The 68,934-nt window shown below is 39.8% G+C and overlaps 12 protein-coding genes and 2 pseudogenes across 12 annotated transcripts; 1 reads left to right on the forward strand and 13 right to left on the reverse strand.

The window, feature by feature from the left end:
- The first annotated feature begins 1,305 nt into the window (after positions 1 to 1,305).
- cd28 (CD28 molecule) lies at positions 1,306 to 7,399 on the forward strand. Its single transcript, XM_068571848.1, has 5 exons — positions 1,306 to 1,378; positions 3,636 to 3,886; positions 5,834 to 5,990; positions 6,091 to 6,251; positions 7,307 to 7,399. The coding sequence occupies exons 1-5, from the start codon at positions 1,306 to 1,308 to the stop codon at positions 7,397 to 7,399; spliced, it is 735 nt and encodes a 244-aa protein (XP_068427949.1).
- A 13,234-nt stretch (positions 7,400 to 20,633) lies between these two features.
- On the reverse strand, positions 20,634 to 21,795 carry LOC137783113 (trace amine-associated receptor 13c-like). Its single transcript, XM_068572904.1, has 2 exons — positions 21,584 to 21,795; positions 20,634 to 21,450 (listed from the first exon to the last, which is right to left on the reverse strand). The coding sequence occupies exons 1-2, from the start codon at positions 21,793 to 21,795 to the stop codon at positions 20,634 to 20,636; spliced, it is 1,029 nt and encodes a 342-aa protein (XP_068429005.1).
- Positions 21,796 to 23,975: 2,180 nt separating this feature from the next.
- LOC137783134 (trace amine-associated receptor 13c-like) lies at positions 23,976 to 25,166 on the reverse strand. The gene is made up of 2 exons (XM_068572923.1): positions 24,955 to 25,166; positions 23,976 to 24,792 (listed from the first exon to the last, which is right to left on the reverse strand). Exons 1-2 carry the CDS (start codon positions 25,164 to 25,166, stop codon positions 23,976 to 23,978), a joined length of 1,029 nt encoding a protein of 342 aa, XP_068429024.1.
- Positions 25,167 to 28,771: 3,605 nt separating this feature from the next.
- Positions 28,772 to 29,972, reverse strand: LOC137783135 (trace amine-associated receptor 13c-like). The gene is made up of 2 exons (XM_068572924.1): positions 29,761 to 29,972; positions 28,772 to 29,588 (listed from the first exon to the last, which is right to left on the reverse strand). The coding sequence occupies exons 1-2, from the start codon at positions 29,970 to 29,972 to the stop codon at positions 28,772 to 28,774; spliced, it is 1,029 nt and encodes a 342-aa protein (XP_068429025.1).
- Positions 29,973 to 31,631: 1,659 nt separating this feature from the next.
- On the reverse strand, positions 31,632 to 32,832 carry LOC137783073 (trace amine-associated receptor 13c-like). Its single transcript, XM_068572835.1, has 2 exons — positions 32,621 to 32,832; positions 31,632 to 32,448 (listed from the first exon to the last, which is right to left on the reverse strand). Exons 1-2 carry the CDS (start codon positions 32,830 to 32,832, stop codon positions 31,632 to 31,634), a joined length of 1,029 nt encoding a protein of 342 aa, XP_068428936.1.
- A 1,724-nt stretch (positions 32,833 to 34,556) lies between these two features.
- LOC137783146 (trace amine-associated receptor 13c-like) lies at positions 34,557 to 35,755 on the reverse strand. The gene is made up of 2 exons (XM_068572935.1): positions 35,547 to 35,755; positions 34,557 to 35,373 (listed from the first exon to the last, which is right to left on the reverse strand). Exons 1-2 carry the CDS (start codon positions 35,753 to 35,755, stop codon positions 34,557 to 34,559), a joined length of 1,026 nt encoding a protein of 341 aa, XP_068429036.1.
- A 1,102-nt stretch (positions 35,756 to 36,857) lies between these two features.
- On the reverse strand, positions 36,858 to 38,058 carry LOC137783048 (trace amine-associated receptor 13c-like; annotated as a pseudogene).
- A 3,592-nt stretch (positions 38,059 to 41,650) lies between these two features.
- LOC137783080 (trace amine-associated receptor 13c-like) lies at positions 41,651 to 42,856 on the reverse strand. The gene is made up of 2 exons (XM_068572844.1): positions 42,645 to 42,856; positions 41,651 to 42,467 (listed from the first exon to the last, which is right to left on the reverse strand). The coding sequence occupies exons 1-2, from the start codon at positions 42,854 to 42,856 to the stop codon at positions 41,651 to 41,653; spliced, it is 1,029 nt and encodes a 342-aa protein (XP_068428945.1).
- A 3,019-nt stretch (positions 42,857 to 45,875) lies between these two features.
- On the reverse strand, positions 45,876 to 47,420 carry LOC137783147 (trace amine-associated receptor 13c-like). Its single transcript, XM_068572936.1, has 2 exons — positions 47,209 to 47,420; positions 45,876 to 46,692 (listed from the first exon to the last, which is right to left on the reverse strand). Exons 1-2 carry the CDS (start codon positions 47,418 to 47,420, stop codon positions 45,876 to 45,878), a joined length of 1,029 nt encoding a protein of 342 aa, XP_068429037.1.
- A 3,650-nt stretch (positions 47,421 to 51,070) lies between these two features.
- Positions 51,071 to 52,291, reverse strand: LOC137783144 (trace amine-associated receptor 13c-like). The gene is made up of 2 exons (XM_068572934.1): positions 52,080 to 52,291; positions 51,071 to 51,887 (listed from the first exon to the last, which is right to left on the reverse strand). Exons 1-2 carry the CDS (start codon positions 52,289 to 52,291, stop codon positions 51,071 to 51,073), a joined length of 1,029 nt encoding a protein of 342 aa, XP_068429035.1.
- A 2,605-nt stretch (positions 52,292 to 54,896) lies between these two features.
- LOC137783088 (trace amine-associated receptor 13c-like) lies at positions 54,897 to 56,436 on the reverse strand. Its single transcript, XM_068572865.1, has 2 exons — positions 56,225 to 56,436; positions 54,897 to 55,713 (listed from the first exon to the last, which is right to left on the reverse strand). Exons 1-2 carry the CDS (start codon positions 56,434 to 56,436, stop codon positions 54,897 to 54,899), a joined length of 1,029 nt encoding a protein of 342 aa, XP_068428966.1.
- Positions 56,437 to 60,663: 4,227 nt separating this feature from the next.
- Positions 60,664 to 61,884, reverse strand: LOC137783140 (trace amine-associated receptor 13c-like). Its single transcript, XM_068572928.1, has 2 exons — positions 61,673 to 61,884; positions 60,664 to 61,480 (listed from the first exon to the last, which is right to left on the reverse strand). Exons 1-2 carry the CDS (start codon positions 61,882 to 61,884, stop codon positions 60,664 to 60,666), a joined length of 1,029 nt encoding a protein of 342 aa, XP_068429029.1.
- Positions 61,885 to 64,875: 2,991 nt separating this feature from the next.
- LOC137783126 (trace amine-associated receptor 13c-like) lies at positions 64,876 to 66,037 on the reverse strand. The gene is made up of 2 exons (XM_068572916.1): positions 65,865 to 66,037; positions 64,876 to 65,692 (listed from the first exon to the last, which is right to left on the reverse strand). The coding sequence occupies exons 1-2, from the start codon at positions 66,035 to 66,037 to the stop codon at positions 64,876 to 64,878; spliced, it is 990 nt and encodes a 329-aa protein (XP_068429017.1).
- A 2,367-nt stretch (positions 66,038 to 68,404) lies between these two features.
- Positions 68,405 to 68,934, reverse strand: part of LOC137783114 (trace amine-associated receptor 13c-like) — a 1,217-nt pseudogene continuing 687 nt past the window's right edge.

Raw genomic sequence — 68,934 nt, forward strand, 5'->3', positions numbered from 1 at the left:
TATATATATATATATATATGTATGTAAACCTTTCATCATCTTCATGTGAGCGGGCTGAAGCTTCTGATTTCATATCTTCGTGTTCATCCGTTCTGAAACGGTGACGGCAGCAGAAACAAAGTGTTGTTTTCCAGGCGCTTAAAGGCCCACGGAGGTTTCCAGGTAACGCACAGGTGTGATGTCAGAGTGACACAGAATGTCACCGCGTCGGCGCTTTCACTCCGTCACAACACGCCGGCAGAGTGAGACGTTTTCCACTGTTTTCAGCGTCTTTTGCAAAATTGGTGCTTTTGCAAACGCACCAGATTTGCAAAGATATGCTGAAAACAGAAATGATTCAGGTATTCCAAAGAATCATAAACCAGACACAACTGCTCATGACTGCTCATGCATTGGATTGCATCAAACACACAATTACAAACTAGGATAAAAAAACAAGATGTACTTTAAAAGCAGGCTATTTTTCGGCCCTGTCCTCAAAAATGTCGTCCCCAAACTAAAAAGGGTGAATCTCTGCAACCACGAGAGCTCTATGAATATTGTTGGTGTTATTGTTGGGGACTTCATCACGTTTTCTCCACTGAAATGACACCCTAAAGTGCACTTTATCATGTTTTCTCCACTGAAATGACACTCTGAAGTGCACTTTTCACCACTAAAATGACACCCTAAAGTGCACTTTATCATGTTTTCTCCACTGAAATGACGCCATCAAATGCACTTTATCATGTTTTCACCACTAAAATGACACCCTGAAGTGCACTTTATCCTGTTTTCTCCACTGAAATAACACCCTAAAGTGTACTTTATCCTGTTTTCTCCACTGAAATGACACCCTAAAGTGCACTTTATCATGTTTTCTCCACTGAAATGACACCTTAAAGTGCACTTTATCATGTTTTCTCTATTGCAAAATACACTGCATAATACTGATTGTGACAATAATACATTGTTTGTGAGCGAAGCTTTTTTCACTGCTTCTGTCACTTCTAAGGAAATGAGGCTGTTCATAGTGCTGAGACTCAACTGGTTGAGAGCAATCAGAGCATTTAGGTCTGCTCAGCTTTCCTGCAGAGCCACATCTTGGTAAACTTTACCGGCAAAACACCACCATCGCTTCCTGTGCTGGCGCACACTTTCCATGACAGCTGTGAGAAAGTGCACAACTATAAAGGCACGTTTCACTGTTTTTTTCCTGTATTCTGATACAATTTGTTCAGCGTGAGGGTGTGTGCTCACTAGCTTCTTGTGATATTGGGAGTGTGGGACTCTTTTGTGTTGTCGCAGAGTGAGATATACTGGAGGATGTTGCTGACCCACTGTGTGACGCTGTGGGTTGTGTTGACGGTCCTCAGCCTCGGCCGGCCTGTGTGGAGTGGTGAGTATGAACAGATTCTTGCTGATGTGACAATAGTCAGAAACCCTGACCTCTGTGGTGACTCCATTTATAAACCTCAACCCCAAAAAATGTTACTTTTTCATATTTTTTAGAAAATAAAATATTCTGTGACAGTACTGTGCAAACACTAATGTTGCACTCATGTGCTGGGCAGTTATAAGAAGACGCTTTTGTCCTCTTTGTCTCTGATTTTAGGTGTAAAAGGCAATAAAATATGTTGTCCACCTGCTTTCATTTGATATTCAATAATTAAATGTTGAAGAATCAAACAGTACGCTACACTCATACAGTGCATTGTCAAAAGAACAGTACCACATTTCTGGAAATACGCGGCAACAGTCAGCTACAGTTAACATGTAGCTTAAGTTAGCATGTCGCTAGCTTAGCAAAAAGATAGAAACAGCTAGCCAGTTCTGTCCAAAGCTAACAAAGTCTCACATCCAGCATCTCTACGACTCAATTATTAACATGTTATCTTGTTTGTTAGCCAAGTATACCTTACATGTAATGACTATTTCCTTTAGTTTCTAAGCTAAGCTAACTGGCTGCTGGCTATGTTGAATTTACCACACAGATGTGAGAGTCCTGTTTTAATTTTACTTTCACCAAGGAAGCAAAAAAAGCATATTTTCCAAAATGTCAAACTATTTCCAACTTCATTCTTTCTGCCTGAAGGTGGAAATTATGCTAAAAAAAAGTGCTCGTGGAACTTTTCTCTCTTGTCAATGAGCTTTTTTTTTTTTTTTTACCAAAATAAGAAAAAGGTGGTGTTGAATCAATTTAATATTTCATAATTGTCATTATTGAAGTGAAACCAATATTTTACTATTCTTTTTCATTTTTTCTGTTTGTCAAGTTTTAATATTAAACTTAACTTAATTAAATCTTACAGTGGGCCCTGTTTTATATTTACTTACAGATTTACACATCATAATAATTTAGGTGGACACTCCTGATCATAATTCAACAATTCAGTAAAGAATGAAGATGTCAAACTGTCCAAATAAAAAAATACTTTATCTAAAACTCCCACTTTGTATGGAAAGAGAGCAAAAAAAACTGCTGAACATTTGATCAAAATGGCTATAATTTAAGGGTTTGCTTCTGCAAATTGTCTTTTTAATTTAGATTTTACATGACATATCATTTACCTGACACAAAGCGACTAAGTGCAAAGATGTAGACACTCTAAGTATGCACTTTATTGCAGTTTAAAAGCATTGAATGCATCTATTATTTCATTTAAGAGCAGCAGAAACACCTTTTCTCACATGTGAGCACGCCATTAATGACTGTAATGTCAAACGCTTAACTGTTATGCAGTGTTATCTAATATTATTCTGCATGACCTACATTGAGGCATCACCTGGTTTAGTTGAGGACTCGCGTGAACCCTGCAGAGCTCAAGAGTTTCATCTGTCTCGTGTGTGAAACACAGGAAGTGTCGTGTGGGTGTGGAGCGCTCTTTAGGATTTCATACGTCACCTCAAGCTGAGCTGATTATTACAAAAAAAGTCAAGTTTAGAAATGAAATTTGTTATTTTTTAAGTACATTACATTTTATTTAGCTGAGGCTTTTATCCAAAGAGACTTACAACAATTTAACTCTGAGTCTGAACTCAGAACAAGAATGAAGAAAGTACAATTTGTTAAATAAAGTTAAACTATACATATATATATATGCATGTAGGTCATATGTTAAACTATATATATATATACATAGATATATATATACATACATAATATATTATATGTATATGTATATAATATATATACATATATATATATTATATACATATATTTTTATATATATATATATATTCATTTCTTTATATATCTGTCATCCCTGTTATTATTTATTTTATTTAATTATTTTATTTTGTGTGTCTAGTTTATTTCATTTGATGTCTGTAAGTGTGGGATGCTGCTACTATGACAAAAAAAAAATCCCTTTGGGGATTAATAAAGTACTTTTTATTCAATTTCATTTCATTCAAACTACAAAGTGCTATCAGTGCGACTAAATTGCTACTAAAGTGCTACGACGGTGCTACTTTTCCTTATTTAAGTAACTGTGAAAAATAAATTAGCAGCCATTTCCCTCTGTCCGCCTCTGCCGTTAAACTTTAAAGGTAGTATTTTGCTCCTTTGCAGACAGCTGTGTTTCGTACAATGCCCTTAAAGAAAGTCTATAATCATGGGGTCAAAACCCAACCTTCCCCTTTCCTCTCGCCAGCTGTGAAGGTGATCCAGCCCTACAGGGTGCTGAGCACCAACGGCACGGCGCAGGTGAAGTGCCTCGTCCGACCTCGGGCCTCCTTCCAGCAGCTCCGGCCCGCCAGTGACCAAACCCCGGCGTACCCGCACCATGACCCTGAGGAGCTCCGCGTGACCCTGCTGAAAGGCCTCCACGGCACGCGGGAATTCTGCTCCTCCTTCATCAACATCACCGGGCAGAGAGAGCCGGGGGTGGGGCAGGAGGGGCGGGTAAGTCTGAGGGTGGATGCTTTATTTTATTTAGCAGCTTCCTAATGAGAGACACATTTCCTTTTCTCAAAGGTAGAACAGCTTTGCATGTCTCATGAGAGAGATTTTAGGTATTTTCGTTCGGTTCGGTTGGGAAAATGCTGACTGTCAATCATTTCTGATAATGGCGACCGCAGTGGTCGAGGATCGGCGGTTGAATCCTGCTAGCCAGTCCTTGAGCAAGACACTTAACCCTGAAATAGCTCCCATAGCTGCGACTACGGTGTATTAAAGTTAGTTATGTAAAGCGTCTTTGAGTATTCATAAAAAGCTGTATACCCAACCACACACACAGTCCTGATGTTTAACACTTAATAAATACTACATGATCATATTCCCTGACTTTTAGCTTTCATATTCTCCTAGATAGTCGTGAATAAACAAAATACTTGAGGCAAGTTTACTTATAAAACACATTAGAGCAAATCAAATTGCTTTATATGTAAAAACCTATCAAAACAAAGGCCAGCAAAATTGATATTATTATTAATATTCAATCATTTTCAAAGAACCAAAGAGAATCATCATCATGTATAGCCATCAACATCTTCATTGGACCTCAGCATAATCCTAAACATCCCGGGTCAAGGGTCAATTAACCGACACATGAAATAGAAACAGATTTCTAAGAAGACTCTTTTGAAGAAAACATAATAAAGGTCAAGTAAATATTTCTACTACAACGTCACCTTCATGCACGGTGCATGGAGAAGGGGAACGTTCTCAAAGGTCACCAGCCGAAATGAGTTAGAGTCAAATTAATGTTGTTTATATTCACGTCCATCTGGGACTCAGCTTTCTGAAATAAAATTATTTTGAGCATTTATAGCAGCCCGTATGGGACGACATGATCTCTAGTGGAAGGGCATCGTCCTACAGGCCACCTTCTCACTTTTGCTCGCACATTTGGGCCTTTCGCAGACGGGATTTCATCATATTTCATCTATGGGGGCATCCGAAGAGGCACTTCTGAGTTGTATGCCTCTTCAAAAAAAGAAAGAAAACGTCTCCAGCAGCGTGCCTGACACGTGACACTACAACAGTGATGGATGCGATTTTCAACAGACATCCAAGTTCAGCTATTTCAAGATACTTTGTTGAAGTTGTCATCTTGAGTTTGAGCAAAAGTCAATGTCATATTTGTGCTAGAGGGCTTTTTGAAAGAGGCTGTGTGTGTGTCGCATGAACGCATTGAACAAAATGAATGTCAATATTTTGTATTGACAAATGCTCAATTTGGCCTGAGGATGGCGCCAGAGTTCACACAGAGCCAGTGGGTGTAGCGGGCACAAGAGGCAACCGTCACCTCCTTTTTTTTTCCATGTCTTGTGAATCTTTGGTAATTTGGCCTCAAAGTATTTGAAATAATTTCTTCCCAATCTATTTCTAGCCTCCATCTTGTCTTTGTTCTACTCAAAAGTAATACATTAAAAATCTATGGAAGCCCATTCACGCCAGTAGAAGTTGAAATGATGAGATAGAAAGTCGAAATTATGATTTTATTTTTTATTTTTTTTACCAGATAACAGGAATAATTTCAACTTTCTTTCATCATAATTACAACTTTTTTTAAAATCTCATGGTTAGTTATGACTTTCTATCTCATAATTATGACTTTCTTATCTCATAATTTTGACTTTCGATCTCATAATTACAACTTTTTTTATCTCATATTTAGTTATGAGTTTCTATTTTATAATTCCAACTTTCTAATGTCATAATTTAGATTTGGTATGTTATAATTCCAACAATCTATCTCATTATTATGACTTTCTACATCATAGTTATGACTTTCCATCTCATATTTACAACTTTCTATCTCGTTTTTTTTTCCTTAGCTGGGAATGGGCTTCCATAAATATCTCACGATTAAAAAACGATGAAACTCAGCTGAAATGTGTGTTTTAGGTGCAGTGCTCTGCTCAGATGGGAGAGGGCGCCATGGAGGTGACAGTGTCCGGCCTGAGGGCCGCAGACACGGACTTGTACCGCTGCAAGATTGAGATCTTCTTCCCGCCGCCGTACCGGCTGCTCACCGGCAACGGCACGCTCGTCCACGTCTTAGGTGAGTCGACAACACCCGAGACCGGCAGACAGGTCACACATCGTCCTGTCTCACTCTCGGCCTCACTTTCCCCTTCACTGCATTTCCTTTTGGTCCACAGGCAGCTCGGACTGTCCCGTGCCGGCTCAGAGGCAAACTGCACACCGGGGTGATGATGAGGAGGGTGAGGAAGGCGGTGAGAGGACGGCACCAGTCAGTGTTCCTGTGGTTGTACTGGTGATACTGGTCATCTTTGTTCTCATCATCATTATCTATTTCCAGGTCAGAACATTATTATCTGATTTTTATTTACACATTTTATTGTTATTATTCATTTAGTACTAGTTATAATGTTAGTCCACACAATCTGGAATTTAACCTAAATACTATATTTTACACGGTCAAAAATAATCACACTATCACTGTGCAGGTGTGTCGTCTTTTTATGTGCAAATAAACACCGTATGGTTTTAAAAACTGGCTTAAGTTGGAAAAAAAGACACTTTTAAATACACATAAAAGTTGAATTTGTTTGTTAAAGACACTAATTAATCCTAGTTTGAGATTAGTGATTGGCTCAATCAACATCTATCAACAGTAATGCCTTAATGATGCAGGTTTAATCCTTTCTATCTGTATTTAACTGAGTCATCCTCTCTGACATTCTCTGCTGTTACTCTCTCTCTAAATTATTTAAGCAATAAGGTACTCGAGGTAGTACTGTATCGTCAATAATGTACAGGTCAAGGGTCTGCCGGCCCTCCGTGTACATTATTGACGATACAGTACTGCCTCGAGTACCTTATTGCTTTTATAATACGGTTGCCAGAAACATTATAAATACTATGTAAAAAGTAAGCTGCCTCTCAGCACAAAATAGTTGTTGCCATCAAACGTTGTGTATCACACACACACACACACACACACACACACACACACACACACACACACACACACACACACACACACACACACACACACAAGAGAGTCAGTGAAATTACCTACAATAATTATCTCTAACTGTAAATCATCAGGATTTTGTGATGAGCTATCAAAACCTTTTCATTCCTCATTTTAGTTTAGTTTTGCGCACTCGTTAATTTTTCACTTCTGCCATTCTCATCAAAAGTTAAAAAAAAATATGAAAGATTACACGAAACATGTTTAACTAACGGTTGCGCAACATCTACCTGTTATTTGGACTGATATGGAACGCTCTGGTAAATAAAAAACAGGTCGTACAGGACATTACGGCTCAATACAGTACACACTCACTCTCAACCAATCAGAGAGCTTGATTTCATTAATGGCATTAACGGTGTGTTTTCTATTTGCAGGCTCTTCAGTGTGAGCGGTGGAGGAGGGAGACTGTGCCTGGTGGGCTTCACGAGACGGATGCTGCTGCATTTTCATGTCAAAACATTTCATGAAACACTCGCTGAATAAACACTTCCCAAAGCCGCATGGTATCAGGGGCGTACCATTGAGTTAAAATGGAGCGTTGGAGGGTCAGTATTGACGTTTAATAAATATCACCTCTGTTTTGATTGAGGTTTTTATTTCATTTTATTTTACACAGCTATTGAAAATTACATATTTGGTGCCTGTGGCTATCTTACTTATTAAGTATAACATAATGTTTACATTGTTGTAAACACAGATTGTATTATAAAGCTGAAGCTTGATTGAGTTTTTATTTACAAATGCAATGCTTTGAGGGATTAGGGTGCGTTACAGCATGGTTGCATGTGAATCTATTGTGACTTAATGTCAGTTAATTTTGTTGCCATTGCAATGTTCAGCAAATATTCATGTTGTGTATTTTCTGAGAATAAAGTTTCTTTACTTTCAATTGTAAATTTGTGGAAAAAACTATATTATTACCCAACTTTACCAAGAAATACACATTTTTACAGCCTGGGACAAACAGAATCCATGTCGTCGTCCCGTTCATGACCATCTTCATCCTACTCACCCATTTAAAATATATACGAGTTAGGAAAGTAGTTCAAACATCATCATGTAGTTGGTTTCATTCAAAACGTCTAATAAACCACGACAGACTTCACAGACTTCTGGTTATCACCTCTGAGAAATGTCACAACTCACACAGTTCACCACAGGCGCTGATGCAATCCTAACATCTCCTCCACAAACATAAACCTTGAAGACGTGCAGAGACAGACACACACAGGAACGAATCACGAGCTCAAGAAAGCAGAGATGTTGTCAGTTTGCTTTTGTCGATGAGGCAGTTTGTTCTTTTTTGTGTTTTTCACCCTTTATTGAGCCGCGGCACTTTTTCTACAATAGAAAAATCCTACGCCACACCAACAACCCAAAAAGTTACAAAATGTCACATTGTAGCATAATACAGCATATATATATAGTAGGTAAGTAAAGCGCAAAATCAAGATATTGTGAAAATATATAAGAACTACAATTTACTAAATGAACATCATGCTTATTGAAGAAGACGTGAAACTAGAGATTGAGACATAAACTCATGTTTACAATGTTTACTGAGAGAATACATCAAGAGAGAAGTAGAGTCACTTAACTTCTATACAACCAGAGGAGTCGGCCCCTGGTGGCCAGGAGAGAGAATGCAGCTTTAACACATGAAGCATAGACTTCTATACAACCAGAGGAGTCGGCCCCTGGTGGCCAGGAGAGAGAATGCAGCTTTAACACATGAAGCATAGACTTCTATACAACCAGAGGAGTCGCCCCCTGGTGGTCAGGAGAGAGAATGCAGCTTTAACACATGAAGCATAGACTTCTATACAACCAGAGGAGTCGGCCCCTGGTGGTCAGGAGAGAGAATGCAGCTTTAACACACGAAGCATAGACTTCTATACAACCAGAGGAGTCGGCCCGTGGTGGCCAGGAGAGAGAATGCAGCTTTAACACATGAAGCATAGACTTCTATACAACCAGAGGAGTTGCCACCTGGTGGCCATTACAAGGCACTTTTTGAGGCTTCACTTTTTGGAAACAGTGGTTGCTGCCTGGCATAACGGTGCAGACTCTCAGAAAAAGCTACAGAGAGAAAGTTAATCTCTGGCTCCTCTATCATCTCTAATCAGCATCTTATTTTTGCTGTGAGGCCAAAAAACAAAAAGAAAAGAAGAACAAGACCCAGTTTTATTTTTCTCTCAAAAAAAAGAGCAGATTTAAAGATGGACCACACAGTTCAGGCTTTGAATTGTGATTGTGTCTGTGGTTTCCATTTGTCTCACAGAAAAACCTACACAAACTTTACAGAAGCGCAAATTCTGAAAAACAGGATGTGGACTCACAACTGCTGACTCTGGCTAAACCAGATCAAATGATGATTTTTTTCTCTCTTTCTTCAAAGAAACTTCCTGCTGATGAAGATGATGGACGGACGCACGCTCTGATGATAATCTCCAGAGCTCTCTGTCAACAGTCACCTTTTTTGTCCTTTACTTCAGTTTCATGATTTAAATATTTCAAAATAAAATATATTTAACTGAAGGTCAGTCTCTACTCTCCTTTGGCGTCGTCCCCGTGGCGGTGGGGAGGACGGAACCAAAAATGGGGGTCTGCAAATTTGTATTTACTCCAATAAACAAACAAATGATAATATAAATAGACCTTCAACATGATTGACGAGCCTCTACTTTATTGTCCTCTCATGTTAGGCCGAGGGCCGACTGCGCGTACAGCGACCAACGATGGCCTCGCGAGAAGCGATAGTTACATTGAAGTCTTTGATATCCTGTCAACACTTTAACCTCTCCACGTTCTTTTGATAATTGTAAGCGTACAGCCCAGAAATTCCACGTTCCACCTCGTACTTAAGTGAAGAGTCTGGATACTTCGCTCCCACCAACCAGGACATTGTGGCGCGAAAGAGATATTTTTGTTGGGTTTCTCATTTTTAGCACTTTGACCACCAGAAAAACACAATTCAGCGACTGCGTCAGGCTGTCAGGGCCACCGTGGAGCCATGCCGTCCCAAACTGCACTTCCTGTTTATATTTAATCAAAATTTTGATGCATTTTTTACAGCGATAAAGACGTCAGAAGAACAACGCGGTTGCTCTAAAGCCAGGTACGTCTTTACTCACTGTTAATGTCTTTTCTAAAGCAATCTAGTTACGTCCATTGTGTGAACGTTGTAATCTTGTAAAACAAAATAAGAAACAGTCCGAGGAGGTTGAGTATTGTTCCAATAGCGAATCCTAATATAACTCAGTTAACTTCGCTTTGGATATTAACTAAAACAGCGAAATACTTGTGACCCCAGCAGACAGGAGCAGACTTTGACTTTATTTAATTGACGTGGACGTCACAGTGGCATCAGATTTCATAACATACATCCACGTACAAAAAAACAGATGCACTGTGTTTATGAAGGTTGATTTTTTTGAGAGCAAAAATTGCTCTCAAAATAAACAAAATGCTCTAAAAAAATACACTAAAAAAAAGAAATTGCTCTAAAAAAAAACCTGCACAAAACATTTTTTTCGAGCGTATTTTTTTTAGACCAATTTTTTTTTGGAGAGCAAATATTTTGAACACCCGTACACAACACAGGAGACTTTAAAAAGAATATATCATAAAATGTGATAAAATCGATAAAGAGAATACATCTACAAATACCACCGGTCAGTGATGTATTGAAGAAATGAAGAAGACGTATATTACATTACGTATAATACATAACTTTACATTACGTATAGACTTACAGTGGTGAAGCAACAAGTTCCTTAAAGCAAGAGAAGTGATGGAGAGGGGAAAGAGGTGAGCATGCGGATGAGGATTGTTCAACAATAAAGAAGAACAAAGCCTTCATATAACTTGGCCTAATTTGGTATAAAAAAAAAAAAAATCAACTTTTTTTTTTTTTTTACTGAATTGAACAAATAACATTTCCTGCAGCACAGGAAGTGGTGTGATCTACAAATCCTGCTGTTCTGTAAAAGAAACCAAAGACACTTAAGAGGCCGTTTGACAAATGTTCACGGCAGGAAAGAGTGACGCCCACAGAAACTACGCAAACAAACCAACGTTTGAGTCACAGCTGAGTGTGCGACAAAGTTGTGAGTCTTCAAAGCACAGAAACAAAGACTCATCACTCGACCTCAAAGTGTTCGTTTTCCAGTCAAATAGAGAGCTGGGTATCCGACTGAGCTGTTCGTGACGGTGACGTCGGTCAACGCCGTCGGTGACGCCGGTGTCTTTGAGCTGTGATGGATTGTTTGGTTCTCGGCAGTCGTCACCACAGCGAGAGAAGGAGCAGACACGCCGAGATGACAGCCGGCAGCTCTAACCTCTTCCTCGTCTTCATCCTCGTCCCCGTTTTCCTGAGCGTCGTCCTCCACCAAAGCCACGGTAAGACGCTCCATTTCACGAAATACTGTGCATCGCAATTTCCATAGTTTGACCTTTAATTCCAATGACCTTGTGTCGTATTCACACAATGAGTAGAAGAAGAAACAAGAACAAGGAGTACAGACTGAAAACACGTCTCAAAAGAAATCTGAAGACAATTTCTTGGGGTTGAAAATGCACAAAACCATAAGACAAACTACTTTTATCGTCGGGCTTGAAGAGTTTCAGCTGAATCTTTTTCCCTCGTCAGGCTTTGAGGTGATCCAGCCTCAGAACCGGACCGTCAACCCAGACGGGTCCGCCTCCATCAGCTGCGAACACACCGCCAACGACAGCTCCCGAGTCGAAGATGTTCGACTCAACGTCATATCACCGTACGTATCATAACTATAACGCTTTTTTTCCCCTTCTGAATCTATAATTGTACAGCATCATGTCATCGGCAAAAGAAAAATCCCCGTCGCCCAACTCGGTGCACATTTGCAAACCACAAAATCGAAAGTGTGATAGAGTTTAGTGTTAAAATACAATCATTCAACACTCTCTGGGTTGAAGGGACGAGGGAACAGAGGGAATCATTGAACTCCACTGGGTCCAAAAATCAGCTTTAAGGCCATATTGTCACTTTTCACTTTTGCCTTGGGACAATTGTGCCTCATCAGGGAGCTGAGATTGTTCTGCAATGTTTAATAAAACACATGGGTATCATAATTAGAAGGCTTTTTTTTTTTTTCTAAATCCATAATTGTAAAGCATCATGTCATCGGCAAAAAAAAAATTTGGTGCACATTTGAAATCACAAAATATCCAATCAGGTGCAAGAAAAAAATGAATGAATACGTAAAAGTGTGAGGGAGTTTTACGCTAATACACAATCATTCAACACAGACGGAAACAACGAACTCGACTGGGTCCAAATCTTACAAAATCACCATAAGAGCACATGTAAAAGGTCACCGCTTCACATTTAGTTTGTTTCACGTTATAACTTTACACTTTTCCCTCAGGACGATGGCGCCTGGTTACATAGAGAGCTGAGATTGTTCTGCAATTTTTGATGTAACACACGGGTATGTAACTCATATACAAGAGGCTTTAAAAAGTGAATTCAAGAAATTATGTAAAAATCGAGAAAATGACCTCAGACCCCAGAGGGTTATATGTGTTATGAGGGTTATGTGGAGGTTTATTTCGCGGCCTGGTGCGCTCGCGGTCTTCTCGTCTCCGACTCCTTGCTAGAGAGTGAATGAGTGAATCTCTAATTCGTCCGCTCGTCCGTTTAGTTGAAGCTTTGGTCCATGGTGGGACGCAAACTGTGTGTAATTCTTCTTCGTGTGCACCCTCAGAACAGACAGACCTCGAATGCTCTGCCAGAAGGGGAAGAAAGACTGTAGGAACGTCACCATGCACCAGGAGAGTCCACACAAGTGGCTGTTCGTCTTGCTCAACGTCGGGCCGGAGGCCACGGCCGCGACGTACGAGTGCGAGATCACAGTGAACGAAAATGATTATGATACACAAAAGAAAGGAACGCCAACCAAACTACTGCCAGGTACGTTCAGCCCTTCAGAGCATGCAGAGTAGATTTGTCAAATGCAACACGCGTGTATTCACGTTCATATTCTATACAGGTACCGCCTTGATTTCATGAAACACAGAGTAAATATGTTTGTGGCTTTTAGGGGATAATCACTTTCCAAATAATTCTATGTTCAATGTTGGTGTTTTGAAACGTGGACTGTTGCGTGTGTGTGTGTGTGTGTGTGTGTGTGTGTGTTATGGGTCAAATACACTACCGTTCAAAAGTTTGGGGTCACTTAGAATTGTCCTTATTTTTTTTAAAAGAGTTTTTTTTCAATGCAGATAACATTGAGTTAATCAGAAATACACTCTCTACGTTGTTAATGTGGTAAAAGACTATTCTAGGTGGAAACGTCTAGTTTTTAATGAAATGTGTACAGAGGTGTAGAGACAGTGTTCTGATGGTACATTGTGTTTGATCATCGCCTTAGAAGACTAATGGATGAGTAGAAAACCCTTGACAATCGTTGAAAACCCTAAAAAAAAACTAAAAAAACTCTTGAAACCCTTTGAAAAGCCTTAAAAAAAAACTGAAATAGCTTTTGAAAACTCTTAAAACCCTTGAAAACCCTTGTGCAGTGACGTTAGCACAGCTGAAAACAAAATGTGCCTGGGTGACCGGTTGTGTACATCGACACTGTATTTGTGTTGTGAACCAGAAGAGTTTAAACATGAAGTTTCCGTTCCGTGTTTTTACATTCAGGTCAAAAGGAAGCGGCCTGCCTCCCGCGGCCTTCACCTTCTCCGTGTCCGCGGGCTCCTCATCCTCCTCAGCTCTTCTGGATTCTGATTGGTCTGCTGGCTCTGCTGCTCCTGTGCAGCTGTGTGATCGCCTCCTTCTGCATCAGAATGAGGGCGACTGCGACCATGTGTCTGTCTGACAGTCCGTCTCACTTTCAGGTCTGTCTGTCCGTCTCTGTAAACACATATAAACTAAAAAAACACCTGACGAACTCACGACTACGTGTCGGGGAAGTTGGACGGACAGTCACCACTAGTCTGGAGCACCAGGAGTCATTTAAATCATTTCAGGGCAATTTATTATTGAGGGGGTGTCCTAAAAACAAAAGAAAATGTCAACAATGTGCACTCAATTTGCCATTTTGTTTCTTAATTGGGTGCAAGCTCAGCCTTATGTAAGGCTTTATATATGTTAGTGTAGGATAGGATAGTCACATTCTGAAGTATTGAGATATGCAGGCTGGTGTCCTTAATAATACGGCGTAATTTGTAAATGTCCCACAAATAGCTTTCCAACAAAAGGTGATCTTCCACTCAGGAGACCGCTGCTTGTCCTCCATGTGAAACGACTAGCCAACGCACATTTATGTATTTTATACTTCAGAGACGGCCCATCCGTAAACAACCACCTTTTAATCAACATAACTTTGTGGGTTTGTTGCTTCAAGACAGAAGTTTAATTTGAAAAAAGACTGTATGCGTGTAACTAAAGATCCTAAATCTCCTTATATATATATCATAAAACCAATTACATGAGGATTCGTTGATATGTGATATGCACCCTTCAACCCTTCAGTAACATGTCACCTTCCTGTTTCTGTGTTTCAGCGCAGCGACAGAGAAGCAGAGACCTCCACCTACGTAGAAATGAGGAAAGCTCCTCAAGCGAGGAACCCACCTTTCTGACTCGCTTCCTTCCCCTCTGGCCTCATGCTCAACATAATGAGAGAAGATCTGGCATGTATATATATATATGTATATATACATGGATAAATATGCACAATATATTATAAGTTTTAACCAGTGCTTCCAACATACAGTACATGAACGCTATGCTCATGTATGTACACCCCCTCACATGTTTCCTTGGCACCGTTTTGTGTGAGGGTCAACTTTAAGGAACGGTGACAACTTTTCCTTTTCAATAACTTTCTACTGGAAAAAAAGAGAGTAATTTATGGACAAATGAATGCTGTTACAGGCCTCCTGCTTCCTGGTGTTGAGAATGTTGAGACCTGCAAAGGTCCGAGTCGGACACAAAGGGGTCCTGACCTTGATTATCTTTGAGTAAAGCAGCGAGGGAAAGGAAGGAGGATGATAAATACATAACATATGCGATTGACGGACTCTCCAGCCACCAGGGTAGTAAATGTATTCTCCATTACGCGTACATGTTTTATCGTAATGTCTTAAATGTATCTTTTGTATCTTTTTACATTGTAGCAATAAAATGAAACTTGATCCAAAACTATCCAAACTCAGAGCTAAAAATGTTAAATATGTAGAAATGTCATGACAGCCATCAACTGAAATGACAAATATTGAGGTAAGATGAAATAAAACAAGAGATAATATATTGTCATCCTTCTATATACAGTGAATAATATTACATAGTGGAGCAAAATTATGTTATATTCAACGAATGAACGTCAGGTGATAACAAGATACGGGACATGGAGTGCAATAAACAAACATGTAGTGCAATACTAATAAAATATAAATAGTCTTTAGTCTAACTTTGAGGGCTAGAACAGAAAATGTATGCAGGTACAAGCACATTTCCAGGACCTGTTTCCTGTTAAAAGCAGGTTTGTGTGAGAGCGTCACGTCGTCTACTGCACCTCCATAGCAGCATTGTAGATGCAATACTCGCAACGGACAGCAGGGGGACACTTGAGACACCAAACTTTTCTTTCCAACCTGGTCAGCCTCACAGGAGTTACTGTCGTTTTTATACAACAACAAGTTTAAGAGAATTCAAAACCAGTGATGGAACAATTAAATATCATGAGATCCAGAGTCCAGCATTTAGCTCATGTATTAAAACAACAACAAAAACACACAAAAACTTTCTAAGCTGTAAGAGAAGAATACTAGCGAGGGCAAATACTAAGCAAAAGAATAAAAGGATCATCCTGTAAAGCACTATTTGAAAAATATGTGATATATGATCCTCAGATCTGCAGCAGTATTCCCAAATGACACACACACACACACACACACACACACACACACACACACACACCTGTTCTCACGGTGATTATGTGAAACCAGGTGGTGACAAAGAACAACAAAGGCCGCCCGCATTCAGTGTCTGAGGCCTGTGAGCTGGTTGTGAACATGAGTGAGGGTGTGGAGCTGCCTGAAGCCAAACAACAGCGTCTGGTGTCATCGGCGTGAATGGAAACATTCCAGCTGTCATAATAAATGAGGCGGTGTGAAAGAAAACACCGCAGCAGGTGCGCTCACGTGGCCACAGCTCCTTTTTCTTACTTACTTGTTTATTCCATATTTTGAAATGATTTATCAGTATGTAAATTAAAATGAAACCTGCTCAAGACCTTGCACAGCTCGGTGTCCGTAAACACCTTTTTCGCACTTTTTTGCACACTGCCTAGTTTGACTCAAGGAGCCGGTTGCACCAGTTGTTTCGTAAGTTTCAACAAAAGCTTTGTCCCCAAAATTTGAAACAAGTTGCACTACACAAACTGAGACTGTGTGACGGAGGAAACAATAACTTATTAATCTGTGAGCCCAAGAATAAAACTGGCACGGTCGATACGACCTGACACTAAATACATCCTGTTTGATAATGAACGTTGATTGTGGAGATTTAAAAGTACACGTCCATAAATGAGGAACGTAGCCAGTTAGCTTAGCATAATCATAAATGTTGCTCTCATTATTAACTGTATGAATTGCTCTTAATCAAATAATGCACATACTTCTCTATTTGTGCAGAACAGAAAAATAACAAAATACATGCATATATATGTATATATATATATATATATATATATATATATATATATATATATATATATATATATATATATATATATATGCTAAAAAACCTACATCATAAACTTACTATTAAGCCCAATTTTGGTTGTTTTACTCATGTCAAAGGCCAAACGCTGTGAAAGGAGACAGTAGACACAATGGCAGTGCAATGCACAGCCGCCATCGGCACACGCCCTCTTCTGAGTTTTGTCGGGGGATTTTGCAATTTAAAAAAAATTAATAATACACTTACAAGGTGCAAGTATTAACACTTTTCAATGAGCCCTGTGTGTTGTTGTTGGTCTTGTCGGACGAGGTTGCGTCATGTGTGGACAGGTTACATTCTTTTCGTCTCCTCGCAGAGGTTTTTGCATCACAGGTTCATTTTACATCATCTGTTTACTTTGGAAGATGGATGACTTTCTAAACGCCGGACTGGAAGGATCCCGCTGAGATTAACGAGTGCGCAATCATCCGGCATCGACGCAGGAAGGTGTGAATCCTTAACGAGAGCGTTTCACGAGAGGTACGTGGATGTTTGTTGTGTGATGTGGTTGACCACTAATTCAGTCTCAAGGGGTTAAGTAAATCAGGCAGAGGGTGAATGTGTGTGTGTGTTTGTGTGTGTGTGTGTTGTAAATGAGAGAGAGAGAGAGAGAGAGAGAGAGAGAGAGAGAAAAGAATATTCTAGAAGGCAGATTTTTTTTTAGCTTAAAGCAACTTCTGTATAATAAAAACTTCCAGCTCTCTTTATCTGGTAATATTTAATCTGACTAGTGCTGCCGCCATGAAACCTACAACTAAATCCTTTTTTTTTTCAAAATAAAAGACCCCCAAAGTTGAATCCGGACAGCTCCCGTGTCTGTTCGAGATGATCCCGTGAAAAGGCCGATACTGACAGCAGCTGTTAGTCGTTGACGTTAAAGCCATGACCCCCTGACTACGTACTTTTTAAAGTTGTATTGTTCTATGTTCTTGGTGTAGGCGATTAGGGTGATGCACATAAGTTAAGTACTTGATTTGGGCTTCCTTCAGGTGATCCTCCCACCAACAAAACATGTATATGAGCAGTCTGAAAGGGAGTCGAAGGGGTCAGGAAGGGGATCCAGTCTGGATCGGTGACTGTCTGGGTTACCAACTAAATGGAAATATGTAATCCTCTGTTGCTATCCCCTAACAAGGACGCTAGTCTAGGCCTCATGAATCCCGGCTAGGTAACCTAAGTGCGGTTGTCTGATATTGAGAGACCTCAAGACTCCCTATGCCCTAAAGTCACATGAATGATGATGCGTCCCAATTTTGGGCAATATGTTAACTGTTATGAATAAGTTATATATATCTTAAGTATACTATGAATATACTTGTTGCGGAGAAGTTGACGCCGGCGCAGCTGTGCTGCAATGTTATGTCTGCACTCTGCAAGGTCAGTGTCCCAGTTTTGTTGGATAGATTTGGACCACATGCATTGTTGTTGACTCGACGGGGTCGGGCTCTCCCCTTGCTGTGCGCATTTCCTCCACTGCGGTGTCGGCTTGGAAAGGCTCGGGTCGAAGGTGTCACGCCGGCTCCGGATTAATGTGCCGTGTATTGAGTGGATCGGTCTGTGACAGTAACACTTTTTCTCCCCAGTCCGTCTGTGATGTGGACTATACGGCACTCACTCTAGGCCCAGGTCTGAAACCCACGGCCCGCCACTCTTTATAAATGATGAATTAAGTCTTTACTCATGCTTAACTAATGCTAAATAGTGTGTAGCTATTATAAAGTGCTACCTCAAGGTGATGTAGTCTATTATTTGAGAAAGCATAGATGGAGAAGTCACAAAAAGTTGTGATTTAGATAAAAATTCAACATGGACCATTTTATTAGAATTTCGTTGTGTCGGTGGGGCACGAAGATGTTTCTTCCTCCAAAGTGGGGTGTGACAGAAAAAGTTTGAGAACCACTGCGTTTACTGATGAAGACCTAAGATCTGTCCTGAGAATGGCCCCAACCAAGCTGACACCACGCTTTGATGCACTGGCTTTTTTTTCAACAACACTGACAACCATTGAAATAAAATGTAAATGTTCTTTTTAAAACATTTGCCCACCCCTGTTCTAGACCATTTGAAATGAGGTTGCCAGGCTGGGGTCCCACAGGAGTTTAGGGGTCCTAATTATATTAATCTAATACATTTATTAAGTTGACACTGCTAGCAGCTTGTGGAGGTCTCTAGTGATGTGCAGTGACTCCACAGGCACAAAGCAGGCAGGTAGACAAGCAGGTCAATGATTGGATGAGCTTATTACAATCCCATGACAGTCACAGATATTGTATTTTTTCCATTGATTGATTTATTGATTGTTTTCAGGATCTTCTCAAAAGAAAATTTCAACAAACATAACATTTTTTTCGCAGCTCCATTTCCAACCACAGCTTTAAATGTGAATAGTCAGCTGGCTATGTCATACTTAATCATCCATTTGCAGTATGCAGGACACGCTGACAGAGTACGCAGAACATTGGTGTGTCATTTCAAACACACTCATTGGGCTGAAGCTGCTGCTTTGAATACATTTTTGAGGTCATGTGTATTGTGCAACAAACTAAATGAAATGCATGAATAGTGACCTCGGTAGTCTTCTGCTGTGCAGGACAAAGGAAATGTGACCAAAACTGCACTCAGAATAAAGAGATGTGCAGATAAGATTGTGACAGGAAAAGAGAGACAGATCTATTTATCTTTGCGTGTCTGTGACAAAGAAAGGAGAGACCGGCAGGCTTTGTGTGAGGAAGAGTGTTGCATAATTTTCTTAACAGTTAATATTTAAAATATTATCAGGATGCTATGTCTTTATGCTCAGAGTGCATACAATCTTAAAGTAATCAGCATTTATTTCTCTCTCGATTTAAGGATCTACAAACTTACATTGAAAGTAAACTTAACTGTTGTTTGCTCACTAGAAAACACTGCAGGCCACCATTTAACTGACATTTGACCATGTTTACATTGTTCCAAGTTTAGCTGTATCATCATTTCATTACCTTAAATATTGAACTAGTGATGTGTCTGCTGCAAACTATCTCTGTGCATTTCTGTGTGTGGGATCCCCAAAAGTATACATTTCAACACTTTAGCTGTCCTCCAACAGCTCTAGATAAACATGATATTAATATTTAGTGTGCTATTGTAAGAGTCAAGGTACATTTCATTTATTTCCCTGTGAGATTGTGTTTGAAAAAACAGATTTTACTGCACTTCACACTGTATAGGCCAACCAAACGAAGGAGCTGGTCACAAACTACCAAATAAAGGTAATGAATGAAAAGGCAGACACATTAAAACTTGTCTGCAGACCATATAATGCTTCTTATTTAGTTTATTTTAGGTAATTTCATGTGGTAATGTCCTTCTTCTGCACAGTGCTGACAAGTAGTCTCTGCTGGTGGCAGAACGAGAGATGATGTCATATCCACTTTAGGCCCGTGCAAACAGGACAAGGAGAATTGCATCACCCCTTCATGTCTTTAGCTACAGAATCACAAAGTGTAACTAAAGACCTTTTGACATTAAAAAATACCAACATCCATCTATTATCCGGACAACTCCACAAAAAAACGGGGACAAAAAAACATTCATTCTTCATACAAATATTTCGGCCAGCCCAAAACTGAAACCTGAGCCCTTCATGCTGCGAGGAGATATGTAAGCCACCACACCACCGTGCAGCCTGCAATTAGTCAATGTAATTTATATATTTATCCATTATCTTTCATTTCATTTGTTATACGTTGGCATCACAGGAGTCAGACAAAATATATATATATATATTTTTTATAATTTGCTTCAGTGTGGCATTAAAACAGTACACAATGTATAGACACATGTGATCTAAATGTAACAGGGTTTAAAAAAAAGACACTGTGCAGAGACTTTTACATCTGTTACTAAATTCTCAGCAACTGTCTAATTTCATCCACCATGCAGTGTCTCTACAGCATGTTGGTCCGACATGAGCCAGGCTGCAGTATCTCCAGAGTAACAATGAGCTTGATAGATTTTCTAAACCAGGGGTAAAAAAAGGCATAAATCACAGGGTTAAGACAGGAGTTGAAATAGACCAGACATGTTACAATGAAAACAGTTGAGGCATTAAGCAAGGTGTCCTGGCCTGTGAGTGAAACACAATAATAAGGACAGATGCACAATAGAAACACAACAATAACAACACCAAGAGCTCTGGCTGCTTTCATTTCAGATTTTTTAGCAGTTACAGTCACTGAACTCTTGAGAGGTAAAGCTGCAACATGAGACCGCATGGCACGAGCCTGAGACACAGCCACCACAAACACTCTCATGTACAGAACTATGATGACAGTGACAGGACCAATGAAGGTGATAAAAACATCTGCAAGTCCAGCAATGTAGTTAATAACAATGACACAATCTCCAATGCAGGAATTATACCTGCCTGGTTGTTCCAGGTTATTCTTTAGCAGCAGACTGTGAAGGAAAGCAGAACCAATCCAACACAGACAAACACAGACTTGAACTCTTTTTTGTGTGACTTTGTTGGGATATTGTAGAGGCTCACAAATAGCCACATATCTGTCAACTGATATGAGCACCATGGTTCCTATTGAGGCAGAGGTAATGATATAGGCTAGAACATTATACAGAATACACATGAGGTCACTAAACAACCAGCAGCCGTCTATGAGCATAATTTGAAATAACATGAGGAAACCCACCAAGAAATCTGAGACAGCAAGAGAGAGGAGGAGGAGGTTGGTGGGCTTGTGGAGCTGCCTGGAAAGAAAAGAGAACAACATGCTTTTAATATATATATATATATATATATATATATATATATATATATATATATATATATATATATATATATATATATATATATATATATAAATTGTTAACACATAAATACCTGAAGTGGGAGATGGAGATGATGACCAGCAGGTTGAGAGTCACAGTGAGCAGACAGATGGAGGACAGTATGATGTAAGTGAGCATAGATACAGAGTGAGGACGCGTGGTCTTCCTGCAGGAGGAGTTGAGGAGTTGTGGAAAGCAAAGTTCAGCTTCTTCAATGGTTTTCATTCTCAGGAAGAGGAGACAAGATGCTGCTGAGCTCGTCATACAACTGATGAATCTCTTTCTGCCTCCACATCCCCTATTCTTTTACTCTGGTGACAACTTTCTTTCAGTGGGAGTGACTAAACTTCCCCCTGACTGTTTTATATATCTTTATTCGGTATTTCCCTCTATCTCACCTCCCCCTCGTCTTTTTTCTTTAAAAAAAAAAAAAAAATCCAATTTACATCATGCTCTGTGAAAGAGAACAGCAACGCACATTGCATTGCATTCAAAGTTGCCTTTACAGGACAGTTGTGTCCAGGACAAAAACAAAGGAAAGGACACCATCTGGTTATTATTATGCCATGAACCTGGATGAGCTATATATTCTATGGATATTTTCCAACTTTTTGCAAAAAAAAGGTTGAACTAGATGGTTATGATTTCCATCATCTGCCATTGAACTCAAGCCCTTCCGGTTGTCCTTGATTCCTGCTTTTCCACCTTTGTAGTTTTATCTGATCACTAGTCAGGAAACCCCAAGAAATGTTTCTGATCTCCAGTTGCCAACTTGCTGTGGCCTCTAGTCAGCTACTTCCACCAGGTAGCCCTTGCACCTCCATACCCCCAATTGGTCTGACAACTAGAATCTCCAGCTGGTTGCTTGTCCAAGTCTCGAACTGGAGATCCTGTTTCCCCCCTTGCTAATCTGCCAATTAGCTTTTCCAGTAGACTCCTCAGTTTCTCATTCTCCCTCCAACAATCCCAACTCTTCAGAAACAGATGTTCGCTCAGTGTTGCTACAAACTATGACACGCTGTGACGAGGTACCGTCAGTTTTGGACGAATCAGGCACAATGCTAGTTTCCTGCATTGTGGCTGGACCCAAGTACAGGCGTAGAGACTACAAGGTAAGGGAAAGACATGGGTTTTATTTAAAGGTTGCTGGTGGTCGGGATTTATGCAGAGATGCAAGCACGCAAGGGCCCCCTTGCGAAGTCCCATCAGCCATTTTGCGTGCTTGCTTGCGTCACCCAAAATTTCGGACTATCCGACAAAGCTATGCGAGCCGTTCGCAGCCCACAAGGCTGATTGGTCCGCTAACCACGTCCTTTCTGAGTCTCGCATTTCCAGTTTATAGCACAATACCGCTGTTTTTAAAAGCCACAGCGGGAACACGAACAATGGATCCCGTCGAAGAACGTTTGGCTGAAGAGGTCCTGCAAATATGAGAATTTATATAACCCATCTTTGATGGAGTATGAGGACACGCAGATGGCGGTAAATTCCTGGAGGGAGATATTTTGGTGAACGTCGGTGTGCAGATCGACTCTAAACGGTCGTTGTGCCAGCTACTGTTCTGGCGTATGGAAAAGGCACGGGAACCATAAACCAAAACGAGTCCGTCGTTGTAGTTGCAAGAGTGTATATTGCCCTTTATGGGGAAACACGGATAGAGAGGTGTGGTGGCGTGAACGGCAATGGCTTGGCTGCAGGTTTTCAGGCCTCTTGCCTGAAAACCGATAGATAATCGAGAATTATTACACTTTCATGAATCACTTCTACTTAACCGGCGCAGCTTTTCTAGCCTTTACGGCTCTAGTTCAGTGGTTCAGGAAACACACCGACCAATTGCAATGCGTTGTAAATTATCTAAGTGACGCTACTTGGCCAGTCCCATGTGCTTTCCGGTGAGCGCCGCCCTCGACTCGAGGGCCACGTTCACACACACAGGAGCAAAAGGAGAGAGACCGACGAGTTGGAAAAAAAAGAAGAGTCAGAGAAATTATTTCACTTGGCGCTGCATAAAATCTCCACTCTTTTGATTGACATTGCTTGACGCCCAAAGAAGCAAAATTTAAAGCTGCACGACAATTCAGTGAAATTCATTATTTTTTTAATAAGGTAATTTATTTTAAGTTGACCTTTTCAAAGGTTTTTTGTTTCGAATCCAGCCTTTATTTTACATGAAATAAGAAGAGATGATGTTTTTATTATTAGATTATGTATTGTTTATAATGAATCCAGTTCACTTGAAAAAATCAGTTGTTGATTACATACAGAAGTTGGCTACTGCTATACATAAAATGCACAAAATCATACAGCGCAAACTTTACATTATTGTAATGTTCTAGACCTTCGCATGAGAGCTCGATACTGAGTTCAGGCTATTGGCCCGGCCATCCACTAGATTTTCTGTACTTCATGTGGCCCCCTGGAAAAAATAATAGCCGACCCGTGCTCTACAGTATGTTGGACTGACATGAGCCAGGCTGCAGTATCTTAAGAGTAACAATGAGCTTGATGGCTTTTCTAAACCAGGGGTAACAAAATGCATAAATCATAGGGTTAAGACAGGAGTTCAAATAGAACAGAAATGTTACAAAGGCAGCAGATGAGGCATTAAGCAAGGTGTCCTGGCCTGTGAGCACAACACAAAAATATGGGCAGCTGCACAATAGAAACACAACAATAACAACACCAAGCGTTCTGGCTGCTTTCATTTCAGATCTTCTAGCAGTTACAGTCACTGAACTCTTGAGAGGTAAAGCTGCAACATGAGACCGCATGGCACGAGCCTGAGACACAGCCACCACAAACACTCTCATGTACAGAACTATGATGACAGTGACAGGACCAATAAATGTAAAAAAAAGATCTGCACGTCCAGCAATGTAGTTAATGACAATGACACACTCTCCAAAGCAGGAATTATACCTTCCTGGTTGTTCAAAGTTATCCATCAGCATCAGACTGTTAAAGAAAGCAGAACCTATCCAACACAGACAAACACAGACTTGTACTCTTGTTTGTGTGACTTTGTTGGGATATTGTAGAGGCTCACAAATAGCCACATATCTGTCAACTGATATGAACACCAAGGTTCCTACTGAGGCAGAAGTACTAATGAAGTCCAGAACATTATACAGAATACACATGAGGTCACTGAGCAACCAGCAGCCGTCTATGAGCAAAATTTGAAAGAACATACAAAAGCCTACAAATAAATCTGAGACAGCAAGAGAGAGGAGCAGGAGGTTGGTGGATGTGTGGAGCTGCCTAGAAAGATAAGAGAACAACATGCTGGTCATTATTGGTAGAAATAATAGTTTTTAAAGAGAAAAAAAACAATCACTGAAAATCAAAAACATATTTTCTTAACAGTCTGAGATCTAACATTTTGTTTTGTTAAGTATATGAATTGATAAAACGTATGAATACCTGAAGTGGGAGATGGAGATGATGACCAGCAGGTTGAGAGTCACAGTGAGCAGAGAGATGGAGGACAGAATAATGTAAATGAGCATAGATACAGAGTGAGGATGTGTGGCCTTCCTGCAGGAGGAGTTGAGCAGTTCTGGAAAGCAAAGTTCAGCTTCTTCAAAGGTTTTCATTCTCAAAATGAAAAGACAAGATGCTGCTGAGCTCGTCATACAACTGACTAATCTCTTTTCTTTCCCCACATCCCTCCTTTTACTCTTTTACTCTTTTTACTCCCACTTTCTTTCAGTGGGAGTGACTGAACTTCGTCCTGCCCATTTCATCTATCTTCTTTAAAAAAAAAAAAAAATTCCCCTCTTCCTTTTCTTAACAACTTAAATTTCAGAATCAGAATTAGAATCATTTAATTGCCAAATATGTACAAACAAGGAATTTGTCCTGGCGGAAGGTGCATCATATCAGTGACTAACAATAACAACAACAGAATTTCCATCATGCTCTGCAACGGGGAACCGCAAGGCACATCATAATGCATTCAAAGTCAGTAATGCAAGCGGGTCAGTCCTCTCGCCCCGTGTGCTCGTGGTGGAGCCCTGTGGTGGAGCGGCTGGACTGTATGAACGCGCCGTGTATTGAGTGTCAGTCTGTGACAGTAACGCCAGGGACACTTTTTCCTCCCAGTCCACCCGTGATGTGGACTATATGGCACTCATTGAAGGCCTAGGTCTCAAACCCATGGCCCGCCACTGTACAACCCCCATACCAACCTATGGGCAAAACAGAGCTGTTGAGAGATTGAATCACAGCCTTGGGAATATGATCAGAGCCCTTCCACCAAAGGCCAAGGACCGATGGCCTCAGCTGCTGAAATCTCTTACCTTCTCCTACAAACCACAGTGCATGAGACTACAGGCTTTGTCCTATTCCAACTGATCTTTGGCAGGACCCCAAGGCTGCCTGTTGACTTGATGACCCTGGCTTAAGCTTTCACCGTGAGGCTGAGCAGTGTGATACCACGATAGTTTAAGCACACTCTCTGGTCCTCCTTCTTGAAGATGGGAACCGCCACCCCGATCTGCTAGTCAATGGGCACTGTTCCCGACCCCCATGCGACACTGAAAAGGCGTGTCAACAAGGCAGCCCAACAATGTCCAGCGCTTTCAGCATCTCATGGCGGATCTCATTCCCCCGGCGCCTTGCCACCAACATGCTTTTTAACTACCTTAGTGCCCTCTGCCAGGGATATGGGTGCACCCACCCTTCAGTCTTCAGGCGCTGCCCCCTCTCCTTGGGACATGTTGGCCGGGTTTAGGAGTTCCTCCAAGTGCTTTTGCCACCGCCCGATGATGTCCCCAGTTCGAATCACCTGTTCCCCTCCCCCACTGAGAACATCCTGGTTTAGGCCCTGATTTCCCTTCCTGAGCCGTCGGATGGTTTGCAAGAACCTCCTTGAGGCCAACCGAAAGTCCTTCTCCATGGCCTCCCCAAACTCTTCCCATGCCCAAGTTTAAGCATCCGCAACCGACGCTGCAGCCCTCCTGGCCTGCCAGTACCAGTCAACTGCTTCAGGAGACCTCTGGGTCAACCAGGCCCAAAAGGCCTCCTTCTTGAGCTTGACGGCTTCCCTCGCCCCCAATGTCCACCAACGGGTTCTCGGGTTGCCACCACGACAGGCACCAACGACCTTTCGACCACAGCTCCTCGCGGCTGAGTCCACAATAGAGGCTTTGAACAAGGTCCACTTGGATTCAATGTCCCCAACCTCCCTCGTGATGTGTGAAAAGGTCTTCCAAGTTGGGGGGTTGAAGACCTCCTGGACAGGATCCTCAGCCAGACGTTCCCAGTTCACCCTCCCCACACATTTGGGCTTGCCAGGTCTTTCTAGTCAGCCACCCTGCCATCTGATCCAACTCACCACCAGGTGGTGATCAGTTGACAGCTCTGCTCCAGTCTTCACCCGAGTGTCCAAGACATACGGCCGCATATCAGATGATACAATTACAAAGTTGATCATCGATCTCCGGCCCAAGGTGTTCCGGTACCAGGTACACTTATGAGCCACCTTATGCTCCAACATGGTGTTCGTTACGGCCAAATCGTGGCTTGCACAGAAGTCCAACAACAAAACACCGTTTTGGTTCAGATTGGGAAAGCCGTTCCTGCCAATCAGCCCCCGCCGGGTTTCTCTGTCATTGCCCACGTGACCGTTGCTTTTCGTCCGTTGTTTACATTCCTTTACACAAGTTAAATATGAAGCTCACGGCTACACCAGGAGAGAGAACCCTCTGTCCCATTCAGCTGAATGCACCATGACTTCTGTCTGTACTATGGCTCATGTTTCATGACTTGTGAACTCGTTATAATCTTTCCATGTCCTATCCTGTAATAAATCAATTAAAGACTAACGTGCTTAAAGTACTGTTGATTTCTCACAAGGAAACTATGCATTCATTTTTCACAGTAACACTATTATTATTATTATTACATATGTTTTTAAAAACACCACTTTGCTTATGTTTATTTACATTTTGAGACATATTTCTATAATTCAGTCAAACTCAAGCACAAATATGAAATAGACAAGCAGTATACAACACGAGTAAAACTTGTTTTATTCAAGTTGGCAAGAGAAACAAGTGACAGAGAAAGGGACACACATTGTACAGAGTACTTTCAGATTAAAGATTTAATCATTAATTGCAACATTTACCTTGATTCTCATGTGTGATAGCATGACACATCATTTAAACTAATGGCCATCTGACGTGGTTTTAAATCATTTTGTTACACAATAGTTTACTATTCAAACATCTCAAATGTACATATTTAGGTGATGGAAATAGAGATATTTTTTAGAAGCATGCCCCCAAAGCCATCTTCTAAACCCAGTTTTTGGAACAGCGTATATATTTCTGTGTAATAACAGCATTCATGAGATTTGAGCTACAGGGTTCATTGTCTAAACAAGGAAAAAAAATACATAAATAGCTATCTGGTGAGAACTACACAAAATAATTTGCCAATGTGACTGATATTTGTGGAGAGAGAGGGTTGTTAAGGTTCGTTACATCAGCTAAGCAGAGGAAACATACCCAACACTACACTTACAATAAAGAGATGTGCAGATAAGAGTGTGACAGAGAAAAGAGACGGTGTCAATGCATCTGTGTGTGTCTGTGATGGAGGGATGAGCTGTGGGATGAAGAGTGTTGTGTAACATTACCCCCAACTCACATTTAAAGCACATAATCAGGATACTAGTCCTTATTCTTAAAATGCATAGGACCTGAAGACAATCAGTATTTTTTCTTCTCTCCTGACTTCAGAAGTTGTAAGGATTTTCAAACTTTCATTTTAGACAAACAATACTATCGTTTGGTCAAAAAACAACAACAACACTAAAGGCCACTGTTTAAATGCATGTGCAAACCTCTCAAGGTTGTTTTCTTCCGGATTATTTGGTGAGGTGTCCCTCATTAAAAAATGTCTCTTTTAAGGTCTTTAGCTACAGAGTTAAGCAGCGTAACTAAAGACATGTTGGAACCCAAAAAGAAAACAGCTTTTCTATAATAGTCCATCAACTCATTTTTACACAGAAACCAGGCAACAGTTCTTCTAGAGTAGTAGTAGTTTTCAAAGTTGCTTCACTGTGGCATTGAAACAGTACACAATGTAAAGACACAGATATGATGTGAATGTAAAAGTGTTCACACAAAAGTTTATGTAGCAAGACTTTTACATCTCTGATTAAATTCTCACCAAGATGACCAAGTACATTTTTTTTCAAGGACATCATATCATCCACCATGCAGTGTCTCTACAGCATGTTGGTCTGACATGAGCCAGGCTGCAGTATCTTAAGAGTAACAATGAGTTTGATGGCTTTTCTAAACCAGGGGTAAAAAAAGGCATAAATCACAGGGTTAAGACAGGAGTTGAAATAAAACAGACAAATTATAAACATAGCAGATGAGGTATTGAGCAAATTGTCCTGGCCTGTGAGTGAAACACAATAATATGGGCAGAGGCACACTAGAAACACAACAATAACAACACCAAGAGCTCTGGCTGCTTTCATTTCAGATCTTTTAGGAGTTACTTTCACTGTTCGCTGGCTTGTCACAGCTGTAACATGAGACCGCATGGCACGAGCCTGAGACACAGCCACCACAAACACTCTCATGTACAGAACTATGATGACAGTGACAGGACCAATGAAGGCGAAAAAAACATCTGTAAGTCCAGCAATGTAGTTAATAACAATGACACACTCTCCAAAGCATGAATTATACCTTCCTGGTTGTTCCAGGTTATCCTTCAGCAGCAGAGTCTGAAGGAAAGCAGAACATATCCAACACAGACAAACACAGACTTGAACTCTTTTTTGTGTGACTTTGATGGGATATTGTAGAGGCTCACAAATAGCCACATATCTGTCAACTGATATGAGCACCATGGTTCCTACTGAGGCAGAGGTAATAATATAACCCAGAACAGTATACAGAATACACATACGTTCACCGAGCAACCAGCAGCCGTCTATGAGCGTAATTTGAAACAACATGAGGAAACCTATGAAGAAATCTGAGACAGCAAGAGAGAGGAGGAGGAGGTTTGTGGTTGTGTGGAGCTGCCTGGTGAGAAAAGAGAACAACATGCTGATCAATATTAAGACATAAAAGTAATGGCTGACACAAACATATTTCCATTAAAAGTCTGAAATCTAATATTTAGTTTTGTTCTGTTGCATTAACCAATAATTTCTGTACGGATAGCAGATGTAAAATTGATAAAACATATAAATACTTGAAGTGGGAGATGGAGATGATGACCAGCAGGTTGAGAGTCACAGTAAGCAGACAGATGGAGGACAGTATGATGTAAGTGAGCATAGATACAGAGTGAGGATGTGTGGCCTTCCTGCAGGAGGAGTTCAGCAGTTCTGGAAAGCAAAGTTCAGCTTCTTCAAAGGTTTTCATTCTCAAGATGAGAAAACAAGATGCTGCTGAGCTCGTCATACAACTAATTAATCTCTTTTCTTTCTCCAAATCCCTCCTTCTTTTACTCTGGTGACAACTTTCTATCAGTGGGAGGGACTGAACTTCGTCCTGCCCATCTCAACTATCTTCTTAGTTTTTCTATTTCCCCTCATCTTTTTCTTTTCTCAACAATTTAAATTTCAGAATCAGAATCATTTAATTGCCAAATATGTACAAACAAGGAATTTGTCCTGGCGGAAGGTGCATCATATCAGTGACTAACAATAACAACAACAGAATTTCCATCTTGCTCTGCAACGGGGAACCGCAAGGCACATCATAATGCATTCAAAGACAGTAATCCAAGCGGGTCAGTCCTCTCGCCCCGTGTGCTCGTGGTGGAGCCCTGTGGTGGAGCGGCTGGACTGTATGAACGCGCCGTGTATTGAGTGTCAGTCTGTGACAGTAACGCCAGGGACACTTTTTCCTCCCAGTCCACCCGTGATGTGGACCATATGGCACTCATTGAAGGCCTAGGTCTGAAACCCACAACCCGCCACTGTACAACCCCCATACCAACCTATGGGCAAAACAGAGCTGTTGAGAGATTGAATCACAGCCTTGGGAATATGATCAGAGCCCTTCCACCAAAGGCCAAGGACCGATGGCCTCTTCTGATGAAACTATACATTCATTTTTAACCAGTAACATTATTATTACATGAATGTGTTTTTAAAAACACCACTTTGCTTATGTTTATTCACAGTTTGAGACATATTTATATAACTCAGTCAAACTCAAGCACAAAAATGAAATAGACAAGCAGTATACAACACGAGTAAAACTTGTTTTATTCAAGTTGGCAAGAGAGACAAGTGACAGAGAAAGGGACACACATTGTTCAGAGTATTTTCAGATTAAAGATTTAATCATTAATTGCAACATTTATCTTGATTCTCATGTATGATACTATCGTTTGGCCAAAAAAAACTAACACTACAGGCCACCGTTTACATGCATGTGCAAACGTCTCAAGCTTATTTTCCTCCGGATTAATTGTTGAGGTGTCCCTCATTAAAAAATGTCTCTTTCAAGCCTGTAAAGTAGGTATTTTTTCACCTGACGATTATTTTCTCACATTAAGGAAGACTTTTCATATAACAGATAAACCAAACAAACTGCATTACACTTGTTCCTTTGCGTCTTTTAAAAAAAAAATCAAGGCAAACTGAAGTGATTTTGTAAACCTGTGTAAGAGAGAAAAGATTAAAAGGTTCTTCAACGATTAAAAAGTCTTCAAATTAAAACATGTTTGCAGACCATTTGTAAAATCTGTGAAAGGGCCCTTTAAAGGATGCTGGCAGGTTCCTCCTTCTAACAGGAAAGAGAGAGAGTTGCATTAAGGTCTTTAGCTACAGAGTTAAGCAGCGTAACTAAAGACATGTTGGAACCCAAAAAGAAAACAGCTTTTCTATAATCAGTCCATCAACTCATTTTTACACAGGAACCAGGCAACAGTTCTTCTAGAGTAGTAGTAGTTTTCAAAGTTGCTTCACTGTTGCATTGAAACAGTACACAATGTAAAGACACACATATGATGTGAATGTAAAAGTGTTTACACAAAGGTTAACGTAGCATGACTTTAACATCTGTTATTAAATTTTCACCAAGGTGGTCAAGTATATTTTTACAGCATTTTCACAGCATGTTGGTCTGACATGAGCCAGGCTGCAGTATCTTGAGACTAACAATGAGTTTGATTGCTTTTCTAAACCAGGGGTAAAAAAAGGCATAAATCATAGGGTTAAGACAGGAGTTGAAATAAAACAGACAAATGACAAAGGTAGCAGTTGAGCTATTGAACAAACTGTCCTGGCCTGTGAGTGAAACACAAAAATATGGGCAAAGGCACACGAGAAACACAACAATAACAACACCAAGAGCTCTGGCTGCTTTCATTTCAGATTTTTTAGCAGTTACAGTCACTGAACTCTTGAGAGGTAAAGCTGCAACATGAGACCGCATGGCACGAGCCTGAGACACAGCCACCACAAACACTCTCATGTACAGAACTATGATGGCAGTGACAGGACCAATGAAGGTGAAAAAAACATCTGCAAGTACAGCAATGTAGTTAATAACAATGACACACTCTCCAATGCAGGAATTATACCTTCCTGGTTGTTCCAGGTTATCCGTCAGCAGCAGAGTCTGAAAGAAAGCAGAACATATCCAACAGAGACAAATACAGACTTTAACTCTTTTTTGTGTGACTTTATTGGGATATTGTAGAGGCTGACAAATAGCCACATATCTGTCAACTGATATGAGCACCATGGTTCCTATTGAGGCAGAGGTAATAATATAGGCCAGAACATAATACAGAATACACATGAAGTCACCGAGCAACCAGCAGCCGTCTATGAGCGTAATTTGAAACAACATGAGGAAACCTATGAAGAAATCTGAGACAGCAAGAGAGAGGAGCAGGAGGTTGGTAGGTTTATGTAGCTGCCTGGAAAGAAAACAGAACAACATGCTAATCAGTATTAACACATAAAAGTAATGGCTGACACAAACATATTTCCTTTAAAAGTCTGAAATCTAATATTTAGCTACGTTCTGTTCCATTAACCAATAATTTCTATACAGACAGCAGATTCAAAATTGATAAAACATATGAACACCTGAAGTGGGAGATGGAGATGATGACCAGCAGGTTGAGAGTCACAGTGAGCAGAGAGATGGAGTACAGTATAATGTAAGTGAGTATAGATACAGAGTGAGGATACATGGTCTTCCTGCAGGAGGAGTTGAGGAGTTCTGGAAAGCAAAGTTCAGCTTCTTCAAAGGTTTTCATCCTCAAGATGAAAAGACAAGATGCTGCTGAGCTCGTCATACAACTCATTAATCTCTTTTATTTCTCCACATCCCTCCTTCTTTTACTCTGGTGACAACTTTCTATCAGTGGGAGTGACTGAACTTCGTCCTGCCCATCTCAACTATCTTCTTAATTGTTTTTTTTTAACTATTTCCCCTCATCCTTTTCTTTTCTCAACAATTTAAATTTCAGAATCAGAATCATTTAATTGCCAAATATGTACAAACAAGGAGTTTGTCCTGGCGGAAGGTGCATCATATCAGTGACTAACAATAACAACAACAGAATTTCCATCATGCTCTGCAACGGGGAACCGCAAGGCACATCATAATGCATTCAAAGTTGCCTTTTAGTTATGAGTCGTTATGTGGGCGGCTCTGTGGGTCAGTCCTCTCGCCCCGTGTGCTCGTGGTGGAGCCCTGTGGTGGAGCGGCTGGACTGTATGAACGCGCCGTGTATTGAGTGTCAGTCTGTGACAGTAACGCCAGGGACACTTTTTCCTCCCAGTCCACCCGTGATGTGGACTATATGGCACTCATTGAAGGCCTATGTCTGAAACCCACAACCCGCCACTGTACAACCCCCATACCAACCTATGGGCAAAACAGAGCTGTTGAGAGATTGAATCACACCTTTGGGAATATGATCAGAGCCCTTCCACCAAAGGCCAAGGACCGATGGCCTCTTCTGATGAAACTATACATTCATTTTTAACCAGTAACATTATTATTACATGAATGTGTTTTTAAAAACACCACTTTGCTTATGTTTATTCACAGTTTGAGACATATTTATATAATTCAGTCAAACTCAAGCACAAATATGAAATAGACAAGCAGTATACAACACGAGTAAAACTTGTTTTATTCAAGTTGGCAAGAGGGACAAGTGACAGAGAAAGGGACACACATTGTTCAGAGTATTTTCAGATTAAAGATTTAATCATTAATTGCAACATTTATCTTGATTCTCATGTATGATACTATCGTTTGGCCAAAAAAAACTAACACTACAGGCCACCGTTTACATGCATGTGCAAACGTCTCAAGCTTATTTTCTTCAGGATTAATTGTTGAGGTGTCCCTCATTAAAAAATGTCTCTTTCAAGCCTGTAAAGTAGGTATTTTTTCACCTGACGATTATTTTCTCACATTAAGGAAGACTTTTCATATAACAGATAAACCAAACAAACTGCATTACACTCGTTCCTTTGCGTCTTTTAAAAAAAAAATCAAGGCAAACTGAAGTGATTTTGTAAACCTGTGTAAGAGAGAAAAGATTAAAAGGTTCTTCAACAATTAAAAAGTCTTCAAATTAAAACATGTTTGCAGACCATTTGTTAAATCTGTGAAAGGGCCCTTTAAAGGATGCTGGCAGGTTCCTCCTTCAAACAGGAAAGAGAGAGTTGCATTAAGGTCTTTAGCTGCAGAGTTAAGCAGCGTAACTAAAGACATGTTGGAACCCCAAAAAAAACAACAGCTTTTCTATAATAGTCCAAGAGTCCATCAACTAATTTGTACACAGGAACCAGGCAGTTCTTCTAGAGTAGTAGTAGTTTTTGAAGTTACTTCACTGTTGCATTGAAACAGTACAAAATGTAAAGACACAGATATGATGTGAATGTAAAAGTGTTTACACAAAGGTTAACGTAGCATGACTTTTACATCTGTTATTAAATTCTCACCAAAGTGACCAAGTACATTTTTTTTCAAGGACATAATTTCATCCACCATGCAGTGTCTCTACAGCAGGTTGGTCTGACATGAGCCAGGCTGCAGTATCTTAAGAGTAACAATGAGCTTGATGGCTTTTCTAAACCAGGGGTAAAAAAAGGCATAAATCACAGGGTTAAGACAGGAGTTGAAATAAAACAGACAAATGACAAAGGTAGCAGTTGAGGTATTGAACAAATTGTCCTGGCCTGTGAGCGAAACACAAAAATATGGGCAAAGGCACACTAGAAACACAACAATAACAACACCTAGAGCTCTGGCAGCTTTCATTTCAGATCTTTTAGCAGTTACAGTCACTGAACTCTTGAGAGGTAAAGCTGCAACATGAGACCGCATGGCACGAGCCTGAGACACAGCCACCACAAACACTCTCATGTACAGAACTATGATGACAGCGACAGGACCAATGAAGGACAAAAAAACATCTGCAAGTCCAGCAATGTAGTTAATAACAATGACACACTCTCCAAAGCAGGAATTATACCTGCCTGGTTGTTCGAAGTTATTCATCAGCAGCAGAATCTGAAGGAAAGCAGAACATATCCAACAGAGACAAACACTGAGTTGAACTCTTTTTCGTGTGACTTTGTTGGGATAATGTAGAGGCTCACAAATAGCCAAATATCTGTCAACTGATATGAGCACCATGGTTCCTACAGAGGTAGTGGTAATAATAAAGTCCAGAACATAATACAGAATACACATGAGGTCACCAAACAACCAGCAGCCGTCTATGAGCATAATTTGAAACAACATGAGGAAACCCACGAAGAAATCTGAGACAGCAAGAGAGAGGAGGAGGAGGTTGGTAGGTTTGTGGAGCTGCCTGGAGAGAAAAGAGAACAACATGCTGATCAATATTAAGACATAAAAGCAATGGCATACACAAACATATTTTGCTTAAAAGTCTGAAATCTAATATTTAGCTATGTTCTGTTCCATTAACCAATCATTTCTGTACAGATAGCAGATGTAAAATTGATAAAAACATGTAAATACTTGAAGTGGGAGATGGAGATGATGACCAGCAGGTTGAGAGTCACAGTGAGCAGACAGATGGAGGACAGTATGATGTAAGTGAGTATAGATACAGCGTAAGGACGCATGGTCTTCCTGCAGGAGGAGTTGAGGAGTTCTGGAAAGCAAAGTTGAGCTTCAAGGGTTTTCATCCTCAAGAAGAGGAGACAAGAAGCTGCTGAGCTCGTCATACAACTGATGAATCTCTTTTCTGCCTCCACATCCCTTCTTCTTCTTTTACTCTGGTGACAACTTTATTTTGAGTGGGAGTGACTTAAATTCTACCTGACTGTTTCACCTATCTTCATTAGACTGTTCCTTCTATTTCACCTCCCCCCCATTACGATCATAGCCGCGCTAACATATTATGGTCGTGCGCACATTCCCCTGTGCAGGTCAATTTGATTACAGACGCTAGGATTAACAGCTCCACTGACGCTCAGGTTCACATTCTGAGGTTTAACAGATGGTTTTGTAGACACTCTGCAACACAATAATATCAGTGGTTTCATTAACTGTGACTGTGGACCAATGGTGTGAATGTCTGTCTTAACATTAATCTGTAATTAACATGTACTACAACTTGACATATTAATATGAAGATATTAACATTAATACCTACTGACACGGTTTTAAAACATCTTGTCATCCAATATTTTGCTTTTCACACATCTTAACTGAACATGTTTAGATGAGGGAAATCATCCATTTTCAGGAGGCATGACCTCAAAGGCTCATTTGTTTCCAACAATTTCAAAGAATCTTGGTTAGTATGTACCTTTTGAGGGTTTAGTGTATGAGGGGGATGGTACTCAATACTTGAGCCCTGTGCGCGGTTGACCAAAGTAAATATGAAATATTGACTCAAACCCTAAAGGAGATATTGTTAGGCACAGACCTATTTGGCACCCCAAACAAACCAGTTATACCATTACAAACTCCACAAAACAAATTAATTCTCCATTCAAAAATTCCATCTCAAGACTCAAACCTGGGCCTCTCTTGCTACGAGGAGATATGCGAGCCACCACACCATCATGCAGCCCCCATATACCTCAACAGCATTTCTATATTCGTCCATGATCGTTCAATTCATTTGTTATATTTTTGCCTCACAGGAGTCAGGCCAAATAGAGTAGTTTTCTAAGTTGATTCAGTGTGGCATTCAAACAGTACAAAATGTAAGGACACATGCATGATCGTAATGGAACAGGGTTTATTAAAAAAACAAACACTGGTCAACATTTTTTTAATTTTGAAATTGTCTACTTTCATCCACCATGCAGTGTCTCGCTACAGCATGTTGGTCTGACATGAGCCAGGCTGCAATATTTTAAGAGTGACAATGAGCTTGATAGATTTTCTAAACCAGGGGTAAAAAAAGGCATAAATCACAGGGTTAAGACAGGAGTTGAAATAAAACAGACATATTACAAAGGCAGCAGATGAGGCATTAAGCAAAGTGTCCTGGCCTGTGAGTGAAACACAAAAATATGGGCAGAGGCACAATAGAAACACAACAATAACAACACCAAGAGTTCTGGCTGCTTTCATTTCAGATCTTTTAGCAGTTACAGTCACTGAACTCTTGAGAGGTAAAGCTGTAACATGAGACCGCATGGCACGAGCCTGAGACACAGCCACCACAAACACTCTCATGTACAGAACTATGATGACAGCGACAGGACCAAGGAAGGACAAAAAAATATCTGCAAGTCCAGCAATGTAGTTAATAACAACAACACACTCTCCAAAGCAGGAATTATACCTTCCTGGTTGTTCCAGGTTATCCTTCATCAGCAGACTGCTAAAGAAAACAGAACATATCCAACACAGACAAACACAGACTTGAACTCTTTTTTGTGTAACTTTGTTGGGATAATGTAGAGGCTCACAAATAGCCAAATATCTGTCAACTGATATGAGCACCATGGTTCCTACTGAGGCAGAGGTAATAATATAGTCCACAACATTATACAGAATACACATAAGGTCACCAAACAACCAGCAGCCGTCTATGAGCATAATTTGAAACAACATGAGGAAACCCACCAAGAAATCTGAGATAGCGAGAGAGAGGAGGAGGAGGTTGGTTGGCTTGTGGAGCTGCCTGGACAGAAAAGAGAACAACATGCTGATCATTTTTAAGACATAGAAGCAATGGCTGACACAAACATATTTCCTTTAAAAGTCTGAAATCTAATATTTAGCTTTGTTCTGTTCCATTAACCAATCATTTCAGTACAGATAGCAGAGTTAAAATTAATAAAACATATAAATACCTAAAGTGGGAGATGGAGATGATGACCAGCAGGTTGAGAGTCACAGTGAGCAGAGAGATGGAAGACAGTATGATGTAAGTGAGCATAGATACAGAGTGAGGACGCGTGGCCTTCCTGCAGGAGGAGTTGAGGAGTTCTGGAAAGCAAAGTTCAGCTTCTTCAAAGGTTTTCATTGTCTAGATGAAGAGACAAGATGTTGCTGAGCTTGTCATACAGCTGATTTATCTCTTTTCTTTACCCACATCCCTCCTTTTTTACTCTGGTGACAACTTTATTTTGAGTGGGAGTGACTTAAATTCTACCTGAATGGATTCACCTATCTTCATTAGACTGTTCCTTCTATTTCACCTCCCCTCCTCTTATTTCCATTTTTTCTCAACAACTAAAATGTCCATCATGCTCTGCAACTGGGAACAGCAAGGCAAATCACAACGAAGCCAAAACCAAAACTTTTTTGCAATAATAATAATACATTTCATTTCTATAGCTCTTTAAATGGTACTCAAGGCACTTCACATGGTAAATACAAACAAGTAAAAAATAAAAAAGCTACTATCACAGGTTAAAATCAGATTTAAATAAATTAGTTTTAAGTACTGTTTTGAAAGTTGCGAGAAATGAAGAATGTCTGAGTTGCTGGGGGGAGAGTTCAAGAAGAAGTCTACAGCAATGGAGAAGGCCCTGTTCCCCCTGGTCCAATGCTCGAACAGAGTAGGGAGATAAGGAGGTTACTTTACCAACATAACCACATCATCTGCAAAGAGCAGAAAGTATGGTCAACAAACTTGACGTTCTCTTAGCCCCAGCTGCGTCTTGAATGTCCTATCCATGAAAATCATTGGTAGCAAGACACAACCGGGTTGCCACCCAACACCTACTGGAAAATGGTCTGAATTTCTGCCAAGAACACGTTGAATCTCAGATCTATAGGTAGGAACTTCCAGAGCTGTCGGCTGTGCACATGCGTGTGAACGGCCGCAATAACGTGTTTTTATGGTCGCGTGCACATTCCCCTGTGCAGGTCAATTTGATTACAGACGCTAGGATTAACAGCTCCACTGACGCTCAGGTTCACATTCTGAGGTTTAACAGATGGTTTTGTAGACACTCTGCAACACAATAATATCAGTGGTTTCATCAACTGCAACTGTGGACCAAAGGTGTGAATGTCTATCTTAAAAGCATAGGATCAGCGGTTTGAATCCCAGCTCTGCTAATTATGGTCTATGAAATAATATCTTTTTTTTTTCCTTCAGTCGGACTGGACACTCTGGCGGGCTAGGCCATATGTTTTCCTTTCAACTTTTCCAATTATACATTTAAACGACAAGGATTTTCAACAGTTCAGTTAATAATTGCTTTTGAACTGTAACACTTTTCAGCAGCTATTTTGCCGTTTCTATATTTTCAGTAATTATTTGCTATTTATTTATATATTCATCTATTCTGCTATTATCAGCTATATTGATATATATTCACCTATTTTCATATATATTCAGCTATTCTTTCAATTTCAAATATATTTAGCTATTTTAAGGAATATTCCACTATGTTCAGCTATATTCAGCTATTTTTTTAAATAAATATTTCAGCTATAAGCTTCGGCTTTTTGGATTCCAATGCATTCTCTCCAGGAAAACAGTTCAGTTAAATGCTTTTGAACTGTAACACTTTTCAGCAGGTATTTTACCTTTTCTGATTATTTGCTATTTATTAATATATTCATCTATTCCGCTATTTTCAGCTATATTCATATATTCACCTATTTTTATACATATTCAGCTATATTTAATTATTTTCATCTATTATAATATATATTCAGCTATTCTTTCATTTTCAAATATATTTAGCTATATTCAGCTATTTTAAGGAATATTCAACTATGTTCAGTTATATTCAGCTATTTTTCATAAATATTTCAGCTATAAGCTTCAGCTTTTTGGATTTCGATGCATTTTCTGCAGGAAATGCTATTTCTAATTTTTATTTAATATTATCTGTGAACCTCTGTGGGTAAAATAAAGATTGTTTTTGTACTGAAACCACATATCCGCCTAATTCTGTATAATGAACCTGAGTGTCCTCTGAGACCTGAATACTGTGGGCAAAACTTAATCCTTCGGTGCAATTTCGGGGTTGGCGTTGTCATGCTTTGATGATTGGTTAGTATCCCATGTTAAACTATATGGTTCCGCCATTTCACCCCCACCCCCCCCGCCCCCTTCACATGAATTTTGAGTATGAAGTCATTTCTCAGTCCTATTTTATCTCCGTTCCTCTCACATTTTGATGAAAGTAGTGACAGACAATACCTTTATTCATAATAACGATAACACAAAATTTAGTATAAGACATTTATTTACATTTATCTACAATTTTATTCATTTATCCCACCGCTTTTGTGACTCTAGCCATTTGGTAAACCAATTTCAAGCATCACAATGGTTCAGCCACATAAGTAAAGGAATATTTTTACAAGGCAAAACGTTTTCTAAGGGTATCGGACAGACGTGTCCTCGCAAACTTCTAGTATTTGTAATTTCAAACCTTGATTGGACTCCGTTGGTTAAATATACCGGAAACAAACTCGCAAGAGAAAATGCGTGAAAGTCAAAGTAAGTCCAAGCCTCAGCAGTCTGCTATCACAAAATATTATTTTCAATCATACATCTATGTGGAAAAAAGACAGGCAAACTGTCAAACAATTGGAAGATGCATCAAAATGTGATCCTGAAAAAGGCAGTTAAAACTGGTTTGGTGGAGAGACAAAAAAGCAAAGCAGAAAAAACATGCTCAGCAGTTAAACAGTTAACAAAACAAACACCTAATATTATGATAGGTAATATAATAACAACATAGTATTATTGTTATGTGAATATTATGGAAAACACACATTTTGCTTATGTTTATTTACTGTTTGAGACTAAAATTCAGTCATATTCAAGCACAAAGATGAAATGTAATTAATTATTTGGATATGTTGAAAGAGAGAGATTATTATAGCAGTGTATATTTTCAGATTTAGGTTTGGATCATACATTGCAAAATTCCACTTAATTAACATGTACTACAGCTTGACATATTAATATGAAGATATTAACATTAATACCTACTGACACGGTATTAAAACATCTTGTCATCCAATATTTTGCTTTTCACACATCTTGCCTGAGCATGTTTAGATGAGGGAAATCATCCATTTTCAGGAGGCATGACCCTCAAAGGCTCATTTGTTTCCAACAATTTCAAAGAATCTTGGTTAGTATGTACCTTTTGAGGGTTTAGTGTATGAGGGGGATGGTACTCAATACTTGAGCCCTGTGCGCGGTTGACCAAAGTAAATATGAAATATTGACTCAAACCCTAAAGGAGATATTGTTAGGCACAGACCTATTTGGCACCCCAAACAAACCAGTCATAACGTTACAAACTCCACAAAACAAATTAATTCTCCATTCAAAAATACCATCCCAAGACTCAAACCTGAGCCCCTCTTCCTCCGAGGAGATATGTTAGCCACCACACCATCATGCAGCCCCCATATACCTCAACAGCATTTCTATATTCGTCCATGATCGTTCAATTCATTTGTTATATTTTGGCCTAACAGGAGTCAGGCAAAATATAAGAGTAGCTAGAGTAGTTGTAGGTTTTCTAAGTTAATTCAGTGGGGCATTCAAACAGTAGAAAATGTAAGGACACATGTATGATCGTAATGTAACAGGGTTTATAAAAAAAAAAAAACACTGGACAAAATTTTTTAACTTTGAAATTGTCTAATTTCATCCACCATGCAGTGTCTCTCTACAGCATGTTGGTCTGACATGAGCCAGGCTGCAGTATCTTAAGAGTAACAATGAGCTTGATAGATTTTCTAAACCAGGGGTAAAAAAAGGCATAAATCACAGGGTTAAGACAGGAGTTGAAATAAAACAGACATATTACAAAGGCAGCAGATGAGGCATTAAGCAAAGTGTCCTGGCCTGTGAGTGAAACACAAAAATATGGGCAGAGGCACAATAGAAACACAACAATAACAACACCAAGAGTTCTGGCTGCTTTCATTTCAGATCTTTTAGCAGTTACAGTCACTGAACTCTTGAGAGGTAAAGCTGTAACATGAGACCGCATGGCACGAGCCTGAGACACAGCCACCACAAACACTCTCATGTACAGAACTATGATGACAGTGACAGGACCAAGGAAGGACAAAAAAATATCTGCAAGTCCAGCAATGTAGTTAATGACAACAACACATTCTCCAAAGCAGGAATTATACCTGCCTGGTTGTTCCAGGTTATCCTTCATCAGCAGACTGCTAAAGAAAACAGAACATATCCAACACAGACAAACACAGACTTGAACCCTTTTATGTGTGACTTTGTTGGGATAATGTAGAGGCTCACAAATAGCCAAATATCTGTCAACTGATATGAGCACCATGGTTCCTACTGAGGCAGAGGTAATAATATAATCTAGAACATAATACAAAATACACATGAGGTCACCAAACAACCAGCAGCCGTCTATAAGCATAATTTGAAACAACATGAGGAAACCGACGAAGAAATCTGAGACAGCAAGAGAGAGGAGGAGGAGGTTGGTGGGTTTGTGGAGCTGCCTGGAGAGAAAAGAGAACAACATGCTGATCAATATTAAGACATAGCAGCAATGACTGGCACAAACATATTTCCCTTCAAAGTCTAAAATCTAATATTTAGCTATGTTCTGTTCTGTTCCATTAACCATTAATTTCTGTACAGATCGCAAATTTAAAATTGATAAAATATATAAATACCTGAAGTGGGAGATGGAGATGATGACCAGCAGGTTGAGAGTCACAGTGAGCAGAGAGATGGAGGACAGTATGATGTAAGTGAGCATAGATACAGAGTAAGGACGCGTGGCCTTCCTGCAGGAGGAGTTGAGCAGTTGTGGAAAGCAAAGTTCAGTTTCTTGAAGGGTTTTCATTCTCAAGATGAAGAGACAAGAAGCTGCTGAGCTCGTCATCCAACTGATGAATCTCTTTTCTGCTTCCACATCCCTCCTTTTTTTTTACTCTGGTGACTTTATTTTAAGTGGGAGTGACTTAAATTCTACATGACTATTTCACTTATATTCATTAGACTGTTCCTTCTATTTCACCTCCCCTCCTCTTATTTCCATTTTTTCTCAACAACTAAAATGTCCATCATGCTCTGCAACTAGGAACAGCAAGGCAAATCACAACGAAGCCAAAACCAAAACTTTTTTGCAATAATAATAATACATTTCATTTCTATAGCTCTTTAAATGGTACTCAAGGCACTTTACATGGTAAATACAAACAAGTAAAAAATAAAAAAGCCACGATTACAGGTTGAAAGCAGATATAAATAAATTAGTTTTAAGTACTGTTTTGAAAGTTGCCAGTAATGGAGAATGTCTGAGTTGCTGGGAGGGGTGGGGGAAGTTTGAGTCTACAGCAATGGAGAAGGCCCTGTTCCCCCTGGTTCAATGCTTGGACAGAGTAGGGAGGTAAGAAGGTTACCTAACCAACATAACCACATCATCTGCAAAGAGCAGAAAGTATGGTCAACAAACTTGACACTCTCTTAGCCCCAGCTGCGTCTTCAAGGTCCTATCCATGAAAATCATTGGTACCAAGAGACAACCGGGTTGCAACCCAACACCTACTGAAAAATGGTCTGACTTTCTGCCAAGAACACGTTGAATCTCAGATCTATAGGTAGGAACTTCCAGAGCTGTAGGCAATGTCAGCAGTGTAGAAGCTGCAGTCATTGCCGTGCACACGCGTGTGAACAGCCTCGCTAAAATTGTTAATATGGTCGCGAGCACATTCCCGTGTGCAGGTCAATTTCATTACAGACGTCAGGATTAACAGCTCCACTGACGCTCACGTTCACATTCTGAGGTTTAACAGATGGTTTAGTAGACACTCTGCAACACAATAATATCAGTGGTTTCATTAGCTGTGACTGTGGACCAAAGGTGTGAATGTCTATCTTAAAAGCAAAGGATCAGTGGTTTGAATCCCAGCTCTGCTAATTCTGGTCTATGAAATAATATCTTTTTTTTCCTTCTGTCGGACTGGACACTCTGGCGAACCGGGCCGTTTGTTTGACACCTTTGATTTAGATGATGCAGTTTTCCATTCAGCTTTTCCAATTATACATTTAAACAACAAGGATTTTCAACAGTTCAGTTAATAATTGCTTTTGAACTGTAACACTTTTCAGCAGGTATTTTGCCGTTTCTATATTTTCAGTAATTATTTGCTATTTATTTATATATTCATTTAGTATGCTATTTTCAGCTATATTCATATATATTCACCTATTTTCATATATGTTCAGCTATATTTAATTGTTTTCAGCTATTTTCATATGTGTTTAGCTATTCTTTCATTTTCAAATATACTAAGCTATATTCAGCTATTTTAAGGAATATTCAACTATGTTCAGCTATTTCTTTAATAAATATTTCAGCTATCAGCTTCAGCTTTTTAGATTCCAACACATTTTCTCCAGGAAATGCTCTTTCTAGTTTTTATTTAATATTATTCGTGAACCTCTGTGGGTAAAATAAAGATTGTTTTTGTACTGAAACCCCATCTCTGCCTAATTCTGTATAATAAACCTGAGTGTCCTCTGAGACTTGAATACGGTGGGCAAAACTTAATCCTTAAGTGCAATTTCGAGGTTGGCGTTGTCATGCTTTGAGGATTGGTTGGTATCCCACATTAAACTATATAGTTCCACCATTTCACCCCCCCCCCTCTCCCATGAAGCTTGAGTATGAAGTCATTTCTCAGTCCTATTTTGTCTCAGTCCCTCTCACAATTTGATGAAAGTAGTGACAGACAATACCTCTATTCATAATAACGATAATACAACATTTGGTATATGACATTTATTGACATTCATCTACTATTTTATTCATTTATCCCACCGCTTTTGTGACTTTAAGCCATTTGGTAAACCAATTTCAAGCATTAAAAAAGGTTCATCCACATGAGTAAAGCAATATTATCACAAGGCAAAATCTTTTCTAAGGGTATCGGACAGACGTGTCCTCGCAAACTTCTAGTATTTGTAATTTCAAACCTTCATTGGACTCAGTTGGTTTGAGTATACAGGAAGTAAACCAGCTCGATAAAAGTGGTGAAAGTCAAAGTAAGCCCAAGCCTTAGCTGTCCGCTACCACAAAATCTTATTTTCTATTATACATCTATGTGGAAAAAAGACAGACAAACTGTCAAACAATGCATAACATAACAGATGCATCAAAACGTGATCCTGAAAAAGGCAGTTAAAACTTGTGGATGTTAAAAACATCCAAAAATTTCATCCCAAGACTCAAACCTGGGCTCCTCTTGCTACGAGGAGATATGTTAGCCACCACACCACCACGCAGCCCCCATATATGTCAACTGCATTTCTATATTCACCCATAATCCTTTAATTCATTTGTTACACTTTGGCCTCACAAGGGTCAGGCAAAAATATAAGAGTAGCTAGAGTAGTTGTAGGTTTTCTAAGTTGATTCAGTGTGGCATTCAAACAGTACACAATGTAAGGACACATGTATGATCGTAATGGAACAGGGTTTATAAAAAAAGACACTGGTCAACATTTTTTTAACTTTGAAATTTCTTCCACCAAGCACTGTCTCTCTACAGCATGTTGTTTTGACATGAGCCAGGCTGCAGTATCTTAAGAGTACTTTTAAAGACTTTTTTTTAGAGTCACAAAATGTAACTAAAAATAAGTTGGAATCCAAAAAATATGACAGTATTTCTATAATAGTTCAAGGGTCCTTCAAATCATTTGTACACAGGAGTTAGGCAACAGCTTTTCGAGAGTATTTGTATTTTTCTTTTGCATTGGAACAGAAAACAATGTAAATGCACACCTGTGATCTGCATGTAAAAGTGTTCATACAGAGGTCACTGTACCAAGACTTTTTACTCTTTTACTAAATTCCCAAGTACATTTACATCTAATATCATCCTCCATGCAGTGTCTCTCTACAGCACGTTGGTCTGACATGAGCCAGGCTGCAGTATCTTCAGAGTAACAATGAGCTTGATAGATTTTCTAAACCAGGGATAAAAAAAGGCATAAATCACAGGGTTAAGACAGGAGTTGAAATAAAACAGACATATTACAAAGGCAGCAGATGAGGCATTAAGCAAAGTGTCCTGGCCTGTGAGCAAAAGACAAAAATATGGGCAGAGGCACAATAGAAACACAACAATAACAACACCAAGAGCTCTGGCTGCTTTCATTTCAGATCTTTTAGCAGTTACAGTCACTGAACTCTTGAGAGGTAAAGCTGCAACATGAGACCGCATGGCACGAGCCTGAGACACAGCCACCACAAACACTCTCATGTACAGAACTATGATGACAGTGACAGGACCAAGGAAGGACAAAAAAATATCTGCAAATCCAGCAATGTAGTTAATAACAACAACACACTCTCCAAAGCAGGAATTATACCTGCCTGGTTGTTCCAGGTTATTCTTTAGCAGAAGACTGTGAATGAAAGCAGAACCTATCCAACACAGACAAACACAGACTTGAACTCTTTTTTGTGTGACTTTGTTGGGATATTGTAGAGGCTCACAAATAGCCACATATCTGTCAACTGATATGAGCACCATGGTTCCTACTGAGGCAGAGGTAATAATATAGTTCAGAACATTATACAGAATACACATGAGGTCACCAAACAACCAGCAGCCGTCTATGAGCATAATTTGAAACAACATGAGGAAACCCACCAAGAAATCTGAGATAGAAAGAGAGAGGAGGAGGAGGTTGGTGGATGTGTGGAGCTGCCTGGAAAAAAAGAGAACAACATGCTTTTGTTTTTTGAAGCTTACATTTTTATATTAAGATATAATAATCAATGACTGAAACACAAAAACATAATTCCCTGAAAAGTTTAAGATCTGATATTTTTCATTTTCTAATCTATTCATAATTCATTATTGGTTGTGTTAATAGGCATATGAAGACATAAAAGCAATCATTGAAAATCAAAAAGATATTTTCTTAACAGTGTGAGATCTAATATTTAGTTTTGTTCCGTTTCCTTAACCATTTATTTCTGTACATCTACAAGTTTTATTAATCGATAAAACTATTTTAATACCTGCAGTGGCAGATGGAGATGATGTCCAGCAGATAACATGCCAATCAGTATTAGTAGCATCATTTAAAAAAGAGATAATAGCAATCATTGAAAAGCAAAAACACATTTCCTATGACAGTCTGAGATCTGATATTTAGTTTTGTTGCATTACCCATTTCTTTTCTGTACAAATTTTATACATTGATAAAACATATGAATACCTGACGTGGGAGATGGAGATGATGACCAGCAGGTTGAGAGTCACAGTGAGCAGAGAGATGGAGGACAGTAAAATGTAAGTGAGCATAGATACAGAGTGAGGACGCGTGATCTTCCTGCAGGAGGAGTTGAGGAGTTGTGGAAAGCAAAGTTCAGCTTCTTCAAAGGTTTTCATTCTCAGGAAGAGGAGACAAGAAGCTGCTGAGCTCGTCATACAACTGACTAATCTCTTTCTGCCTCCACATCCCTTCTTCCTCTTTTACTCTATGATAATTTTATTTTAGTGGGAGGGACTGAACGTCTCCCTGACTCGTTCAGCTATCTTCATTGGTCTTTTCCTTGTATTTCACCCCCCCCCCCCCTCCTCTTTTTTCCTTGTATTCTAAACAATACAAATTTACATATTCCTCTGCAACAGGAAACAGCAAGGCACAACACCTTGCAGTCAAAGTTGCTTTTTTTGGGACAGTTGTGTCTAGGACAAAAATAAAGGAGAGGACAGCTTCTGGTTATTATTATCCCATGAACCTGGATGAGCTATAGATTCTACGGATATTTTCCAACTTTTTGCAATAAAGAGGTTGAACTAGATAGGATCACAAGTCAGGAAACCCCGAGATATGTTTCTGATCTCCAGCTACTTGGTGTGATCTCCAGTCAGCTACTTCCACTAGGTAGCCCTTGCACGTCCAGACACCCAATTGGTCTGACAACTAGGTGAATCTTCAGCTGGTTGCTTGTCCAAGTCTCTAACTGGATATCCTGTTTCCCCTTTTGCTAATCTGCCAATTAGCTTTAGTCTTAGGCCCAATCCCAACCTAAACCCCTTAAATCCTGAACGCTCAGGGACTCACTGACGTCAGCTGCTAACTGGTTGAGTGTGAGAGTCTGTGAGTTCTAGAGCTTCTGTAAACATAATGTTGTAAAGTTATTTTATTGGATTAAATGGTTTGACTTTCTGCCAAGAACACGTTGAATCTCAGCTCTATAGGTAGGGACTTCCAGAGCTGTAGGCAGTGACTGCAAAATCCCACTTCAGGACTCAGGTAGCCAGCAGATTCTTGTCAGCCGATCTCAGGCTGTGTTCTGCTCATTGGGCGGCAGTGTTGTGGACATTTATCATAGTACTCTTTTATACTTGTATTGCTTTACCCTGAAGTTCAAATGCACGATCGACGGCTAATCTTGACCTCACAAACTTTGTCCTGTCACTAGGGCCAAATAACAAATCAAATTAAAAAGGTTGATTTCTACCACAAATTGGCGACAAGAATGGGATCGGACAAGTTATTAGGATGCCGTTGGACGACTAGGTAGTTGGTTCTTCCCGGAAGGTGAGAGGCTGTCCTCATATGGTGTTCGATGTTGTTGCTCCGATCCTAGATTTTGGATGAAAGAATCCCAACTGATGAGAAACCATTTTGTGATTTAAAAGACATTTGGAAGAGGTGGACCTCAGACCTTGGTAAACTAATTACCATCACCAAAACTGTTCGCCCACATGAGTAAAGTTATGTTTTCACAAGCGGTATGAAGAATTTCCAAAAATCAAGATTCCATTCTTCAGATTTAGAGTAATATTTTCTCTTTACACTTTTGCTTTATGACAATAGTGCCTCATTATATAGGGAGATGAGATTGTTCTGCCATCTTTCATGTAAAACATCGGTATGTATCTTAAATGCAAGTGCCTTTAAATGGTGAATTTAAGAAATTATGTATAAACGAGAAAATAAGGCTTAACTAAGGTATTTTCCCACATCAAAAATTGTGTAATATCATTTTTTCATTGGCACATGTAGCAAAAGGGAGCTTATATTAGCCACAACAATCCTCAACATTATCCTGTCTTTCTGTGCCCTAGTTGTGACCAGTTCCAGCTGCTGCTCAACCTTCTGAACTGGTGACTGTACAATTCCCTCTACCTGTCCCTCAGTAGTACCTTTGCCCTCCCCCTTAGGTTGCTGTATCTTTTTGCATAGAACATGATTGAGTGGGTCTGGGGTCTGAACACAAATGAGAAGGCTTACTTTGTTTCGTTTCAGTTTCAGGATTTGAGTTTTCTGTTTTCCTGTTTTATTTTGTAGTCTTTTGTCCCGTGTCCCTGCACTTCCTGCTCTGGTGAGATTGTCAGTCTACCTGGTTCCTGATTGAGAATTCCCTGCAACTGTGCCGCCCCTCATTGTGTCCACCTGTTGCTCGTTACCTCCCTCTTGTATTTAGACCCCATTTGTCTCCTGTCTCCTTGTCGGTTCCTACTGTGTGTTACCCATTTTTGTTTCCTTCCATTTTTGTGTACTTTCAAGTGTTGCACAGGCTTCTGGGTCCTCCTTCCTCCATTCAGGGCATGTGCACAGAGGGTGACCTAGGGCATTGCACTGATAGCACTTTGTATCTGGCCTATAACTGTAGAAAGGCTTTTTAACTGCATTGGGTTTAATGCGAAACGATTGCCTGGTACTGTATGGAGGCCTAACCTGATCTCAACCACCCATTTAACCCTGTTAGGATGCCTGATCGGCCATGGAGGCAAATGAGCCGATCAGGACTTGATAGCAGTTTGGATGAAGCTTCATTTTATGTTTATGTACACTTGTATCTCAAAGGTTCCGCCAGTTTTTTTTTCATGATTTCCTTTTACCGCATGAAGGAACATAGATTATAAATTATCCTTATATCAAACCTTTTTTTTTGTTATAAAGCACAATATTTTTTTTCACTTTTTTTTGCCAGTACTTCATATACCCACAAAATAATAATTGAAACTTAACATTTTTATATTGTCCACAGCTGTTTCGAAAATAACATGGAAATTCAGATTTTAAAGTTTTATTTCGTATAATCTGATTACTTTCTAAGTCCTTTGAATGGTATTTTTACTATGCTCTAGTATGTTATAACAGTATTCCTTCTGTGATGTCAGTTTATTCTAAAACTTGTATTTTCCTTCACTTTTATTAGGTTCTCACTTGTAAATATTTCTTGTAAAGTTATTTTTGTATGCTCTTTGCAGACTCTCAGTCATCCATGGCTTTCCACTATATTTGTCCTTTATTCTGCAGCTTCTAATAGGACAATTATTGTATAACTCCAAAAATGTGAAAAAAATGCATCGTAGGCCTGATTAAGATCATCAGCATACATCATCCCTTTTTAAAAGCCTCAATTTTATTTGGTGTTCTTCTATACACACACATATATATATATATATATATATGTATGTGTGTGTGTGTATGTATATATGTTAACCTTTAAATTAATTATGGAGGATCACAAATAGGAAAATTATCACTATCGGTTTAAAACAAGAAGCAAATACAACATTATGAATATTGTGTGTGTTATTTTCATTGTCATGGTACATTGGAGTGATTTTGTAAACTTCTGTGAGAGAGAACAGATTTTAAACCACCACACACTGCAACAGCAAACCAAACTGAGGAGAATTGAGTGCAGGTACTAAACACAGTTTCACAAGTAACTAAAAGAGATGATCAATAAAAATATCTTTTAATCAAAACATGTTTGCAGACCATTTGTAAAATCTGTGAAAGGCCCTTTGAAAGGATGCTGGCAGGCTCCTCTTTCTAAACAGTAAAGAGAAGGAGTTGCATTCAGGATTTTAGCTACAGTCAAGCAGTGTAACTAAACTGATGTTGAATCCTAAAAAGAAGCAGCACTAAAATATTAGTCCAATGATCCTAAAGATAATGTGTTATATGGTGACATAAAGAGTCAGACAACAGATTTTCTAGAATAGCGAGAGTAGACTTTTTCTAAGTTACTTCACTGTTGCTTTGAAATAGTACACATTGTAAAACCCTATACATCTTTCTGTCTAATTTCATCCACCCTGCAGTGTCTCTACAGCATGTTGGTCTGACATGAGCCAGGCTGCAGTATCTTAAGAGTAACAATGATCTTGATGGCTTTTCTAAACCAGGGATAAAAAAAGGCATAGATCACAGGGTTAAGACAGGAGTTAAAATAGAACAGACATATTACAAAGGCAGCAGATGAGGCATTAAGCAAAGTGTCCTGGCCTGTGATTATAACCCAGTAATATGGAGAGAGGCACATTAAAAACACAACAATAACAACACCAAGAGTTCTGGCTGCTTTCATTTCAGATCTTTTAGCAGTTACAGTCACTGATCTCTTGAGAGGTAAAGCTGTAACATGAGACCGCATGGCACGAGCCTGAGACACAGCCACCACAAACACTCTCATGTACAGAACTATGATGACAGTGACAGGACCAATAAATGTAAAAACAAGATCTGCAAGTCCAGCAATGTAGTTAATAACAACAACACACTCTCCAAAGCAGGAATTATACCTGCCTGGTTGTTCCAGGTTTTCCTTCAGCAGCACAGTCTGAAGGAAAACAGAACATATCCAACACAGACAAATACAGACTTGAACTCTTTTTTGTGTGACTTTGTTGGGATATTGTAGAGGCTGACAAATAGCCACATATCTGTCAGCTGATATGAGCACCATGGTTCCTACTGAGGCAGAGGTAATAATAAAGTCCACAACTGTATACAGAATACAGATGAGGTCACCGAGCGACCAGCAGCCGTCTATGAGCATGAGTTGAAACAACATGAGGAAACCTATGAAGAAATCTGAGATAGAAAGAGAGAGGAGGAGGAGGTTGGTGGGTGTGTGGAGCTGCCTGAAGAGAAAAGAGAACAACATGCTGATCATTATTAGTAGCATCAATTGTTATATTAATACATAAAACCAATGACAAAAACACAAAAACATACTTTCATTGACAGTCTGGTATTTGTACAGAAAGAACAGATTAAGGGAACGGAACAAAACAAAAATGTCAGTTTTATAAATTAAATAAACATATGAATACCTGAAGTGGGAGATGGAGACGATGACCAGCATGTTGAGAGTCACAGTGAGCAGAGAGATGGAGGACAGTATGATGTAAATGAGTAGAGATACAGACTGAGGACGCGTGGCCTTGCTGCAGGAGAAGTTGAGGAGTTGTGGAAAGCAAAGTCCAGCTTCTTCAAAGGTTTTCATTCTGAGGAAGAGGAGAGAAGATGCTGCTGAGCTCGTCATACAACTGATGAATCTCTTTCTGCCTCCACATCCCTTCTTCCTCTTTTACTCTATGATAATTTTATTTCAGTAGGAGTGACTGAACCTCTCCCTGACTAGTTCAGCTATCTCCATTGGTCTTTTCCTTGTATTTCACCTCCCCCTCCTCTTTTTTTCTTGTATTCTAAACAATACAAATTTACATATTCCTCTGCAACGGGGAACAGCAAGGCACATCACATTGCGGTCAAAGTTGCTTTTTTAGGACAGTTGTGACCAGCGCCGGTCCAGTTCATGGTTACTTCAATGTCATGAACCTGGATAAGCTATAGATTAAAGTATATTTTCAAAAGTTTTGCAATAAAGAAGTTTAAATGTAGGCTCTGAGTTCTGTCATATGTTGTTGAACTCAAGGCCCTGCAGTCTTTCCTCTGCTCATAAGGGGGCACCAATTAAGCAATATAACTGGTAGCTGAATCAGTAATTAAGTGTGGCTTCAGCCGCATGGGGTCAGAAACCCCATGTTGGAAGCACACTTCATGTTCTCCTGCAGGCTTACTGCCTATATTTCTTCTCATAGCCAAAACTTTGGACTGTATCTCCTCCCCCAGCGTTGCCAGCATATGTCAAAACACATCAAAACTTACGGCTTGAATCAGGAATCGTGAGCTATGACTTTTCTAAGAGATTTGACCGGCCGTTTTCCCGAAAAAATGCGAAAACTGCAAGAAATTGTCGCATTGACTTGAATGGGGTTTTGTCGTGAAGAGAGCCAAAACAAAAAACACCCATATTTTTGCACATGGGAACTCGCCATAATTTAACATAGAGAAGTGATTTATAGTTTAAAACGTCGACAAAAGGCTGGAGTTTATTTGCCTAATTGGTTATTTTTTGATAGCGAGCACAGTTTTTTTGTAATTTTTGTTCAAGTTTAGGAAAAATGTTTTCACAATTTCAGAGTTTACAATGTGTGTGTATGGCACGGAATGTTCGTCGCTAGAGTTGAGCACCAACTGATAGAGTGAGAGGGAACAACAGAAACTGGTAAAAAAATAAAGCGTATTTTGTCTTTAGTCCCACATTTTCCACTCTTCACACACCATTGTTTGATAGAAACGCAGGAAATGTTGTGCTTGTGGTACACATGCGTCGTGGAATCCAAAAAAACGTTATACTTTTTTGTCAGCAAGCCTGAAAGCAACTTGATTTCCGACCAACTGCTCCATTGGACTCCATGTTAAATCTGAGGAGAGACAGCGTAATAAACAAAAGTTATATATTGGGACGTTTTACGGAAGTAGTAGCCACACTTTCAACATTTCTTGTGAAATTTTCTAGTTGCTTTAATGATTTGATCTTGAAATGTAAAAAAATCTGCTAGAAACCTGTGGAGCGAGGCTAAAACCGGGCTCGGATTAACTCTTTATATTGTATTAGTTAAAAAAAAATGAGCGGCTAAGGACGTGAGGTGGTTTATAGAATTAACCCTGAATACAGTAAATCTCACCAAAATGAAATAGAAGCAGGATGTCCTTCTGAAGATCAGGTCAACATCGGAAAGACCACATGTTTTAGGTGCTCCCCCACTGATATGAACATTTTTTTAAACTAGTTTTTTCAAAGGAAAGATAATTTTCAAAAATAATATCCAAGCTTCCAGCTACAGGTTAAACATTTGGAAATAAAGAGTCAAAATGTGTCACATGTCGGCCGTGACATGTCTTTTTAGTTTTTTTTCCTGTGTCTCGCCTCCCCTGTTTGTTCGAAATCTGAAATATTACTTACTGTGTTTAGAGGCAGGTTTAAAGTCCAGTGGAAAAGTTAGGGCACATTTTGTGGAAGCAGTGCTTCACTGTCATTTGGAGTGTGAAAAAAAGTTATCAACCTCATTTGGATTGCTTTATATGGCTGATGATTCAAAACGTTATTTAAAAAAAATAAATTAAACCACATGCGTAAACTCAAAAGGGTTTCTGTACTATATCAGTTCAAATAATTCAAATAGTCTTTGTGGTTGATGAGCTAGACCTGTTTGAGTATGGGGATGACCACTTTTTTGTTTTCAGAAAAAAAGGCCTGTGTCTTAAAAGGTTTACTCTTTTCCAAGTTCTATATTTAGTTAATTTCTCAGTTTGGGATCCACAAAAGAACACAAAGTGGTTATGGCTCACTGACGGCTGGAACAAGCCATAACAATAACGAGGTACCTTCCAACAGAGATAGATACAACATGATAAATATTTAAAGTGGTATTTACAGAGTCAACAACATTGAAGTGATTTTGTAAACTTGCTGGTAGAAACATTTACTATACTCGGCATCTGGCGGTAAAATCATTTATCAGGACATTTAATCGTTTTAATGAAGGAGCAGAGACAGAGATATGAAAGAAGGAAAAAAGAAAGCCATCCTTTATTAATCCCCTTGGGGAAATTGTTCTCTGCATTGTCAAACTGAACTCAGGATAAGCAAATGCAGATATTGATATTGAAAAAGATGTAAATGCACACCTGTGATCTGCATGTAAAAGTGTTCATACAGAGGTCACTGTACCAAGACTTTTTACTCTTTTACTAAATTCCCAAGTACATTTACATCTAATATCATCCACCATGCAGTGTTTCTACAGCATGTTGGTCTGACATGAGCCAGGCTGCAGTATCTTAAGAGTAACAATGAGCTTGATAGATTTTCTAAACCAGGGGTAAAAAAAGGCATAAATCACAGGGTTAAGACAGGAGTTAAAATAGAACAGACAAATTACAAAGGCAGCAGATGAGGCATTAAGCAAGGTGTCCTGGCCTGTGAGCAAAAGACAAAAATATGGGGAGAGGCACAATAGAAACACAACAATAACAACACCAAGAGCTCTGGCTGCTTTCATTTCAGATTTTTTAGCAGTTACAGTCACTGAACTCTTGAGAGAGAAAGCTGCAACATGAGACCGCATGGCACGAGCCTGAGACACAGCCACCACAAACACTCTCATGTACAGAACTATGATGACAGTGACAGGACCAAGGAAGGACAAAAAAATATCTGCAACTCCTGCAATGTAGTTAATAACAATGACACACTCTCCAAAGCAGGAATTATACCTGCCTGGTTGTTCCAGGTTATTCATTAGCAGTAGAGCGTGAATGAAAGCAGAACATATCCAACACAGACAAACACAGACTTGAACTCTTTTTTGTGTGACTCTGTTGGGATATTGTAGAGGCTCACAAATAGCCACATATCTGTCAACTGATATGAGCACCATGGTTCCTACTGAGGCAGAGGTAATGATATAGTCCAGAACATAATACAGAATACACATGAGGTCACCAAACAACCAGCAGCCGTCTATGAGCATAATTTGAAACAACATGAGGAAACCTACGAGGAAATCTGAGACAGCGAGAGAGAGAAGGAGGAGGTTGGTGGATGTGTGGAGCTGTCTGAAGAGAAAAGAGAACAACATGCTGATCAGTATTAGTAGCTTAAATTGTTATTTTAAGACATAATCAATGCCTGAAACACCAAAACATAATTTCCTGAAAAGTTGAAGCTCTGATATTTTTCATTTTCTAATCTATTCATAATTCATTATTGGTTGTGTTAATAGGTATATGAAGACATGAAAGCAATCACTGAAAATCAAAAAGATATTTTTTTAACAGTCTGAGATCTAATATTTAGTTTTGTTCCGTTTCCTTTACCATTTATTTCTGTACATCTACTAGATTTATCAATCGATAAAACTATATTAATACCTGCAGTGGGAAATGATGACCAGCAGATAACATGCCGATCAATATTAGGAGCATCATTTAAAAAAAAGAGATAATAGCAATCATTGAAAAGCAAAAACACATTTCCTATGACAGTCTGAGATCTGATATTTAGTTTTGTTGCATGACCCATTTCTTTTCTGTACAGATTTTATGAATTGATAAAACATATGATTACCTGAAGTGGGAGATGGAGATGATGACCAGCAGGTTGAGAGTCACAGTGAGCAGAGAGATGGAGGACAGTAAAATGTAAGTGAGCATAGATACAGAGTGAGGACGTGTGGCCTTCCTGCAGGAGGAGTTGAGGAGTTGCGGAAAGCAAAGTTCAGCTTCTTCAAAGGTTTTCATTCTCAGGAAGAGGAGACAAGATGCTGCCGTGCTCGTCATACAACTGATGAATCTCTTTCTGCCTCCACATCCCTTCTTCCTCTTTTACTCTATGATAATTTTATTTTAGTGGGAGGGACTGAACATCTCCCTGACTCGTTCAGCTATCTCCATTGGTCTTTTCCTTGTATTTCACCTCCCCCTCTTCTTTTTCCCTTGTATTCTAAACAATACAAATTTACATATTCCTCTGCAACAGGAAACAGCAAGGCACATCACATTGCAGTCAAAGTTGCTTTTTTTGGGACAGTTGTGACCAGGGCCAGTCCAGTTCATGGTTACCATGATACCATGAACCTGGACAAGCTATAGATGTATGCATGAATTCAAACAAACAAGTTTATACAGTCCAGACCGACTGAAATCTACCAACTTTGCCTTCACTGACGTAACACATTTTAACAGTCTACGCTCTGCATACATATCAGTCACATTTGCAATAAAGGTTGTGTGGTTCTCACGTCCCGTTCAGATATATTTAGCATGCTAGACATGTAGAATAAGGCCTTGATGCCCTGGCGTGCCTCCCAGCTTACATCTGTGTACTGTTTGACCGGTACACACACAACGCTTAAGCACTGTGTGTAAGTGCTGAGCCAACACATATTTGACACTTATCTTGAGTTTTTGTTGGGGAGCTCCAAAAACTGTTTTTTAGTTGAAAATCTGGACTTGAGTCATGTATTGTGACAAAGACAGTAATTGGAACCTGGAAGAAAAGCCCCTCATTGTCCGAACAAGGCGACTGCTGGGTATTTCCAGCTTTTCGGGAGCTGTTGGTGAAACCTGGCGATGAGTTGAGGATGGCAGATGTTAAAGAACGGAACCCATGGCCTCTCCTCCGGACCGTACCCCTTTAACTAGACCAGGTATTGAAGACCTCGCCACCAGTGGCGGTTGTGAAGCAGGTGATGAACCAAGAGGACCTCCTTCGATGAGGAGGAGCAGTTGGCACCAAGGGACTTTCCCGGACCGGCTTGACCTTGGCCACATGTAATTTGGGGTGATTGCACATGCCCCTCGATCTCGAAGGGCCTAATGAATTTTGGTCCAAGTTTCTTGGTTTCAACTGGCAATGGTAGGTCCCGGGTCAACAACCACACCTTTTGACGCACGTGGTCGATGGAAAGCCTGTTCTTCTTTACCGTCTGACCATTGGATTGGGGATGAAAACCAGGGAACGGGCTGACTACCTCAGTCGGAGACTACGTCGATTGGGATCTCATGAAGTCAAGGAGACAAGTTCTGTCATCTCTTTAACTGATGGGAGTTTGGGCAGGGAAATTAAATGAGCCAGCTTGCTACCTGTCAACCACTGTTAGAATGGCACCTCAGATGGTGGTAACTCATTGACAAAGGCCAGGGAGATGTGGGACCACAGACGATGAGGCACTGGGAGAGGCTGCAGGAGACTGGCAGGGGCATGGCGAGAAGGCTTGTGTTGATTGCAGACTGGGAAGGCGTTAAGTAATTTCCTGGTGTCTTCATTGAGTAAAGCCCATCAGAAGCACTGCCACAGAACGTCCTGGGTTCGTAGGATGCCCGGGTGGCAAGTAAGCTTTGAGGAGTGGACCCACTGGTAGACCGAAGACGGGCCTGAGCCGTTCGGAGGACTTGCGCTGGGACCAGCTTAACCCTCAGTCGCGGCCATCACTGATTCCCTCTTCTCCTAGGTAAGGACAGCGATTTGACACGAGTCAGGAAAGATGGAAGAGGGCTTGAGCCGGAGGTAGGTTCCTCCTCCCCCTCGAACTAATGGGAAAGAGCATCGGGCTTGCCATTGCGCGACCCGGAGCGATAGGAGAGAGTAAAGTGAAACCGTGTAAAAACTAAGAGACCACCTGGCCTGTCGAGAATTGTGTTTCTTGGCTGTGCGGATGTACTCCAGGTTCTTGTGGTAAGTCTAAACCAGAAACAAAGGTATCCACCTGTATCACGAATTGCCTCTCAGGGTCTGGAACTTGGAGGATGTGTGCTAAGGTGAATTTGGACTTAAGGTTCTGAAAGGCCTCATCTGTTGCAGAAGTACAAAGAAAGGGAATCTTGGTGGAGGTGAGGGCACTGAGTGGGGCACCTTAAGCTGGACCAGAGTTGTGAAGCCAGGCTTTTGTTGGAAAAGCTCTGAGTCGATTAATGCTTTGATCTCCACCTACTGGCCCAGGTGGGACAGTTCAAATAAACTGGCTTCAGAGATATCGCCTGAAAATGACTGCTCTCTCTCCTTCTCCTCATCTAGGGCATGGGTCCAGAGCTGCAGCTGAACAGGCAGCTGGTTTGGTGATGCAAGCTCCTGAAACTCCTTCAGAAGGTTAATATGAAAACACTGGTGTTTTTTTTTCACTATGTCTGGCATGTAAAGTACATATGTGACCTTACCTAAAGTCTGACCCCCTACAGCAAGATAAAACTCAGCTGTTGGGTACCTTTTTCATTTCCCTTGGACAGAAATAATGTTGGAAATTACTCACTCCACAGTTTTCTGGGAACTATACTAGACACAACCACAGACTGAGAATTGCTTGAGTCCAAGAGGGCCTCCTGACGCTGACCATTCATCAACACTGGGGCAATGACCGCCCCTTTGACCGTCTTTGGACAAAACACAAAAGAGAAGGCTTACTTTGTGTGGTTTCAGGGCATGTGTACCGATTGTGACCTAGGGCATTACACTGATCACGCCGTGTATCTGGCCTATAACTGGAGAAAGGCTTTTTAGCGGGATTGGGTTTACTGGGAAATAATTGCCTGGTACTGTATGGAGGCCTAACATGAGCTTGACCACTCCTTTAACCCTGTGAGCATGCCTGAGCAGACATGGAGGCAAATGCGCAGATCTGGACTTAATAGCAGTTTGGATGAAGCTTCATTTTATTTTCATGTACATTCAAGTATCACACAAAGGTTCCGCCAGTCTCAACTGGTCCTCACCCATTCTCATTTTTGTTATAATTTAGTTATACCGCACAAAGGAACATGGGATTTAAATCATCCTTAATAAAGTTATCAAACTAATCTTTATCTTAATCTTTAACTATTTTTTCACATTATTTTTTGGGCCAGAATAGTCCCAATACCCACAAAATAATCATTGAAACTATCAATGATACTTTTTTAATCGTCCAGAGCTGTTTAGAAAATAACATGAATATTCAGATTTTAAGCTTTCATTTCGGATTATCTGATTACTCTGCCAAGTCATTTGAATAGTATTTGTACTATGCTCTTGTATTTTATTATAGTATTCCCTCTTCTGTGATATCATAATTTAAGTCAGTTTATTATTCTAAAACTTATATTTTCTTTCACTTTTATCGGTTCTCTGTTGTAAATATTTCTTGTAGAGTAAAGTTTACTTTTAGCATGATCTTTGCAGACTTTTAGTCATCCATTGCTTTCCAATATACTCATCATTTATTCTGCAGCTTCTAATAGGTCAATTATTGTAGAACTCCAAAAATGTGGAAAAAAATCTATAATAGGCCTTATTAAGATCATCAATAGACATCATCCCAGATGTTGTTTTTAAGTTCCATCTTTAAAGCCTCAATTTTCTCAGGTGTTTTTATTCTTACCAATTTAAACGAAGGCTCACTTGCGTTAACTGAATAGTTAACCTTTAATTTATGGAGGATCACAAAAATAGAAAAATTATCACTGATATCGGTTAAAAACAAAAAGCAAATAAAACATTATGAATATTGTTTGTTATTTTTATTGTCACGGTACATTGGAGTGATTTTGTAAACTTCTGTGGGAGAGAACAGATTTTAATCCACCACACACTGCAACAGCAAACCAAACTGAGGAGAATTTAGTGCAGGTACTAAACACAGTTTCACAAGTAACTAAAAGAGATGATCAATAAAAATATCTTTTAATCAAAACATGTTTGCAGACCATTTGTAAAATCTGTGAAAGGCCCTTTGAAAGGATGCTGGCAGGCTCCTCTTTCTAAACAGGAAAGAGAGAGAGAGTTGCATTAAGGATTTTAGCTACAGAGTCAAGCAGTGTAACTAAACACATGTTTGAACTCAAAAAAGAAAACAGCATTTCTCTGTTAGTCCAATGATCCATCAACTTATGTGTTATATGGGGACCTAAAAAGAGTTAGACAACAGAATTTCTAGAGTAGTAGAAGTTTTCTAAATAACTTAACTGTTGCTTTGAAATAGTACACAAAACCCAATACATCTTTCTGTCTAATATCATCCACCCTGCAGTGTCTCTCTACAGCATGTTGGTCTGACATGAGCCAGGCTGCAGTATCTTAAGAGTAACAATGATCTTGATGGCTTTTCTAAACCAGGGGTAAAAAAAGGCATAGATCACAGGGTTAAGACAGGAGTTGAAATAAAACAGACATATTACAAAGGCAGCAGATGAGGCATTAAGCAAAGTGTCCTGGCCTGTGATTATAACCCAGTAATATGGTGAGAGGCACATTAAAAACACAACAATAATGACACCAAGCGTTCTGGCTGCTTTCATTTCAGATCTTTTAGCAGTTACAGTCACTGATCTCTTGAGAGGTAAAGCTGCAACATGAGACCGCATGGCACGAGCCTGAGACACAGCCACCACAAACACTCTCATGTACAGTATTATGATGACAGTGACAGGACCAATAAATGTAAAAACAAGATCTGCAAGTCCAGCAATGTAGTTAATAACAACAACACACTCTCCAAAGCAGGAATTATACCTTCCTGGTTGTTCCAGGTTATCCTTCAGCAGCAGACTGTTAATGAAAGCAGAACATATCCAACACAGACAAACACAGACTTGAACTCTTTTTTGTGTGACTTTGATGGGATATTGTAGAGGCTGACAAATAGCCACATATCTGTCAACTGATATGAGCACCATGGTTCCTACTGAGGCAGAAGTTATAATATAACCCAGAACATTATACAGAGTACACAGGAAGTCACCAAACAACCAGCAGCCGTCTGAGAGCATCATTAGAAACAACATGAGGAAACCTACGAAGAAATCTGAGATAGAAAGAGAGAGGAGGAGGAGGTTGGTGGATGTGTGGAGCTGCCTGAAGAGAAAAGAGAACAACATGCTGATCATTATTAGTAGCATCAATTGTTATATTAATACATAAAACCAATGACAAAAACACAAAAACATACTTTCATTGACAGTCTGGTATATGTACAGAAAGAACAGATTAAGGGAACGGAACAAAACAAAAATGTCAGTTTTATAAATTAAATAAACATATGAATACCTGAAGTGGGAGATGGAGATGATGACCAGCATGTTGAGAGTCACAGTGAGCAGAGAGACGGAGGACAGTATGATGTAAATGAGTAGAGATACAGACTGAGGACGCGTGGCCTTGCTGCAGGAGGAGTTGAGGAGTTGTGGAAAGCAAAGTTCAGCTTCTTCAAGGGTTTTCATTCTGAGGAAGAGGAGAGAAGATGCTGCCGAGCTCGTCATACAACTGATGAATCTCTTTCTGCCTCCACATCCCTTCTTACTCTTCTACTCTATGATAATTTTATTTCAGTGGGAGGGACTGAACGTCTCCCTGACTAGTTCAGCTATCTTCATTGGTCTTTTCCTTGTATTTCACCTCCCCCTCCTCTTTTTCCCTTGTATTCTAAATAATACAAATTTACATATTCCTCTGCAACGGGGAACAGCAAGGCACATCACATTGCGGTCAAAGTTGCTTTTTTAGGACAGTTGTGACCAGCGCCGGTCCAGTTCATGGTTACTTCAATGTCCTCGGTCGGAGACTACGTCGATTGGGATCTCATGAAGTCAAGGAGACAAGTTCTGTCATCTTTTTAACTGACGGGAGTTTGGGCAGGGAAATTAAATGAGCCAGCTTGCTACCTGTCAACCACTGTCAGGATGGCCCCTCAGATGGTGGTAACTCATTGACAAAGGCCAGGGAGATGTGGGACCACAGACGATGAGGCACTGGGAGAGGCTGCAGGAGACTGGCAGGGGCATGGCGAGAAGGCTTGTGTTGATTGCAGACTGGGAAGGCGTTAAGTAATTTCCTGGTGTCTTCATTGAGTAAAGCCCATCAGAAGCACTGCCACAGAACGTCCTGGGTTCGTAGGATGCCCCACTCCTCAAAAGCAAGTAAGCTTTGAGGAGTGGACCCACTGGTAGACTGCAGACTGAAGGGCCTGAGCAACAAACAGGCGCTTTGGAGAACTTGCGCTGGGACCAGCTTAACCCTCAGTCGCGGCGATCACTGATTCCTTAATCTCCCAGGTAAGGACAGCGATTTGACAGGAGTCAGAAAAGATGGAAGAGGGCTTGAGCTGGAAGTAGGTTCCTATTTGTTTTTGCTCTGCAACGGGCAACAATTACAATGAAGCTAACATTTAAAATGCTTCTAATCCTTTTTAGGATAGTTGTGACCAAGACATGAAGAAAGGAGAGTAACACTTCTGGTTAATATTATGCCAAGAACCTTGATACGCTATCGATACAAGAATATTTTCAAAAGTTTTGCAATAAAGAGGTTTAACTTGGTATGTTCTAAGTTATGTCATGCGTTGTTGAACTCAAGTCTGTGTAGCCTTTGCTCTGTGCATAAAGGGACAATCCAGGAACTACATACATGGTCACACATGACCCAAAGGGTCAATGCTACTGCATGTTTGAGGCAGGAGGTCACAAAGCCAGTAGACAGAGAGTTACTTAGAATATATATAATAATGTGACCAACACTTTTGAATACTTTTAATTTAATTCCAATTTGTTATTTTTGTTGAACAGTAATTGCTTACAAATCCTAGTGTTGGCCTCGGTTTGGAGTTCAGAAGTTCTTCCAGAGGTAGGAGTTGAAGATGTCAGACACTGTAATATATAACCATGTGCCTACCATGCCACTGGCTAATGAAAGAAAGAAAGAAGTAGGTCCGGGGAAAAAAAAATATTCCAGAAGGCATTATCTCTTTTTAATAACGCATATCATTGCTTTATTTCAAATATAAAATATCACAATGTGTTAACAGTATCTCTGCACAGTTTGACTTTGATGAAACAAATTTAAATATTTTTAGTAATGCATTTAGTGTACATTTCGTGTACCGTAGGTTTAGGTCCCTGGAAGTAAAAATGCCTTAACTTTCCTCCTGGACCTTGAACACCTGTGGTTCCTCAACAAAGGGGCTTTGCTCGAGCAGATGCACAATACATCTGAATGTGGTTGATATCTTGCTGAGGCTTTGTCTGACAGTGGTTTTGTTGGATTCCATGGGTCATAATCTTTCCAGAAAGGTGCACCAATCAGATGTGGCATCAGATTATGGACATAAAAATTCATATTTTCATAACTTGGGGAGCTCTTTCAAGTCACCTTCGAGTCCTCTCAAGTTATATGCATGGTTAATGTTAATATGTATGCTTGAATTGTGTTATAAATATGTCAAATGGACTAATATGCTCTTGTAAGGCCAGGCTCTGCAGTTATTTTTGCTATCACATCTGTAGCTCAGGTATCGATTCATGGGAGTGTGTTCATGTCGTTCATTTAGGCTGAGTTTGAAATAAATGTTTTTAAAAGAAAGAGGTTCAAAATATAAGCAGCATACATACAGGCATCTATATAAATGTTTATTCTTTTAATCAAACTATTGTCTCTCATTCATTTGTGTCATTAATGTTTACTGTACGCTTTGGGAGGAGAAGAGATGCGTAACAAGATGTGAATACTGAGAGAAAAAGAAAAGGTTGTGTAAATGAAGATAGACGAATAAAAACTCACCTTGTAAAATGTTAATTGTTATTACGACGGAAATATATGTTATTTGGGTGATACAGTGGAAACAATGGGCTCAATTTAACAAAAAAAATGCATGACATGATTACAGTGTAATAACATGGCATTATTGTATGAATATGTCATTGCAAACAAATAATTTGTTTATGTTCATGTTCTGTTTTTATAATTAAAAAAAGATTTCTAGCACAATGATTATTTATATACATGTTGGCAAGAAAGACAAGTGACAGAGAAAGCGACAAACAGAATAATTTCAGAAAGAAGTTTGGATCATTTATTGCAACATTTAACTAGATTCTCATGTCAGTTTTTTTTGCCTATTATTTCCTCACATTGAGACTTTTCATATTACAAATGAACCAAACAAACACCATTAGACTCATACCTTTAAATAACATAAATCTAAGTCAGCCACTTAAATCTTTACACTTTTCCAGGTTTGGCTGAGTCATATTGCAGAAGATCAAAAATGTTAAATATTTAGTGTGTTATTTTCAGTGTCAAGGTACATTGGAGTGATTTTGTCAACTTGTTTAAGAGAGAGAACATATTTTAATCCACCTCACACTGTGTGGATTAACCAAGCAGATGAGAACCAAGACTTTTACATCTGGTAATTAATTCTCACCAGCCTGACTCAGCACTTTTTTTTGTCTATTTTTAGCCTCCATGCAGCGTCTCTACAGCAAGGTGGTCTGACATGAGCCAGGCTGCAGTATCTTAAGAGTAACAATGATCTTAATAGATTTTCTGAACCAGGGGTAAAACAATGCATAGATCACAGGGTTAAGACAGGAGTTGAAATAAAACAGAAATGATATGAAGTAGGTAGATGTGACATTGAACGAGTTGTTCTGGCCTGCTAGCAAAATACCAAAATATGGGCAGATGCATAAAAGAAAAACAATAACAACAACACCTAGAGTTCTGGCTGCTTTCATTTCAGATCTTTTTGTAGTTACAGTCACTGAACAGTTGAGAGAGAAAGCTGCAACATGAGACCGCATGGCACGAGCCTGAGACACAGCCACCACAAACACTCTCATGTACAGAACTATGATGACAGTGACAGGACCAATGAAGGTGAAAAAAAGATCTGCAAGTCCAGCAATGTAGTTAACAACAACAACACACTCTCCAATGCAGGAATTATACCTGCCTGGTTGTTCCAGGTTATCCTTCAGCTGCAGACTGTGAAGGAAAACAGAACCTATCCAACACAGACAAACACAGACTTGAACTCTTTTTTGTGTGACTTTGTTGGGATAATGTAGAGGATCACAAATAGCCACATATCTGTCAACTGATATGAGCACCATGGTTCCTATTGAGACAGACGTTATAATGTAAGTTAGATACAGCCACATAATACACATGAGGTCACCAAACAACCAGCAGCCGTCTAAGAGCATAATTTGAAACAACATGAGGAAACCTATGAAGAAATCTGAGACAGCAAGAGAGAGGAGCAGGAGGTTGGTGGATGTGTGCAGCTGCCTGGAGAGATAAAAGAATATCATGCAGATCATTATTAGTAGCTTAAGTTGTTATTTTAAGACATCAAATCAATGACTAAAACACAAAAACATAATTCCCTGAAAAGTCTAAGATTTGATTTTTTTTTCTGTTCCTTTCATAATTTCTTTCTGTACAGCTGCCATATGAATACCTGAAGTGGGAGATGGAGATGATGATCATCAGGTTGAGAGTCACAGTGAGCAGAGAGACGGAGGACAATAAAATGTAAGTGAACATAGATACAGAGTGAGGATGCATGATTCTCCTGCAAGAGAAGTTGAGAAGTTGTGGAAAGCAAAGTTCAGCTTCTTCAATGGTTTTCATTCTCAGGAAGAGGAGACGAGATGCTGCTGAGCTCGTCCTCCACATCCCTCCTTCTTTTACTCCGGTGACAACTTTCTTTCAGTGGGAGTGACTGAACTTCCCCCTGACTATTTCATCCATCTTCATTGGGCCTTTTCTTGTATTTAACCTCCCTTTCCTCTTTTTTCAAAACAATTACACTTCCCTTTATGCTCCCAACAGCAAAAAACATCACAACGCAGCCAAAGTTACCTTTTTAGGACAGTTGTGACCAAGACAAGAACATATGCATAATTACGATCTTGAATAAAGAGGTTTATACAATGCCATCGCAATCAACCGGTCAATCGCGATGGCATTGAAAAAAAATAACTGTTATCGTTTGAAGGAATATTATTCCATCTGCACTGGAGGCGGTGAACACCAGAAATATTTGAAAAGTTAGATTTTCTTAAAGCCAACTAAACTGGCTAGTGGTTGGGTCTCAAGAACCAAAATGGAAGGATCACTTTGTCGTAAAGATGTCAGTGTGAACATGTCTGAGCCACTAAACACTGTGATATAGAACTGTGTGGCCGACCATGCCACTGGCCAATGTCAGAGAGCAAGAAGTAGGTCTGGAAAAAAACCTTCTAGGATGTAATTTCTCTTTTTTCATGATGCAAAGTATTGCTTTATTTCTATTATAACAATAGCAGTAATTCATTTAGTGCACATTTCGTGTACCGGAGGTTTAGGTGCCTAACTTTCTTCCTGGACCTTGGACGCCTCTGGTTCCACAACAGAAGGGCTCTGCACATTTTGCTCAATGCAATCATTTTGTTAATGTTTGTTCGAAACCCAGAGCTGCCAACTTTTCAAAAAACCTCGGCGTGAGATTTCGTGGGGGGAGGAGACGAGAAATACGCGCCGCCGCGAAAAGCTGTGTGTCGGGAGGGCGTGACTTAAGACCAACGAGTGACAGTCACGTTCAACGCGTGAGACTTGAGAGCCCGATACCTCCATCTCTCTGCTCCTCTCTGCCGGCGGTCCCACAGTTGCGGACAACAGGATGTCTGCGCAGCGAATAGGTTTACAGATGCGCTCTTCAGCGCCATCTATCGTCGGGGAGTTTGAAAAGGAACGAACGCGCGCCAGACTTTTTTTTGGCGTGAGATATTGGTTGTGTGGCGTGTGAAAACACGAAAAAGCGTGTGTCACACGGCGAAAGCGTGAGAGTTGGTGGCTCTGAAACCTGTTTTTATAAATTTCAAGCACAAAGATTATTTTAATGGCATAAGGTCATGCATTTACTGGATACAGCAAAGTAGGAGGGGTTTTGAGTCTCTGTTGGAGACGAAAAAACACTGTCATGTCCGGGCATAAGTATGAAACCTTTTCCTTCAACACTGTGTTTATGAATTGCACACAAGTTGCTAAATAGTGTGTAGTGCTACCTAGAAATTAAACTAGAAAACGTCTTATTAATTATTATTATTGATAGTAATTCAGTATTTAATACAATTGTAAAGTCATTAGGTGCGAAATTCCTATTTATATTGCTAAGATATCCTGCTCATCTCAGAAAGCTTTAAGTACTTTACAGGCGCATTCACACCAAAACAACGCTTTTTCACCTGACTTCACTCACTTTTGGTGAAAACACGACACAACTGATTTGTCAGAATTTGTTCTTGAGTTATGTGTTTCCTCTAGTTTATACACATTAAGTGTTCAATGTTTCATTATTTAAATAATGACATTTCACAGTCAGACAGAGCTGCTAATCCCTTAAAATACAAGACTGACAAGTTAAATCAACTCCAACAATGTTTTCAGTTGGTTTTGTAAACCTATGAAAAGGCATTGATGTAATTTTTATTATAATTTGGTGTTACATATGTGGTTTTAAACATTTTCATATAGACTGTCACATTGACATTACCATTTTTTGCTGAAAAGAAAACACTGCAGGCCTCCAGTTAAATGTGTTTAACAGCATCCAGTGGCCAAAGTATTTCCATCTAATATTCGTATGGTTTAATCTCTTAATTTCCTCACATTGAGACCTTTTATATCATAGATGAACCAAATAAACACCATTAGACTCGTACCTTTAAATAACATAAATCTAAGTCAGCCACTTCAATCTTTACACTGTTCCAGGTTTGGCTGAGTCATATTGCAGAAGATCCAAAATGTTAAATATTTAGTTTGTTATTTTCAGTGTCAAGGTACATTGGAGTGATTTTGTCAACTTGCTTAAGAGAGAGAACATATTTTAATCCACCTCACACTGTGTGGACTAACCAAGCAGATGAGAACCAAGACTTTTACATCTGGTAATTAATTCTCACCAGCCTGACTCAGCACTTTTTTTTGTCTATTTTTAGCCTCCATGCAGCGTCTCTACAGCAAGGTGGTCTGACATGAGCCAGGCTGCAGTATCTTAAGAGTAACAATGATCTTAATAGATTTTCTAAACCAGGGGTAAAACAATGCATAGATCACAGGGTTAAGACAGGAGTTGAAATAAAACAGAAATGAGAAGAAGTAAGTAGATGTGAGATCAAACGAGATGTTCTGGCCTGCGAGCAAAATACAATAATATGGGCAGATGCACAAAATAAATACAACAATAACAACACCAAGAGCTCTGGCTGCTTTCATTTCAGATCTTTTAGCAGTTACAGTCACTGATCTCTTGAGAGGTAAAGCTGCAACATGAGACCGCATGGCACGAGCCTGAGACACAGCCACCACAAACACTCTCATGTACAGAACTATGATGACAGTGACAGGACCAAGGAAGGTGAAAAAAAGATCTGCAACTCCTGCAATGTAGTAAATAACAACAACACACTCTCCAAAGCAGGAATTATACCTGCCTGGTTGTTCCAGGTTATTCTTTAGCAGCAGACTGTGAAGGAAAGCAGAAC

The sequence above is a fragment of the Clinocottus analis genome, unplaced genomic scaffold (genome assembly GCF_023055335.1).
Source record: "Clinocottus analis isolate CAN_PGR_092001 unplaced genomic scaffold, fCliAna1.0.p SCAF_12, whole genome shotgun sequence".
In the NCBI taxonomy this organism is placed as follows: Eukaryota; Metazoa; Chordata; class Actinopteri; order Perciformes; family Cottidae; genus Clinocottus; species Clinocottus analis.

Excerpts from the sequence above, each read along its gene's own strand:
- LOC137783088 (XM_068572865.1), bottom strand. The coding sequence starts at position 56,436 with ATGACGAGCACGGCAGCATCTTGTCTCCTCTTCCTGAGAATGAAAACC. Across the intron at positions 55,714-56,224 it reads ATCTCCATCTCCCACTTCAG|ACAGCTCCACACATCCACCA; the intron begins GTAATCATATGT and ends TTTTCTCTTCAG.
- LOC137783144 (XM_068572934.1), bottom strand. The coding sequence starts at position 52,291 with ATGACGAGCTCAGCAGCATCTTCTCTCCTCTTCCTCAGAATGAAAACC. Across the intron at positions 51,888-52,079 it reads GTCTCCATCTCCCACTTCAG|GCAGCTCCACACACCCACCA; the intron begins GTATTCATATGT and ends TTTTCTCTTCAG.
- LOC137783146 (XM_068572935.1), bottom strand. The coding sequence starts at position 35,755 with ATGACGAGCTCAGCAGCTTCTTGTCTCCTCTTCTTGAGGATGAAAACC. Across the intron at positions 35,374-35,546 it reads ATCTCCATCTCCCACTTCAA|GCAGCTCCACAAACCTACCA; the intron begins GTATTTACATGT and ends TTTTCTCTCCAG.
- LOC137783147 (XM_068572936.1), bottom strand. The coding sequence starts at position 47,420 with ATGACGAGCTCAGCAGCTTCTTGTCTCCTCTTCCTGAGAATGAAAACC. Across the intron at positions 46,693-47,208 it reads ATCTCCATCTCCCACGTCAG|GCAGCTCCACACATCCACCA; the intron begins GTATTCATATGT and ends CTTTTTTTCCAG.
- LOC137783080 (XM_068572844.1), bottom strand. The coding sequence starts at position 42,856 with ATGACGAGCTCAGCAGCTTCTTGTCTCTTCATCTTGAGAATGAAAACC. Across the intron at positions 42,468-42,644 it reads ATCTCCATCTCCCACTTCAG|GCAGCTCCACAAACCCACCA; the intron begins GTATTTATATAT and ends TTTTCTCTCCAG.
- LOC137783126 (XM_068572916.1), bottom strand. The coding sequence starts at position 66,037 with ATGAAAACCATTGAAGAAGCTGAACTTTGCTTTCCACAACTTCTCAAC. Across the intron at positions 65,693-65,864 it reads ATCTCCATCTCCCACTTCAG|GCAGCTGCACACATCCACCA; the intron begins GTATTCATATGG and ends TTATCTCTCCAG.
- LOC137783140 (XM_068572928.1), bottom strand. The coding sequence starts at position 61,884 with ATGACGAGCTCGGCAGCATCTTCTCTCCTCTTCCTCAGAATGAAAACC. Across the intron at positions 61,481-61,672 it reads ATCTCCATCTCCCACTTCAG|GCAGCTCCACACATCCACCA; the intron begins GTATTCATATGT and ends TTTTCTCTTCAG.
- LOC137783135 (XM_068572924.1), bottom strand. The coding sequence starts at position 29,972 with ATGACGAGCTCAGCAGCATCTTGTTTTCTCATCTTGAGAATGAAAACC. Across the intron at positions 29,589-29,760 it reads ATCTCCATCTCCCACTTCAA|GCAGCTCCACACAACCACAA; the intron begins GTATTTATATGT and ends TTTTCTCACCAG.
- LOC137783134 (XM_068572923.1), bottom strand. The coding sequence starts at position 25,166 with ATGACGAGCTCAGCAGCATCTTGTCTTTTCATTTTGAGAATGAAAACC. Across the intron at positions 24,793-24,954 it reads ATCTCCATCTCCCACTTCAG|GCAGCTCCACACATCCACCA; the intron begins GTATTCATACGT and ends TTATCTTTCTAG.
- LOC137783073 (XM_068572835.1), bottom strand. The coding sequence starts at position 32,832 with ATGACGAGCTCAGCAGCATCTTGTCTTTTCATCTTGAGGATGAAAACC. Across the intron at positions 32,449-32,620 it reads ATCTCCATCTCCCACTTCAG|GCAGCTACATAAACCTACCA; the intron begins GTGTTCATATGT and ends TTTTCTTTCCAG.
- cd28 (XM_068571848.1), top strand. The coding sequence starts at position 1,306 with ATGTTGCTGACCCACTGTGTGACGCTGTGGGTTGTGTTGACGGTCCTC. Across the intron at positions 1,379-3,635 it reads CGGCCGGCCTGTGTGGAGTG|CTGTGAAGGTGATCCAGCCC; the intron begins GTGAGTATGAAC and ends TCCTCTCGCCAG. Across the intron at positions 6,252-7,306 it reads TCATCATTATCTATTTCCAG|GCTCTTCAGTGTGAGCGGTG; the intron begins GTCAGAACATTA and ends TTCTATTTGCAG.
- LOC137783113 (XM_068572904.1), bottom strand. The coding sequence starts at position 21,795 with ATGACGAGCTCAGCAGCATCTTGTCTCCTCTTCCTGAGAATGAAAACC. Across the intron at positions 21,451-21,583 it reads ATCTCCATCTCCCACTTCAG|GCAGCTCCACAAGCCCACCA; the intron begins GTATTTATGTGT and ends TTTTCTTTCCAG.